General features: G+C 34.7%; 3 protein-coding genes and 1 pseudogene across 4 annotated transcripts; 2 read left to right on the plus strand and 2 right to left on the minus strand.

Moving 5' to 3' along the window:
• LOC107793882 (ADP-ribosylation factor GTPase-activating protein AGD1-like) overlaps positions 1-8,276 on the plus strand; it is a 15,915-nt pseudogene extending 7,639 nt beyond the window's left edge.
• Positions 8,277-36,058: 27,782 nt separating this feature from the next.
• On the minus strand, positions 36,059-36,886 carry LOC142169840 (uncharacterized). Its single transcript, XM_075231761.1, has 2 exons — positions 36,539-36,886; positions 36,059-36,433 (listed from the first exon to the last, which is right to left on the minus strand). Exons 1-2 carry the CDS (start codon positions 36,884-36,886, stop codon positions 36,059-36,061), a joined length of 723 nt encoding a protein of 240 aa, XP_075087862.1.
• Positions 36,887-41,446: 4,560 nt separating this feature from the next.
• Positions 41,447-47,331, plus strand: LOC107789425 (auxin response factor 2B). 2 transcript variants are annotated; one of them, XM_016611231.2, is made up of 14 exons: positions 41,447-41,661; positions 41,740-41,855; positions 42,473-42,568; positions 42,717-42,773; positions 42,905-43,060; positions 43,146-43,230; positions 43,974-44,064; positions 44,144-44,308; positions 44,406-44,525; positions 44,727-44,802; positions 44,889-45,060; positions 45,190-46,109; positions 46,190-46,380; positions 46,506-47,331. In XM_016611231.2, the coding sequence occupies exons 1-14, from the start codon at positions 41,601-41,603 to the stop codon at positions 46,681-46,683; spliced, it is 2,484 nt and encodes an 827-aa protein (XP_016466717.2). In that variant the 5' UTR covers positions 41,447-41,600; the 3' UTR covers positions 46,684-47,331. The 2 variants fall into 2 exon arrangements, with proteins under 2 accessions (XP_016466717.2, XP_016466716.2); XM_016611230.2 differs by having other exon boundaries at positions 41,456-41,661; positions 45,169-46,109.
• An 842-nt stretch (positions 47,332-48,173) lies between these two features.
• Positions 48,174-56,100, minus strand: LOC107789424 (ATP-dependent Clp protease ATP-binding subunit ClpA homolog CD4B, chloroplastic). The gene is made up of 10 exons (XM_016611229.2): positions 55,674-56,100; positions 52,372-52,943; positions 52,018-52,133; positions 51,779-51,901; positions 51,523-51,708; positions 50,812-51,027; positions 50,344-50,561; positions 49,944-50,019; positions 49,770-49,859; positions 48,174-49,634 (listed from the first exon to the last, which is right to left on the minus strand). The coding sequence occupies exons 2-10, from the start codon at positions 52,934-52,936 to the stop codon at positions 48,453-48,455; spliced, it is 2,772 nt and encodes a 923-aa protein (XP_016466715.1). The 5' UTR covers positions 52,937-52,943; positions 55,674-56,100; the 3' UTR covers positions 48,174-48,452.
• Positions 56,101-72,089: the final 15,989 nt, after the last annotated feature.

Here is a 72,089-nt window from a genome sequence, read left to right on the forward strand (position 1 = left end):
ATTCACGCACGCAGGGTCGGAGGAAGGGCCGCATCCCAATGGGGTGTAATGTAGGCAGCCTATCCCAATGCAAGCATCAGTGGTTGATTCCACGGCTCGAATCTGTGACCTTTATGTCACACGGAGACAATTTTACCGCTGCTCCAAGGCTCCCCTTCATCTAGAGCTAACACGATTGTTAAAATTTTCAGTTTCTGTTTCTGTCTCTGTGGTAAAGTTCTTTCTTGACTGACCTGACCTGAATGTTCTGCTGGTGAATCCTTCTTTTTCCTTCTTCTTTTTGTGCATTTGTTATTCACAGTGGATTTGGTAGCATACAACATTGAGGAAGTTTACCTCAATGACATACTGAATTCATGTTTATGGCACCTTTCAGTTACTTCTCTCCTTTCTTAATGGGTTTCAAGGTCTGTGGTTATCCTAGGTCTTGGCCTATGCACAAAGGTCTAGAGAAAGTTCCACACATGAGCAGGCAGTTCTTAATGGAAAAATGCAAGAGTATAGGAGAGAAGTCGATCAAGAAAGCAGGCGGTTGTTCAATGGTCCTCACAGTTCTTCAAATGCTGATGTCATACAACATTCTTCTAGAAGTTCTCAAAAATTGATAGAGGCAGTAATGCAGTCTGCTTCAGAAGGAAAGGTACATGCTTTGAGGCTGCTTTCCTATAGGCAAATAACATTCTCTGATGTTTTTGAGATTCTTATTATTTCTTCCAAAAGCTCTTCTGATTATCATTTCTATAGCTAAGATTTCAATAGTTTAGGTACAAACTATAAAACAAGGGTATCTCTCAAAGCGTTCCTCTAATTTAAGAGGTGACTGGAAGAGAAGATTCTTTGTTCTAGATAGCCGAGGAATTCTGTACTATTATCGAACGCAAAAGAGCAGGTCCTCTGTAAGTTATCAGATAAATTGGTTCTTTAGCACGCTCTTCTGGCCACTATTTATGCTTGCTCAAATGCGGATGGTGCAGTTTCAGGGATCTTCCAATCCACTCTCTTCACATAGAAGTTTCTCCACAGAACCAGGAGTAGCGCACCGGAGTAGTTGGCTTTCTTCTCATTATCATGGAGGTGTACATGATGAAAAACCTGTTGCACATCGCACGGTGAACCTACTGACATCAACAATAAAAGCAGATGCAGAGCAATCAGATCTGAGATTTTGCTTCAGAATAATTTCACCTACAAAGAGTTACACTTTGCAGGTGAACTAAGCAAGAGCTGTGCTGAGAGAACTCGTTTTCAACACAATATGTCGTTAACAGTTCTTAGTAAAGTTGTCTTTTGGACATTCAGGCAGAGAGCGCAGCAGAACAAATGGACTGGATAGAAAAAATAACAGGAGTTATTACCTCTCTGTTGAGTTCCCAGACACCTGAAAGGGTAAAATATTAAATATTAACATTGATATTGTTACTCCAGTTCCAGTTTTTGTCGTTTCCTAATGATACTGGTTCATGTTGTAGCATTTCTCTGTGAGTCCCACTATGAAAAGTCGGTCCATAGGAAGTCCAACCAGTCATGGTCAAAGGACAATTGAGGAGTGCACATTAGGGAGGGATTTCATTGCTAGGAGTTCCATACGCCAATCCAAAAGTGCATCACACCTCCCCAGCATGAAAACAGAGAAACCAGTTGAAGCACTGAAGAGGATACCTGGGAATGATAAATGTGCTGATTGTGGTGCTCCAGAACCAGAGTGGGCTTCTTTAAATCTTGGTATTCTTATATGCATTGAATGTTCTGGCATTCACCGTAACCTTGGTGTACATATATCAAAGGCAAGTCAAATTTGCTGCCTTTTCCACCCAAGCTTCTTTACTTTTGTAATAATCGGACTTTTAGTTTTTCTCCACTTAGTCTTTAGTTAGGGGCAAGACACCTTCCTAAATCTCTCCCCAGTAGAAGGACCAGTCATCATGTTATACCACACATGCTTTCTGATAGTCATTATCAGATTATGTGTCTGTGTAGTGTTTCTCTATATTATATGTGGGGAATATAGCCAAGCTGGAAAATCCAATGTTTATTCTAGATTTATCAAGACAACTCAATTCATGAGAAGAGAATGGATTCTTTTGTGGAATATGTAGTGTAATTCATAAACCTGGTGATTAACTAGAACCACTTGCATGTCCGTCTAAAACATGACACAACATCAATCTATCCACTAAGCCTCAATGCAAGACAAGTTGGGGGCTATATGAATCCTTTATATCTACTCCGCACCATTCTGAGCCCATCTCTTTCTAATAGTGGTAAATAATTTATTTAAGTGGTTATAGTAGGGTTCTCTGAAACTAGAGGTTATCTGATGTAGTGCTAAAAAATATATGAATACAGTTTCGAAAAAACGAGCTTCTTGAATAATTATGTGATTGGTAGTCATAGTTTCAATGATTCTCTCTCTACTGGTTCAGCTGCTAAGTTAATGGAGATTGGTTCAAAAATAAGGATAAGTGAAACAGAATTTCTGCAGATATGAGAGTTCAAGGTAAAAGGATATAGCTTATCTACTACTGCTCAACTTCTTGATGCCACATAGGAACTCCTATTGTTCCAGAAATTTTTGAAGTACCTAGATAGGTTAAAGGATAGGTGAGAGTGGGACATGATGGTTTAGATTCTTTAGTTTATATTCTATCTCATTATGTTTACACTTATGGAAGGGGTTGTCCGCTTGATCATTCCCAGGTAGGTCACTGTTCTACTATTTCCTAGTTTAAAATACTTGAGCTTTTCTATATATTGGTTCTCTCTATACTCCAAAATCTTATACTTCTCCAAGGAATCATGTTTAGACCAGTTGTTCTTAGCATAAACACAAGTCCAGATTTGCATGGCCTGTAATGTGATATAAATGATGATCATCGAAAAAATTGAGACAAGTGAAAGTAGAAGAAAAGAAAAGGCTTAGTTATATATTCTTTTAAGTATCCAAAGGAAAATACCCTAAAATGAGTTGGATGAAAAAAAATGTTTTCTCAGTTAAATTCAAGTCCTTTGACCATTTCCCTTTTATAGTTTGGATGGAAAATACTTGAACTCCTTTGTTATGCACTGGACTTGCTTAGAACATCGCATTTTATAGAGCTTTTCAGGTGATTATGCAAAATTTGAAGTATTCCTTACAGCTCAACTGCAACTTTGAAATTAGGTAAGATCCTTGACACTTGATGTTAAAGTGTGGGAGCCTTCAGTCATAACCCTATTCCAGGCACTTGGTAATGTGTTCGTGAATTCAGTTTGGGAGAGTTTGTTGCATCCAAGAAGAACTTTTCAGGCAGATGAAATACCAATGCGGTAACTTTGAAAATTCAGCATGATTTAAATTATTGTTATTGTTCTTCTTTATTGAAAAGTGTCAACTGGTTGCTCTAGGTTTTTGGAGTCCCAAAAACACAAACAATTCTTTTGCAAACCCAGTGACGATGATCATATTTCAGTGAAGGAGAAATTCATCCATGCAAAGGTACCACTACATTGTCAACATGTTCTCCTAGCCGTTTCTCTGTCCTCGAGCGATAGCTTCACATAGTATTTATTTTCCTCTAAAGTCTATATTTTTACCTTATCCCTAATTCAATCATTTGGTTAGCCCTTAATGTCACCAGATTGGTGGATATTGCACACTATGCCCGTCTAGTTGAATCACTAATTATGTAGGCATATTATCATAGATAATATCTCCCACTTATACGTCATACCATAACTCATGAGCCTTCTGCTGTACCGCTGCCCCACCTGATTAGTGGACTGGCACTGCACATTATGCCCATGTGGAGCGACCTAGTATTAGCTTAGGGGTCGTTTGTTATGCGGACTAAATCATCCCTGGATTAATTTATCCCACCTGGGAGGTGGGATAATATAATCCCAAGTTTGATGGGATAAGGTGGGATATCCTGTATTAAGATTGGGATTAAATTTATGCCATGTTTGGTTGGCGGTCCTGGGATAGATTTATACTGCCAAGCAAACATGGTATAAATTTATCCCACCTTATCCCGCGTACCAAACGACCCCTTAGGTCTTATCTGGGACTTAGTAGTCTCCTACCTAAAGTTCAGAGCATAGCGGATGTAGGCCTCCTACAGTATGGCTGCTGCAAATAGCAGCATCATTGGTCCAAGGTCTGGTTTGACTGCTCCAGGTGCGATAACTGAAGAATTTTCCCTTGCTCATGATGCTGTTGAGCAGGGAGTATTCTGTCTGGCCTACTAACTTAGACCCTCTAGTAAAGTGCTACAACCTTTTTAGGTGATTAATGGCCTCGCATAATCTTATGGTCTCACACAATGCAATTTGCATACTTTCTAGTGCCATGAGTGAACAAATATATGATAATGGTATGCTGGTTCTGTATGTATGTGTTTTTGAGAAAACCTCTTTTTAAACATAAGCTTCTGTATGGCATATTTGGCAAGGTCGTTGATCTTCGCTTGCTAAGTCTTCTTATGGTTGCAGTATGCAGAAAAACGTTTGTTCACAAAGTGGCAGACAGTAGGCAGTTGCTTTCTGTGGCACAACAGTTGTGGGAAGGTGTCCGTAAAAATGACAAGAAAACTATATACCGACTAATTGTTGTCTATCAAGCAGATGTTAATTCAGTCTACACGCAAGCATCAGTTGGTACGTCTTTCTCTAGTGATATATTGAGATTGCATTGGCATACAAACCCTGATTATAACTTCAATTTCTTAGGCAGTGATTGTTCAAGCTCTTTGAACCCACAAAGTGGAAGTGAAGACCATTGCTCTGATGAATTTCTTGATGGCTGTTCCCTGCTTCACCTAGCCTGCCAAACTGCTGATATTGGCATGGTAGAGCTGCTTCTGCAGCATGGTGCTAACATAAATGCTTGCGATTCACGCGGTCAGATCCCACTACATCATAGTTTCTTAAGAGGAAGAACTGAAATTGCCAAACTATTACTTTCAAGGTATTTCCTTGGTTCTACGACCAGTGCTAATCCTTTCTTTCTCTTAATTATATATTCAGTTTGATAACAAAATTCTTGCTGTGAGGCTGATGTCCAGACATCTGCATTTGCATAAAATTTTCTAAGGAGGTTCACAATATAGGTTAATGCATCCTATACATCCATATAGGTAAAGACATTTGGAAGTCCACAGCTGTTGCACTCAGAGAATGTGATTCCAAGCACTAGGATGGGGTGTTTTTACTGGGTAAAGCCAGCTATCTTATGGGTCGTAGTAATTATTATCCCAAGTTTGATTCAGGAACTTTGGTACCCTCTAAAAGTTTATTTAGTGGGAACTGGTTACAAAGTCACAATTTTAGCTTTCAGCTGATGCAATCATATGAAGTGTTCTCATGCTGAACGTGTGCCTCTTTTACCATTCGGGTAAATTGTGCTCAGTTTGGGGATAAATATGGATAAAGTAGTAGGCTAAACCGAGGTTGGTTTGACCTTCACATACCAAATACCAGAATCTTTGTGCACTTCCTCAGCTGGGGAAATATCAAAATCACCTCCTCCTGGCTTGAGTCTCTGCATGTGAGATCACCTTTTAGATACTAAAATAGGTCTTAATAACAACCCCTTCCCCTCAACAACCCCAAAAAATGATGAAAATAAAATAATATATAAAATGTCGATCTTTTATGACGCAGATTTAGGCAATCATATATTGAGTAACATGTGCATGATGTCTCCTATCACTAAGTGAAAGACATCCTCCCCTTTTCCAAGTACAGATATGTTCATGGATTAGACTCCCGACATACAGTTGTGAGAGAAACACATACACAGAAGCCACATTAGCAAATTGCTGCTAAATCATAGAGTAGCAGAAGATAATTAAAAAACTATAGAAATTGAAGCCAAGTTGTAATTGTAATTTAAGGAATACAAGCATGTTAAAAGGAGTAAGATTGGGTAGCTTCTGCACTTTCTATTGCTTGTAGGACGGGGAACTAGTTAGAATATATCAAATCGCTGTATTAATGCATGATCGTTAAACTCCAGCTGAATTTCATGGGAAAGCAATTGAGTTCATGCTTTTCAGAGTCAGAGGGAGGTTATGACTTTCTATCAAGCAGTTTGATGCTAACATTCATAAATCACAAAGGAATTAGTTATTGAATGTTTCCCTTCGGTCAATCACTGAACCACAATGATTCCAGCCCCACGTGGGTACAAATGCTGAAGTTTGTGACCATCTCATCTTAAGTTGTTGGAGAGACACTCCCCTCGTCCTCTTTTAACACCTTCAATCATTTTGGCATCATCCTGCATGCTGCTGCATTTGGAGGTCCACGTAGAATATGACCAGACAATTTCAGGCTACCTTTGTCTGATAGGGTTTGTCTTAGATTGCTAGTGGTTAATGTTGTGTTCACACTATTCTCCCGTTTTTCATAGCACCGGATCTTATTTACTGGTTATTATTATTGCGTTTCAACTATTTTCTGGTTCTTATAATGCTGTTATTATTTCTATGGTTTCTGTTGATGGTACTGATATATTGTCTTTTTCGTTTTCTTGAGCCGAGAGTCCATCGGAAACGGCCTCTCTACTCCATCGGGGTAGGGGTAAGGTCTGCGTACACACTACCCTCCCCAGACCCCTTACCTGTGGGATTTTATCGGGTTGTTGTTTTTTCATTTTTTCATCTATAGCTACTTGTACCTTCTGTTAGATTGACCATTTCTTATCTTGTATAAACTCGTATGACCACACATCCACATTAACATCTGCACAACATTGATGGTCACATAACTGTTTTGTAGAACTTGCCTTTTATAGCGTAAAACAGAAGAGTTATTTATTGATGTTGATGTTTTGTAATATCTCGTTTTACAAAGGACAACTTCTGAGGTTCGGGTTCAGTATACAAGTAGAGGAGCTTAAACCAATTCTCCAGGATTTATAGGGTGCGTATATAATGGTTTTACCATGCACTAATTTTCATTCAGAGCTAGAACATAACAAATTCTGCTCTCAAATTTCAAAACTTCTTCCATCTGATTAAGGCTTAGAAAATGGAAGACTGGTAGTTGATTACTGTTTTACTTCATCGGGTAGTAGAGCCAGCTTAATAGACTAGTTCTATTCCTCGACTTTGCTGGAGGATTATGTTCTTTGTATAGATAAATGACATAAACGTTCTACTGCTTCAAATCTTCTATCGGTGGTAGTGGCCTCAGATTTGAAGGAAACTGATGATTTTGAAATGATAATGGAGTTCTGATATTTAAAGCATTAAAATAATGTTGACAATTAGCTAATGCCGCTGAAATTGATAACTGACAGTTTTAGTCTTTTCTGTAATGCTGCTGAAATCGAGAACTTACAGTTGTATAAAGTTCTGCAATGTTGTTTGACCAATATAATATTCTTTCAACAGGGGGGCTGACCCACAAACTGTTGATAAGGAAGGTAAGACCCCTTTCCACCTTGTCGAAGAATCAGCCCTCGATGATGTGGAGATTCTCGCCCTCCTGAAAGTCGCAATAGGATAGCACCAGCACAAAGATCACACTGAGGTAGACCACTTAGAATTGCATTATTCAAAAATGACGTTGGAGTTATTTGGAAGTGCTAGAGCCTTCTCAATCCTTAGCTTCATTCTGCCAGAGAAATTTTGAAATAAGCAGGCTTTCTGACATTAATGATTCAGAGAACTGGTGCTTTTCCTCCGCGGATCTCAAAGTTGAGGTTAGAAATTACACATCAAGTACCACATTGCTAAAGCTATGAGAGACAGTTAGCTTGTGTTGTGCTTCAGGCATGCCATTCCTACAAAATGCAACATTTTCAGCTTTAGTAAAAGAGTTTGAGGCCATGCATTAAGCTGCTTCATCTGTATTCCCCATTATTGGTTTCCCCCCTTTGGTTTCTTTCATTATCCTAGTTCTGCAGCTCTCAAAGAAGTAGACAGTGGAGCAGTTATACATCATGCACTATGAATGGATTTTGATGGTTTAAACAGAATAAACTACCATATTAAAGTGGGTGAAATTTTGTATAGCTGCTTGCTGATTGAGCTGAAGTCGTCGATAAGACATCATGTATGAGGATATGTAGTGCTTTCATTTTAGAGGTGTATGAAAGAATGTTTATCAGCAATATGCAATACATAGCTTGCTTGTATTGCTAGGAGTATTCAAAATAGCTTTACTGGTTAATTTTCCAAGATCAAGAGGTTGGTAAACGAGATAGTTTCAAAATGCATTTGTACCTAAAGCAATTGATGGGAAATTGATAATTATGTTCATTGCAATAAGAGTTGTAGTTTTGATTTTTATTCTTTTTTCTTTTTAACTTTTTTTTAAAGTTATCAGAGTTCTAGCTGTTTGTAACGCAGATATAAATTAAAAGACTTTGAGATGAGCATCAAAGGTGCAAAAGTTCACTTAATTCAACATATCTAGTCCCTTAATATTAAGGAGCAAAAAAGAATAAGTTTGCTATTCGGTTATGTGTATTCTACATTTAGTCAAAGGTTACGACATATATGTTGGTTGAAACGTGCAAGCTACCAAGTTGTGCTTCTTATTATGCACTTGGACATAGGCACACTAATTCTTGCTTCCTAGTAATATACGAACCATTGAAGAATACCTCTTCTGGTTCGTATTATATTTTAAGGTTTTTGCAAACTCCTTAAGAAAGATATTTAACCGTCTTAATCATAAGAAGTGTTTGTTTAAACTATTATTTATCTGACGGAGAACTCGTTGCCTCGGCTGTGTTACCGGAGGAAGTCGGAATAGGAGAGCACCCATCTTTGGTGAGCTTACTACTTAGATATTTTCAGCAGTTATCCGCTTCTGTTCAACGTTTCACCATGTTAGTTTGCCGGGGTCCGGAGAAAGTAAATCCCATAGTTCCTTTTGGACCTTGTAATGTAGCAAGTCTCAAGTTAAGAACCTTAACTGGCTACACTCTTAAGCCCCACTTCTAGGAATATTTGATGCCCCAAATGAAATAGACGGAGTTAGGAGGAGTATAGCAGAAAAATGGGAAATTGTATTTGAAATTCCAACACGAAGAATTCTAGTTAGACATTATTAGTGACGTGTGCATAGAATTTGTCTTTTGGGAACATCTTTAGTGACATGTGCATCTTGTTAGTTACCTGTGCATAGAATTTGTCTTTTGGGGACATCCAATAAAAAGAAAATTTTAAATTTCAAAAGTTTTGCAGTTCTTGTACGAAGACTTAAAAGGTTGATTACTATTTACTAAAGAATGAACCTGGTATCGAGAATACATATAAGCTGCAAAGTTGACCGCGGGGAACAATATGGGCTTTACTACTAAGGAAAACCCGATAAATTAAGAAGAATTAACCCAAATAAGCATCTACCTAATTTTTAAACTAAAAGTACCCGACATATGTATAACATATATAATTCATATATATAAATGTATAATCTATATATACCGATCAGAAAAATAAATAGTGAATCTAACTGGCTATTTATGTAACAGTCCCATAAATTAACCAGGCTAGCAGACATTGACACTTGCTCTTAATTTCATCTTTCATAAGAATTTAAACCGATAGCATGAGTTTGTATACAGTTAGATCACTTAAAAGATATTTATAAACAACCGTTTATAGTAGGTGTCAATTAATAATCAGGAAACTAGTGTAGATTATCTAATTTAACATGTTAAATTATACTGACCATGTGTATATATGTTGGAACCATAAATAGAAGGAGTGCAAAAGATTTTTTTTTTTTTTTTTTTTTTTTTTTTTGCGTGTGGTCAGATAACTGAATCAGCCATAAACTATGGGAAAAAATATAAATAGGTCGGTCCGCTAAAACTAATTGTATTCGCTAGCCACAAAGTATATAAAATATGTATATTTTTTGTATATAATACACATATAGACAATTATATATTGTGCCGGCTATTAATTTTTAGAGCGGCTAAAAGCATACACGTCGCTCTTCTTATGACCTATCACTTATTTATATAATAAAATTGGCATTTTGGGAAGGAAGTCTTCCTATTATCTGTGGTCCATTTGTGGTCTGTTTTTGAGATAGGAAGGAATTAAATGCGAGTGGCATTTTGTTTCTGAAATTGTAGAGTGACCCAAAATGAGCACTGTTTGTTTTTATATGCATGTCAAATTTGGGGGGGGGGGGGGGGGATGGGATAGTGAACAAATACTCATGTCAAATTTCAGGACTGGCTTTCATAGCGGGGTGCATATGAAATTGTCTCACTAGATGCATTATGAGTACTCTTCACAATTTCATCAAGAAGTCACAATACTCATTTTTTCTTCTTCAAATAGCTCATTCATTTATCATTTGTAATTTGAGATAATTTCGGAGACTTCCCTCCAAGTTTAAAGGAGTTCTGGTCCATGAAAATAACCGTCATTTTTTTTTTATTAGGATAGGTTGCCTATATCGCATCTCATGGGGTGCGACCCTTCCCCTGATTTTACATGAATGCAGGATGCTTCGTGCACCGACCTGCATTATTAATGCATTTTTCTTTGAAATCCTGCACACAAAAAAAAATTATTTATTAGTTTTAACTCTTTTGGTAATTGATGACTTTTTGCACAGAGACAACACTTGGTATTGATTTCTTGAATTGAAATGAACATGATATGGTCCCTTCAAGCTTTGAGCAATAAAAAACAAATAATTTCTGTTTGGAGCATATATATAAAAGATTCTCCAACTGGCTTTTACTCCTTTTAGGCCAAACCTTGTACTATACCAAATACCAATAATCAAGATGTGGCCAACCATTGCTTGTTAATGGACAAGGCTGTAACATCAAAAAGTATCAGGAGATGGCCCAATTGTCTTAAGGCCAACTTACCATTTTATCCCTTGAGACTATTTGTTGTCAAAAAAGGACGTAGCTTAGCAAATAAGTTGGCGTTTGGACATAAAAATTGTGAAATTTCGGAGAAGAAAAAATTCAAGTGAAAATAATATTTGAAAATTAGAGTTATGTTTGGGCATAAATATAATTTGGAACTGCTCTTGAATTTTTGTAAATGATTTGAAGTGAAATTTTTGAAAAATAAATTTTTGAAATTTTTTCGAAATTCAACTTCAAGTGAAATTTGAAACTTTCATGGGCAACCACATATTCCGAAACAAATAATAAAAAATTGCCAAACAGGCCCTGAAAGATCAAAATTTGAACTACAGTATAGAGTAGATGTAGTTCAAGATTTTAGGTAAGAGAATACTATTATTAACAATTCTAACCATTATATGTAATTATCAACATAGACAACGAGAATTAAAGATTGGCTATGGATATTGTCACATCTCCTTTTTCCCGAGGGGATAGGGAATAGGGAATTTTTTCAATTTAAGTGACATTATTCGAAATGAGATTATTTATTTATTCAGAGTCGCCACTTGGAATAATTTATGGTGTCTCAAGTCACCGGTTTATTTTAGAATCCCAAATCGAGGAAATTTGACTCTTATTTTTGGTCCGCGAACACAGAAGACCGGGTAAGGAATTCTGTTAATCTGGGAGAAGGTGTGAGGCACTTCCAAGTTCCGTGGTTTTAGTACGGTCGCTTAACAATTAATACTTGGCATAATTATCTGATTTATTATATGTTTTAAACCTATTGTGCATTTTTTTCTTTTACCGCTTTTTAATATTTATGGAACTTATTTGAACAAGTCGCGATGTCGCAAACTCATTTGTTTTTGTACATATTGCGAATCGCGTCACGTGAAATGCACCCGCAATTTACAACATATTTATTTTTATTATTATTCGAAGTTGAAGTCAAGTCGCGTGAAATGCGCACTTGAGTTGAGGTTTACGTATCGTAACCATGCCACAAGAACCATACTCATAGTCACGATGATTTATTAATCGCGCCTAAAGCAACTAGCACGTGTTCATGATTTGTTTTTCCTTACGGGTTTGAGATCTGTGTAAGGTCAAGAGCCATGAAAATCAATTGTGAAAAATGGGTCAGCTTTTGCTCTTACTAAATTGGGTCTGACAGAAACTATTTTGGACCAGATAAATTAAATTGGATCGTTGTACAATTTGCCCTTTAAAGCCAATTAATGAGTATGTCCAGATACTAGTTCATCAAGCTACTCCCTTATCAATTAGTCAATTGCAGTAGTACATATTTCATTAAGCACAACCCAACCACCGGGCCCAATCATTATTTTTTTTTAAGTCCAAACCTCATTTTTCAATTTCAACTAGCACACATAGATTTTATCCCCAAAGTTCAAACATTCACTACGTGCCCAAAAATTATTTTTTATAAATCTTCATGTTAATCATCAAGAAAATAGCAAAATTTAACAAAACTAATGAGACATAACAATTAATACAAAAAAAATATTTCAATCTTCATGAATCTAAATAAGATCAAATTATATATTCAAGTATAATATCTTAATAAAATAATGATGAGATAAATGGACCTTTACAAGACTGTTTTGAAGCTCGGACAATGGACAAGTATGTAAATGGAGCCTCGACCAAAATCGACAAATGGAGCTCGAACTCGACGACGCAACTTTGGAGCTGTTATTTTCTATACAAAAGGGGACTGTTTCACTGGGTTTTCGGCTCGTTTTTGTGGTGATTTTTAACTTGATTTCCAGTTGGTTCGGGGCTGGAGTTTAGGTGATAAATTGCTGGATTTTTTGAAAGAAAGCCGAAGAAAGAATAACACGAGTAGAAATTTCCTTATCCTAGAAGAAGAAAATATTTTTTTTTCTATTCCTTCCTCCCTGTTTTTTCCTTTCTCTCTCCCCTCTTTTTTTCATCACATTTCTCTTCTATTTATAGAAAATAAATTTCGAAATTTTCAGATTTTTATTATTTATTTTTTTATTTTTAATTAAAAAGAATTTCCACTTCCCATTTTTCTTATTTTAAAAAATAATAATTCCCCACTTTCCTTTACTTTTATTTTTTTAATTTCTCACTTTTTTTTACTTTTAATATATTTAAATCCCACTTTTTTATTTTTTTTTCTATTTCCCACTTATTTTACTTTTCTTTTTTTTATTTCCCACTTAATTTTACTTTTTTTATAAAAAAAAAAATCAGATACCTTACTTTTATTTTTTTATTTCCAACTTTATTTTACTTTTCATTTTTTAAATTTCCACATTCTTTTACTTTTATTTTTAAAATTTTTCACTTTCTTTTACTTTTTTTATTAAATAATTTCTACCTACTTTTACTTTTACTTTTCAATTTTATATTTCTACTTTTTCTATTTTTTAATTTCCATCCGATTTTTTTTTAAATTAATTTTTATTTATTTTCAGTTTTTAATTCATTTTATTTAAAAATAAAGATAAAAAAATAATACTAATAGTAATAATTGACCTTTTAAATTATTAATAATTTTTCTATATATATATATATATATATATAATATATGTATGTAACAAAGCTAAAAAATATATATTAAATTCTGTAAATATTTACATAGTAGAAGGTGATAAAAATTCAAATATAGTCAAAAATTAGGTGCTCACAGATATGAAAAACAAATTATGAATGATTAGCCTCAAGTTTAACTGAATGAAATAAAATATAGATAATACAACAGTAAGTGTTTGATTTACTCAACAAGAACCTAAATAGGAAATAATTTACTTTTCTGATGTTTGCATAGATTCTATAGGTCTCTTTTGTTTTTCATATTGTCTTTTTCTGTAGTTCAACAATTAAACCTACATGCCACTATATAAAATTTTAAATTTAACGATTATCCAGAAGGGGCTGGTTGCAAATTGACTATGGTAAATTTTAGTGATTCATAAAGTGTTCATAGGTACAGAGGAAAGTGATCACGATCAACTCTAGTCCTAAAAAGGATAAGCGGTCGCTATAAATATAATCCGATCTGAGAGTCCGGAGTCGAATCCCACAAAGAACTAAGGTTTAGCTACAACTGCTGACTATCACTAAGAAGACAAGTTCGAACAATTCCTAAGTTATAAATATAAAGATTCTTATGTTTAACTAATTAACTAACAAATTAAAGAAGTGAACTAACAACTAAAGATACTAAGGGTTGGAGATAAAATTAAGGAGGTCTAAAGTTATGATTTCCCCAATTGTTGGAATCCTTCTCGCTACGTCTTCTATAATTTCGCCTAATTATTTTCTACCAATCGTGAGTCCTTCAAGTGTCGTAATTCTCTCTCTCGAGCAACTACTATAATTTATTAGACGTATTCTCTCGAACTACGCTAGCTGGCACTAATTCATCGCTCACTACGAACGCACCAAGGTTATGCTATCTTTAATCTCGCCTTTAAATCCTCTGTATTGATCTCTCACATACGTTAGGAGTTATGTCGTTCAACAACTACCTAAATATATACCCTCTCTCAAGCAATACACACTAAATAGGCACAGTTAATTGATGGTCATTCAATCAATAACAATAAACACGTAGTTGAACAAGTGGAGAAATACAAAGGCTAAATTATATTAAACGTAATTAAAAGTCATCCTCCAAGAGGTTCCATCCAACCCAGATGAGAAATTAGATATTCATAGTCATGCTAACAATCATGATAATAATTAAAAGTATTAAAATACAGATTAAGGAAGAATGGAATAGAAAACTCTTGTGATTCGTTGATTTCAAGCATTCCCGTAGTCTTTTGCCTCTCCAATAATGTCTCTCCCCTAAGAAATAGGTTTAGAACCTCTTTTATACATGTTGGGGGCGTGTAGGGTCGAAACTACCAAGCCCTAGCCGAATTGGGATGAAATTTGTCATTAGGCGTCTCGCTTGGCGCCTGGTGCCAACCTGGACACCGAACTTTTTCATTTTTGTGCTCTGCTGCCCTTGGCGTTTTGGTTGGTGCCTGGTACAAACCTGGGCATCAAAGTCACACTCCCTCCAAATTCTTCCGTTTTTACTTCAATTTGCATGCAAGCTTTCCAAATCACTTCCAATTGACTCCTATACATATAAATACCATTATTAAGCTCGAGTCATAAATATTCACACCAAAGTTAACAAGATCGAGGTATAATGCAAGGCAAATTACATAAAAACATGAATCATTAGCCTAACATCACAAAGCTAGGTCCCTAATCATGGTTTAAGAGGAGGAGTTGTCACATCGACACCAACCAAAACCTTAATTATGGTTGATTTAAAGATTAGATGGTGGGTCTAATATTTCTAAATTATAACAAAAGTCCAATGTTTTATTATACAAATCCGTGTTCACACAAAAAATAGTTAGACGAAATAATCAAAACATGAACATATAGAGGTTTTTTAGGGAGAATCACTTGGCGCATGATTTCCAATATAAGGTCAGATGATGGTCAACAACTTAGGGAAAAATACTAAAAAGTGGCTAATGATTCAATATTTTTTTAATTTTCCCCTCATACGCTCTAAATAAGGTTACGGCGGATTTTTGGGCCCTATAATATGAAGTTACTCGACTGAAAGGATAGGAAACAACCACAACATTACACACCAAAACTATATGAAGCCCTTCCGGACGACCTAGAATATAGTTTACTAGACTTTTCTTATAGGTCGTGAATTCAGAGGCATATCCAGGATTTCAAGAAGATGGATACATTATTACGAAGAGATGGATTCAGGAGTTACATTTCATGAGTTCAACCTTTATGTTCTTACCATGAACTCATAACACTTTTGAAAATATAGGTTCAAAATTAACTCTTTTTTTTGTAATTTTAGTAATTTTTAACATATATATCTATACTATGTATAAAAATATTGGGATCGGTTGAGCTTATTGACTATGCTACAATTGAAATATAGCATTACTATGAACTGTCTATAGAGCGGAGAATGGATTCACGTGAATCCATACCCCTCCCTATATATACGCCCTCCCTATATATACGCCCTCGGTCAAGGTCGATGAGAACTTATAATCAAGACCGACAAACTGAAAAAATAACTATTGCTATCGATACATATTAAACCAAAAGCAATTGAATTCAAGGTTACTGCTGTAATTACTGTATTTAAGAAGTTTGTGTCTCACTATATTGTTTTCGGATATATAACAGAATTCCATAGCGATTTATAAAGCCTAACAAAGTTTAAGTTATGCACAGATTTGAATTTTCTCAATTAATTTTAAATTTTGGATATGCCTCAAGTCAAAGAATTTTTTTAAAGGAACTAAGTGGACAATTGGAACATACGTTCTTCATTTTAATTTCAACCTTTTAGATTAAATAATCTTGGTAAACCCCTTTTAACCACAAAAAGAAAAGATTAAACATATCTTAATTTGGTCATGGTCGGTGAAACATGGCCTTAAAAGGGAGTCATGGTTGGCCATAATTAGCCGAATAATAACAAGATTTTCAAGTAAAAATAGTACGGGCTAGCCAGTTTTCGGATTGGTCATTCAAAAATAGCCAGCATTTGCAAAGTCGTTGAAAAATATGCATTATTTTATTGTAACACGGAAAGTTCCAGCATAATATACTGGAGATCGGTGCACCTGTGTATGAACTTCCAGCATATTATGCTGGACCGGTATATTATACTGGAACTCCAGTATCATATGCTGGAGTTCCAGTATACTTATGCTGGAATTCCAGTATATTATGTTGGAGTATTTTCCGGATTTTGAACAGTGTTTTCGTTCAAATTTATCTTTACATAAAAAGTAACTAAATTTCGATTACTTTTGAAACTGTGGCTATTTTTGAATGATCACTTATAAATCTGGCTATTTTTGAATTTCTCCCGATTTTCAACATGTAGATGTGGCCCTTTTTATAAGAAACTGTTTAAGTTTATCTTAGATATTGAAATTTATTTTATTATTCTTTGAACTTTTTTTTTTTAAAATCTTATCTTTTCCAGAAGTAGTGGACTTTGGACCATCTTTGACGAATTGCCCTGCTGCTTTGGCAATCGTTTGAAAAAAAGACAATTGTATATATATATACATATATATATATATATATATATACATATATACGCTGTCTTTTTTTCAAACGATTGCCAAAGCAGCAGGGCAATTCGTCAAAGATGGTCCAAAGTCCACTACTTCTGGAAAAGATAAGATTTAAAAAAAAAAGTCCAAATATATAAATTTTATATACTTGTGTAACTATCGAATGTAAGTGATATCAGCTGCGAACTAAAAGTGATCTTTGCTCTATCTTCTGATACTTAGAGTAGCAGCCTTCCATCTCGCTAATTGGTTGATTATTCAACCATCACCTCCCAGATCTGAATAATATTCACATTATTAATTTTGAATAATATTCACATTATTAATTTTTCTCATTTTTTTAAATCTTATTTCAAACTTGATACAAAATAAATGGAATACCAACAAATAACATCTTTCTAGTCCATACAACTTCACTCTCACATATGCATTTCATAACATATAATTAACGGTTGAAGAATGCCTAACCGAGCAATAACTTATTGTCTAATAACAACCATTTAGAATTGAACAACTAAGAATTAAAGATTAGGGAAAGGCCATTTGCCATTTTTTCGATAAAAAAAAAAGAATATTAATAAACTCTATCTGTCAAAAATCCCAACTAATGTGGATAAATAAGATGATAGGAATTAGGAAGTCAGAGCCCAAAGGAGGATGAAAAAGAGCAATTTCTTTCCCAAATAGGAAGAGAAAAAAGTCGAATCTTCAATTTGACTAGGCACACGTGTCCACATATCACGTGTTAAAATCCAACCTCTCTTTTTCTAATGTTTTTTAAGCAGGAAAATGATGCTTATCCTAATCCTATGCTTTCTTTAGGTATTATTGAATCTAAATGTTGTTTATTAATGTAAGATAACATTTAGTGGTGGACCGTCTTGTCCAAATCAAGAAAACGCCGTATGAGTGAGGTCATACAACAAGTTATGGAAGCAATTTGAGAAGTAATAAATAAATAAATTAGCTAGGTACGTAATAAGCCTATGTCGACGGTAGAGGGTGACCAACATCCTAAGTAATAAGTGCTTTCATATTGTTACAACAAGGAGATAGCTTGTAAAATTAGATGCATAAAATGAAAAAAAGAGACTATTGTTATAAAATAAAGACAAGTATAGAGAGAAAGTGATATATTATTTAATTTCAAACTGATATACATAATAAATTGAAATCTCCTCTATTTATAGAAAAAATGAAGATGTTGTGTAAGTTGCTACTGCAAGCTGTTGTGTAAGCTGCTTGTAAGTTACTACTGCAAGTTATTATGTAAGCTGCTACTCCAAACTACTGTGTAAGCTGCTATTGTACCAGATATAGATAATCTTCTACCGGAGGTAATATTATCCATAACGGAGTACCGAAAGAATAAGCTCATTGTACCAGATATAGATAATCTTCTACCGGGGGTAATATTTATCCATAACGGAGTATCGAAGGGATAAGTTCATTGTATCAGATATAGATAATCTTCTACCGGAGATAATATTTAATCCATAACGGAGTACCGAAAGGATAAATTTCTTCAGGAGGCTTATTTCCAATAGAGTACAAAATAAATAAACATATTTACGGCGGAGCCTTATATGGATAAGCTTCTTCGGGAAGCTTATTTACAACGGAATACTAAATGAAAATCCATAATATAATATATTTATAACACTCCCCCTTGGATGATCATTAAAAGACAATGTGCCTCATTAAAACTTTACTAGAAAAAACCCCGTGGAAAAAAAAATCCTAGTGAAGGAAAAAGAGTACACATATTTAATAATATGCATAACTAGTTGTCTCATTAAAAACCTTATAAGGAAAACTCTGTGGGAAAAACCTTAGTAAGGGAAAAAGAGTATAGCGCATATTTTACTCCCCCTAATAAAAACCTTATTTCAAATATTTGAGTCTCTGCATTCCAATCTTGTATACCATCTTCTCAAAAGTTAAAGTTGGCAAAGATTTAGTGAATAAATTTGCCGGATTGTCACTTGAACGGATATGTTGCACATCAATGTCACCATTTTTCTGAAGATCTTGTGTGTAGAATAATTTTGGTGAAATGTATTTCGTTCTATCTCCTTTTATAAATCCTCCCTTTGATTGGGCTATGCATACAACATTGTCTTCGTATAAAATTGTGGATCTTTTATCACATTCCAAACTACATTTTCTTTCTATAAAATGAATTACTGATCTCAACCATACGCATTCCCTACTTGCATCATGAATAGCTATTATCCAAGCATGATTTGAAGAAGTAGCAACAATAGATTGCTTTGTGGAGCGTCATGAACAATACTTCCACATGTAAACACGTATCCATTTTGAGATCGAGCTTTATGTGGATCAAATAAATAACCTGCATCTGCATAACCAACAAGATCTGCACTACTTTTGTTAGAATAAAATAAACTCATATCAAGTGTTCTCTTTAGATATCGCAATATATGCTTAATCCCGTTCCAATGTCTCTGTGTACTAGAAGAGCTATGTCTTGCTAGTAAATTAACAGAAAATGTTATGTCAGGCCTTGTAGTATTAGCAAGATACATAAGTGCACCAATTGCATTAAGATACGGTATTCCGGGACCAAGGAGTTCCTCATCCTCTTATGGAGGTCGGAACAAATCCTTATTCACTTCAAGTGATCGAACAACCATTAGTGTACTCAATGGGTGTGCTTTGTCCATGTAAAAGCGTTTTAAGACCCTTTATATATAGGCAGATTGATGGATAAAGATCATGTCCTTTAAATGTTCAATTTGCAGACCAAGACAAAATTTTGTCTTTCCAAGATCTTTCATCTCAAATTCTTTCTTAAGATATTCAATTGCCTTTTGGAGCTCTTCTGGAGTTCCAACAAGATTTATGTCATCAACATAAACAGTAAGTATTATAAATTCGGATGACATTTTCTTTATAAAAATATATGGACAAATAACATCTTTTATGTAACCTTCTTTCAGCAAATATTCACTGAGGTGATTATACCACATGCACCCAGATTGCTTTAAATCGTACAAAGTTTTTTTGTAATTTGATCGAGTACATTTATCGATACTTTGAATTATATGCTTCAAGCATTTTAAATCCTTCAGGGATCTTCATATAAATTTGATCAAATGAGTCATATAGGTTATGACTTGCATTTAGATGACATGACATCTTCAGGTGTCTAGACTACAGGTCTGATCCTCACAATCTTTTACAATATTATGAACTATATTGTATCACATATATCGTCGATGATCATTTTGTATCGGTTTCTAAGTGACATAACTTGTTGAGATCTTAACACTTTTTTTATTTTCAGGTACCTGAACTTCTTCTGGAGTTTCATAAAATGTTATGTCGTGGGCTCTTCTAGAGCTCATTTCCTCCTCATTATGATCATTTCGATCATTTTTTCCTATCATTTTTCAAGGATTGTTACCTTTAAAACCGATCGGTTTACTACGCTTCATGCGTGCAGTAAACTTTATCCTTCAGTGACTTTAATTTTAATAAGAGTATTTGCAGATGAAATATGATATTTAATTTTGAATCAGCAAATGCTTCTGGCATCTTCTAAGTGAGGATCATATTAATAATTTTATTCACATAGCATATTTTTCAGTTGTTTATTCCATCCCCCTCCCCTCCCCCCCAAATGTTAGAAAAACTAGCACATATCCCAATCTTCTTTGGGAAACTTATCTTTGTGCTTTGTGGAAGAGAAATTAATCATATACCACACATCAAAAGTTATGAGATAGTAAAAATATTTGGTTTCTGATCCTAAACCAATTGTGAGGGGATGACTATCATACATTGTTAGTTTGATGCATACAAATGATGATGTATGCAATTTAAAAAATCTTAGACCAACACATGAGGCTTTATTCTCATAAGCAATAGTTTAACCATTAATAGGAGGTATTCAATGCTAAACTAGCTTGGATATAAACTAGCATCGTCAAGATGAACTATCTTGATTTCATAATCTGAAAATTATGCTCTTAATTGAGAAAAGTAATTTCAAATGCCAAACTGCAGGTTGACAATAAACACACATGTAACCATCTCATATATGCATCTATAAGTGGTTTACATGATAGGTGAATGAGCTCATATTCACCTTTTATATATTCCAGAATTCAGGGGTCTTAGTCCCAACTTTAGCTGGTATAATCAATTTATTATGAGAACAAGCAACACAAGAGAATTCTTGAAGAATCTTCTAGTTCTTCGGTATATATGCTTATCTGAATTCTCAAATAGCTCATTTTAAAATGACAAATGAAAACTTCAAGTTTATCATGACATGCGCTATCTTTTAGTAAGCTTCTAATTTATTATGGTATAAACTTTTGTATTAGTAAACTTCTGATTTACTGTGGTTACTTTTGTCAGCGAATTTTTGATTTATTGTAGCTACTTTTACCTCAGTAAAACTTATGATTTACTATGACTGCTTTTGCATTAGTAAACTTCTGGTTTACTGTGAACATGATATAGTACAAATTGAAGAATAAGGCGGGTCACTTCTCACATACATATTATTTTACCCCCTATGATTGTGGAAACATGAAGATTTTCAATCTTTTAATCATTTATAGTTTCAATATGATAGCTATTTGTATTATTAAATTTCAGGTTTACTACAACATATGTTTTGACCATAATCATATAATATGAATGACATATTTGTATATAAGCTCTTCGAGAGCCTTCATTTATTATTGTGATGACCCAAAATATCATCTTTAAATTTAATGATTAATTATGTGATCTAAGCACTATTTACCATTACTCGACTTGAGTGTGCAGTCCGTAAAAAAAATTTCGGAAAAGCTTTCAGGTGAAAAATGGATTAAAATGTGAATTAGAGCTTTAAAACTCAACTGAGTTGACTTTGGTCAATATTTTGAGTAAAACAGACTTAGATCAGTATTTTAACAATTTTAGTAGGTCTGTATCGTGATTTGGGACTTAGGTGTATGCCCGAAATCAAATTCCGAGGTCCCTAGCCAGAGATATGGAATTTTGATGAAAAATTAAAAGTTTAAGTTCAAATAGTGACCGGATGTCAAATTATATGCAAACGACCCTGGAATAGAATTTTGATGATTCCAACAGCTCCGTATGGTGATTTTGGACTTAGGAGCGTGATCGGAATTTTATTTGGAAGTCCGTAGTAGAATAAGGCTTGAAATGCCGAAAGTTGAATTTTTGGGAAGTTTGACCGAGGGGTTGACTTTTTGATATCGAGGTCGAAATCCGATTCTGAAATTTTTTATAAATTCATTATGTCATTTATGACTTGTGTGCAAAATTTGAGGTCAATCGGAATTGATTTGATATGTTTCGGCGCAAAATATAGAAGTTGGAAGATTTGAAAATTCATAATTCGATTCGATGCGCAATTCATAATTTCGGCGTTGTTTGGTATGGTTTGAAGCCTCAACTAAGTTCATATTATATTTTGAGACATGTTGGTATATTTGGTTAAAGTACAGAGGGCCTCGGGTGGATTTCGGAAGGTTAACAGAATGAATTTCGGACAAAAAGGAGCTGCTGGAATTTTTCTGCTACAGAAGCTGTTTTTGGACAGCAACCGGTGCAATCGCAGAGCTGACTTTGGAAGCTTATATCTCGAAATCTATAAGGAATCTGAATATTTTCAAAACATAAAAGTTGTAGCCCTTTGATTCTAGTTTCCAGAATGATAAATCATTTATCATTCAGATATTTATACAAAATGTTATGATCGATTGACTGAAGCTGCTACTGCAGATTTTTGCTACAGCAGTGTTCATCGCCAGAAATTTCTGCTGCACAGGGCTGACTTTGGGAGCTTATATCTCGCAATCTATAAGGAGTAGGGCGATGAGCAAAACATGAAAGTTGTAGTACTTTGTATCTAGTTTGCAGAAATTTAAACCGTTTGGCAGTTGGAGTTGAGTATAAGAAGTTATGATTGATATACTACAGGCTGTCGAGGAAGAGTTTGATGTTTTCAACATAAGCATGTAATGATCCAAAAGTCTATTTTTAGTTCTAGAGATCAAAATTCGATTTCGAGACTTTCGACATTTTGATAATGAATTATAGGAGTGATCTGGAAAGTTTGGTCTAATTTCATCAAGTCGCGATTGAGTTTTAAGCGCGAAATATGAGTTAATTGTTTAACGAGTGAAATTGGTATCACATTGAGCAAATGAGCTCTAAATTGAGTTTCGATTGAACGAATGGGTTCGTAGTTTTATTTGTGACTCATAGGAATAAGAATCGTCGAATTCCGAGTTCGTATGATAGAGTTAGAGCCTTCTTAGTAAAATAAAACTGCTGGTATAAATAGTCCTGGTGTGCACCTTTAGCGACCAGATGTGACACTTTTAGCGACGGGATTGGACTTTTAGAAACCGGAATAGTGTTTTTGGGGCAGAAACTTAAGGACCAAAAATGGTCATTTCCTTCATTTCGTTTTGGAGTTTTGGAGCACGGTTCTTGGACGATTTTGAGGATTTTTTCAAGACTTCAACTTGGGTAAGTGTTCTATATCCAAATGTGATTATATTTCATAAATCCATGGTCATATTCATCATTTATTTCGGATTTAAATGGAAGAAATTAAGATTTTTGCAAAATCTTCCAAAAACGAAAATTTAAGATTTGAAGGTCGAGTTGTTATCGGATTTTGGTAAAATTGGTATGGGTGGACTCGTAATTGAATGGGTTGTCGGATTTTATAAGTTTCGCCGGATTCCGAGATGTGGGCCCCACGGGCAAATTTTGAGCTAATTTCGGATTTTAATGAAAATGTAATATTTTCTTATGAAAGTGATTACTATAATTTGTGTTGGCTGTATCGAATTAATTATGACTAGATACGAGTCGATCGGAGTCGAAAATTCGAGAAAAAAGCATAATACTTGGTTAAATTGGAGCAAGTCGAGGTAAGTGACTTGTCTAACCTTGTGTAGGGAAATTTCCCCTAGGATTGGTATTGATGTGATTATTAAAATGTGTTGAAAGTCATGTGCACGAGGTGACGAGTGTGTACACGGGTTAAATTGCGAAAGATTATATTTTTAAATTGTGTAAATCACTATTGCGCATTTATTAAATTATTTTATCTTGTTATATTCTTCATCATTGATGTGAGATATATACTTCAAATTTGTTTGATCTTTTCTTACTAATTGTTTTACCTGTTTAGTTGAAACTTGGTTTCTTTTATTCTGTGCATTATTTGAAGGTTGATTTTCTTTAAATTAAATATTATTAATATGAAGTATTTGACATTTTTAAACTTGATATTGAAGCAACGTAGTAAAGATTTTGAAATATTATTTTCCTAAATTATTTACTCCTGAATATTTTTATACTCATTGTGAGGGAGCCGTGAGCTCTTTATTGTGGAAGAATATTATTGATGAATTATTTTGACATGAGTTCTGAGCTCTTTATTGTGGAAAACTATTATTGATGATTTATTTTGGCATGAGCCGTGAGCTCTTTATTGTGGCAAACTATTATTGATTATTTATTTTGGCATGAGCCGTGAGCTCTTTATTGTGGCGAACTATTATTGATGATTTATTTTGGCATGAGCCGTGAGCTCTTTATTGTGAAAAAATATTGTTGTTGAATTATTTTGGCAAGTTAAATTATTTGAGCACTTGAGGTGCAAATTGTGATATATTGTGATATTGATACGCATGCGGTGGTATAAGGTCTGGGTGTTGAAACGCATGCGGTGAGATAAGGGTGGCTTGATATGCGTGGCTAGTAGGGGAACTACTAGAAGTCATGCGGTGTGATAAGGGTGGCTAAAACGCGGGATGCTATTTCGGGAAAAATATTTTCTTTAAATAAATTGTGAAGGCTCCCGCGGTGATATAAGAAAATTAGATATTGTGAATTTATTTATGATTTGGGACTACAAGGCGGTACCTCGGGAGTGCCCTTGTTGATGTTGATTTATGGCCGTAGTTGCCTTTGATTATTATTGTGATTTTCATAAAGTTGAAGGAAATTCTGTTTTGATTTCCACGAGATATTATTTGCAATTATTTAGTGTCATTAAATGTGACATACTATTTGATTCATTTTCAATGTCATTTTATTTTACCACATTGATAAACATTTTACCATACCATTATTATATTTCAGTAGGGCCTCACCTGACCTCGTCACTACTCTACTGAGGTTAGGCTTGGCACTTACTGGGTACCGCTGTGGTGTACTCATACTACGCTTCTGCACATCTTTTTGTGCAGATCCAGGTATATTTTACCAGCCTAGACGTCATTGAGTTACCTGCGCACGGAGACTTCGAGGTATATCTGCCAGTGTCCGCAGACTCCGGAGTCCCCTTCTATCATTTTATGTTACTTCCTTATATTTTATCTAGACCTTGACATATAGAGATATTGAGAATAAATTCTTAGAAGCTTGTGACTTATTTCTACCGAGTTTTGGGAGTTGAAATTGTTTGAATTGTAGTTTATTTATTTCAGATATTTATTATTATTCCGCATTGATAGGCTTACCTAGTCTTAGAGACTAGGTACCATCACGACATCCTACGGAGGAAATTTGGGGTCGTGACAAGTTGGTATCAGAGCACTAGGTTCATAGGTTTTATGAGTCACAAGCAGGTTTAGTAGAGTCTTGCGGATCGGTACGGAGACGTCTGTACTTATCTTCGGGAGGCTATGGAACTGTTAGGAAAATATTCATTTCCTTGATTCCTTATCGTGCGGCATTGATTTAGCGTGAAACATATATCTCATATTCCTTTGTATCCACTCGTGTATGACATTGCGCACTCAATATCAGTTGTCGACGGTTCGTGATGCCGCAGATGGACTACGAGGGAGCCAGAGATGCTCAAACATTTCCTTAACGTGTGGTTACGACTGAAGATGTGGGCGTATTGAGAGATCACCTAGTGAATCATGTGCGGGGTGCAACGGACATTGGCGTCTGGTTGATTTATACAAGCTGTGAAGATTATTATTGTGGATTATCGGACGTTGTGACCTATGACTTCGCGCTGAGTAGGGGGAGTCCACTACCAATGGATGGATTGCGGGGTCATGTATTATATCAGTTTTGGCATGAAATATATATATGTGGTACTGAAAGGTTCCCTAAAATTTACACATGTTTAAGACCTGAGATTTTGTAGAGGATAAGGTTGGGACTTGCGGTATGTCTGCCTCCTTAATAATCCTATACTTCAATAGCAAAGGAGTTATAGGAACAACTCTAAATTTGTAGAAGGTCTACTCAGCGTGGACGTCACTGTTACAAATTTTGGAGTGCTTCGGAGTAAGTATAGTTGTTGACGAGATTCTGGACTATATGGTTCGTGCCAAGATTTGTCTGTATGGAGCTCTACTTTTGTGATCGTTGTGTATAAATAGGGGTAAGGGTTACCCCAAAGAAGAATCAAAGAGTATGTTAAGAAATAGGTCAGCTCAACAGTGTTGAGTCAGCATAACAAAAGAAGAAATTTGCCTTGGGAGAGATAATTCTCCACCAGTGTTCGTGGTAAGCCTATGAAGAGGACAGACCAGCCAATGCAACACCGCCCACTTGGCTCAGGCAGTTGTCCAGCCCAGTCTGCATATCGGATTACTCGGGGTGCTCCAGTAAGTTCTTTTAATGCACTACCGACATGAGTTCCTACAATGGTTATTTCAGTTATCTGGCACAGACTCAATATGAGCAGCCTAACCCGCAAAGGAGTTGTTATGAATACGGTGATACTAGGCACATCATGAGAAAAATTATCAAAAACTTGGGAGAGACTTATTTCATCAAAGCACTCAGGCTACGTGCCCCATTGCAGTTACTACACCACCCACACGACCAGTTAGGGGTGAAGGTCATATGAGTAAAAGGCGTCCTAGAGGTGGAGACCCAGCCGTTGATATATTTATTTTACGGTATGGCGGAGGTCGCTACATCAGATGGTGTCGTTACAGGTACGACCTCGATTTAATATAAAGGAATAATTTCCTTAAGTTGATTCGGTTCTCAATATCGAAACGAGTCTTCCTATTGTGCTCCACTTATGAGTGAGCTTCATAATTCTATAATCTACTTATGTATTTACCCCTGTTGACGAGATTCTGGACTATGTGGTTCGTGCCAAGATTTGTCTGTATGGAGCTCTACTTTTGTGATCGTTGTGTATAAATAGGGGTAAGGGTTACCCCAAAGAAGAATTAAAGAGTATGTTAAGAAATGGGTCAGCTCAACAGTGTTGAGTCAGCATAACAAAAGAAGAAATTTGCCTTGGGAGAGATAATTATCTGAACGCGCATTAATCACATCAAATTGTGATGCTTCAACCTCTTTTAAAATATTTATTACTTCATGAGCAAATCGAGGCGTGCATGTAATATAGAGAATATTTCTCTAGCTTATCTTTAATTGTAACCATATAAATCCTAAATTATCACTTCTTGTGGTCATAGGCATATACCACTTCTGGTGGTAAACAAAATTTAGTTACAACGAGATATATGAAACATAACCACATCTGGTGGTTGTATATTTCTTGCAAAACTCTGCTAGAGTTTAAGTGGATCTAACAATGTTATCCACTCTGTAATCCTTTATTAAGATAATTAGGATAAAAACAAATACCAAAATAGGTATTGTATACGTAACATATAACCAAGCAAGCGATGATAAAGATATTAAAATATAAGTAAAAGGCTCAAATTAAATTACGCAAATTTGACCACTCCAGATGTAAGTGATATCTATATCACTACTGCCAAGAAGAAAAACTCACCACCTCAAGGATATAATCTGCCTTATGATGCTCGGAATGAACAAGATCTGACCACGGACATAAGAGTGTCGCCTTACATCGGAGATGAACACTGAAATAGAAATTAAATTCGAAGTAAGTGCTCAAAATGGCAGAGTCTCGTGCTGATAACGTATTATAAAATAAAGACTGTAAAGTAAATACAAGTATAGAGAGAAACTAATATATTATTCAATTTTAAACTGATGTACATAATAAACTGAAATCTCCTCTATTTATAGAAGAAAGGAAGTTGTTGTGTAAGCTGCTACTGCAAGCTATCGTGTAAGCTGCTACTCCAAGCTGATGTGTAAGCCGCTATTGTATCAAATATAGATAATCTTCTACCGGGAGTAATATTTATCCATAACGGAGTAACGAAAGGATAAGCTCATTGTACCAAATATAGATAATCTTATACCGGGGGTAATATTTATCCATAACGAAGTACCGAAAGGATAAACTTCTTCAGGAGGCTTATTTCCAATGGAATATTAAATAAATAAACATATTTACGGCGGAGCCTTATATGGATAAGTTTCTTTAGGAAACTTATTTACAACAAAATACTAAATGAACATCCATAATATAATATATCTATAACAACTACAATATTATATATGCCTCTATTCATACTGATGTTAGCATGATGTGTATTACTCCCTTCGTTTGACTTTTTATAATGGTGTGGCTGAGCATAAAATTTAACTTCTATAATTTATAGTTTTGAATATGCCATAATATTTTAGTAGTTATAAAATCATGCTATCAGGGAAAATTTGTATGTTTAAAGTTAAAGAATTTTGAAATAGAAAAAAATACATTATTATTCCTAAACAAGACTAGCAAGAAAAGTGTGACATAAAATTAAATAGAACGAGTAGTAAATTCAGAACCTTAAGGGGTCGTTTTGGTTATTGGGATAAGGATACTAATCCCGAAATCGTTTTTATCCCATGTTTGGCTATAGGTATTAGCTAGTTGTGGATAAATTTATATTAAAATAATGAGATTAACTATTCCATATAAAGTGTAGGATAGTTAATCCAATGAGCGCATTATATATATATATATATATATATATATGTATCTTTAGTGTCCCCCCATATATATATATATTCTTAGATGGTAAGAGGGGGGTTAGATAAAATAAAAAGGTCTATAGTTAAAATCTTCTTCTTAGATGGTATAGATGATATGATTGATGGTATGATAATATTAACAATATCAGATGCAGTTGTTTTCTATATATCTGAACAGATACTACTATTGTGTTGTAGGTATATAAAATGTACGTTAGTCTGTTAAAGAGGAAGCATATGGATATAGCTTATTGAATTAGCATCTCTCCCCAGTTTTCCAACCCTCTGATTTATAGAGTATTAAAATTAATCAAATCCCAGCTAGTAAAAAAATAAAAATAAAAATTGCAAATAAAGAAGAAAAATATCTCAAGTGATCGCCGCCAATGGCCGGCCGGTATAATAACCAGACTAGTACCAGACAAATAGTGAACCTTAGCCAAATACGTGCAAGCCTAAAATTGGAGAGACCCTTTATATAATCATCATTAATACAATGATTATGATTTAGCTGTGAGGTGCTAATCTAAAAAACTATCAGTGGTTATCATTTGTTTTCTCCTTTTACCCTTAGATTGTCTTCGGGAATGCAAGAGTAGGTTGACATGGTTGTATGTTCACACAACTTGGTCAGTGACGAGACGGATCTAATATTTCTAGTATATATATATATATATATGCATATATTACTAAAACAATAAGGAAAAAAATGTATTAACTGCACTCACCATTTTGAACTAAAATTACATATTCTCTCCGTTCGAAAAAATTGAATATATTTCTTTTTTATTCCGTCTTAAAATAAAAAAACTTTTAAATTTAAAATAAAATAAAATAACTTTAAATTTTTTATTTTACTCTATTTTTGTCCGATATCTTATAAGTTCATCATTCCTAATGCGCCCTAGTCTCCATCAAGGCTATTACCTAATAGAACCAATACTTAAATAAATTGAATTAAAAAACAGTAGCACTTAAGGTGTGTTTGGTATGAAGGAAAATATTTTACACGGAAATATTTTCATGAAAAATGAGTGATTTTATCACTTATTTTTCCTTGTTTGATTGATGAGTGAAATTTTTTTTTCAGAAAATATTTGATTGGTTAGAGAGTAGAAAATATTTCTATGGTACTCTCTTCACTCCCCCCCCCCCCCAATTTCCCCCCGAAAAAAATACCCAACATTTTCAGAACTCTATTTTCTTCAAAGAATTTAATTATTCTTCTAAAAATACACCTAAATCCAAAGAAACTAATTTGCTGCTTTACTTTTTATGCAAAAAATAACGTTGAAAATTGTGCTCCATAACTAAAAAAATTATTCTTTTTTTTGGTTGAAAAAGAAAGTGCTCTTTTTCTACAACATAAAAATGAAGTTCTCATTTTGTTGACATAAAAAAAATAAGTCTACATCATAAAAAGAAAATACTCATTTTGTTAAAATAAAAGAAAATACTTTTTACTACATCATAAAGTATAAAGAAAATTAATACTAGAAACAAATTACTTGTCAATTTTAGTATTTTCTCTCACTGCCATGATAGTAATTTAATGTTTTTATTTATCTTTTTTAGTTTTGTGTTTTCAAGTTTATCCACCGGAGGCCTAGGCAATATATTTTGAACATTAAAAAAAAAAAAAAGGTGGGGTGGGGATGCGCGGGGGGTGGGTGAGGGTGGAAGTGGGGTGGGTTGGTAGGATGGGGAATATGGTGAGGAAGGTTGAAAAAGAATTTTGAAAATATTTTTTCTTCTCTTGATATTTCTAAAATATTTAAGCCAACCAAGTATGGAAAAATTGAAAAATATTTTTCGGAAAATATTTTCCGTCCTACCAAACACACCCTTATTTTGCTTGGCTTTTTCTTCAACCCACGTTGTCACCCCAAATGCAAATTAATTGACTACTTACGGCATGTTTGGTCAAGCTTGTAAAATTAGCTTATTTTGAGAAATATATTTTTTTCAAAATGTTTTTCTCAAAAGTATTCTTAGTGAGATGTAATTTGTGTTTGGTTATTTAATTTAAAAAGCACTTTAGAGCAACAATTAATGTTTGGGTAAACTATTAAAAAGTACTTTTAAGTGTAATTTTTTTAAAAGTGTCTTTAAAAAAAGTGCTTATGAGGATAAGCTACTTTTTTCTGCTTCTCCAAAATTACTTTTGCTTCTATTTAAAATACTTTCTCTTCATCTAAAAACTTGACCAAATACTTCAACTTTAAAAATACTCTTTTGAAATAAAATGCTTAGGCCAAAGAAGCTATTAATCGCTCATTATGTTGAGAAAAAGAGTCACTCATTATCACTTGATTCCTAAGGGCGACGCCATCTTAGCTACGCATGATGACTTTTGGTCGATCAAAAGTCAGGAGAAAGTAGAAGTTTAACCGGTTCAACCGTTTAATAACTCAACAACAATAACATTATGATCCCATAAGTATACATAGAATTTACCTCTACCGGCTACCTCGAGTGAAATGCTAAATCATTTTTAAAATAAATTTAAAATTACAAGAATAAAAAACTAAGGAAATAAAGAAAAGCATCGACACCAAAATAGTAAAGATAACCAACTTAGAAGAATCAACGATCATAATAAAATTAAAGAATAAGATACTAATAGAATAATAATATTAATACCGATAAAGAGAAGCGATGAACAAATAAGGTGATATAAACTAGAACAATGTTCTCCCATAGAAAATAAAAAATCGCTCGACTAATTACTAAACTTCTATCATAATTTTTGGCCTCCGTGCTCAATGTGTTTAACTTAAAATTAGGAAAAAGAAAAGCCCATAGTTTATATTACATCTATGATCTAACGAGGATTAGAATTAGAATAATTAATAAAAAAACGTGAAATTTGGTCTGCAGGTTAGGGGTCAAACTAAGGGAGATTAAGGATTTGTCTAATTGGTTAGGGCAGGGGGCGCAGGGTTTTGCCGGTGGCCCCCGCAAAACTTCTACTACTGTTCCACAGGGGACACTGTGTGGGTCCCTCCTCACTAAATTTCATTGTAGGACTAATCATTGTAGAAAAATCCTATTACCTACAAATTAATACTACTTAAAATATCTTTCGAGTGAGAAAAAATTCATTGTAAATTAGACAATCTATTTTTTATTTCAAAATGATGTATTGTTATTATAAATCACCATTTTATAGGATAATTAAATTTGTTTTGAACATAGGAAATTGTAATCATAAAATCAATTATATGTCCTGAAAAAATAGAAATATTATGTTAAAACGAGATAGCGCCCGAGTAATAAACTTCTCACGACATCGCTGATATATAATAAATTTTATTTCACATTGTATGAAAAGTTTATCAGATCCTGAACCTGTCTAACGAGAAAATATATTCTTCGGTATTATGTATGATTTACTGTTTACGATCAACAAGTTATTGACCGGTTACTTCGGCCGACTAGAAATTTAAAAATAAAAAAAGAGAGAGAGAGAGACCACCTTTTCGTTTGGATAAAATAAATCGAACAATTAATAATTAAGTAGTACTATTAGTTATGACTTCTAGATAAACATCTAATCAGCTAAAACAAGTAAGCCAAAATTTGTCGAAGGTGATTAAGAATAAAAGATCGTTTCCCGTTTATTTTTGGTTGTTGTTTGAGGAACACGAATGTACAATACAATATACTGATTATTTAACTATGATCACCAAAGAGTGTACTGCTTGTGTGTATGATAAAGATTTCATATACTTTAACTTCTTACAAAAATTAGTTATTCTGAAATTGTAATGTTTATTTTTATCCTTATGAAAGTGTGAGGTAAAAATTCTAAAATAATTAATCTTAATATAACTTGTTTCCCAAACAAATGACCCTGTATATGTTTGGTCTAAAATGGCCTCCATACTCCTCCAAGTACATTTTTTTCTCCCAATCCCATCAAAACCTCTTCTTTATTTTTCGTTTTTGCTACTATCCCCTTGGATATATGGATTTATAAAATCAACTTGCAAATTTTTTGGCAACGGTTCCACCAAAATTAATTTTACCAAACAGTAAAAAAAAAATGAAATGTAAGATATATCTTAAGTTCATGAAAATAATGTTAGAATAATTAACCGTTATTTTGTGTTATAGGAAAAAAAGTTTATGATAAGACACATTATAAAGTAAATCACATAGAAGTCCGCAAGAGTCGGCTGAATTGTTGGGTGAGTGATTTCCCACATGGGAGACCTGTGATGGATTCTCCTCACCAGCAACTTCTTCAGTCAGAGCTCGTCGTACCAGGTTGGCTGACTTGGTTGGGTGAGTGGTTTCCCACCTGGGAGACCTGGGATCGATTCCCCTCACCAGCAGCCTCCTCAGTCAGAGCTCATCGAACCACGTTGGCTGAGTTGGTTGGGTGAGTGGGTTCCCATATGGGAGACCTGGAATTGATTCCCCCACTAGCAGCCTCCTCAGTTAGAGCTCGTCGCACCGGGTTGGCTAAGTTGGTTGGGTGAGTGTTTTCCCACATGGGAGACCTGAGATCGATTTCCCTCACCAACAGCCTTCTCAGTCAAAGCTTGTCGCACCAGGTTGACTGAGTTGGTTGGGTGAGTGGTTTCCCATATGGGAGACTTGTGATCGTTCCCCTCACCAGCAGCCTCCTCAGTCAGAGCTAGTCGCACCGGGTTGGCTGAGTTGGTTGGGTGAGTGGTTTCCTACATGGGAGACCTGAGATCGATTCGCCTCACCAATAGCCTCCTCAGTCATAGCTCGTTGCACCGAGTTTTCTTAGTGCGGTTTACAGCACTTGTGTGGTTTACGAGCTATTGCACAATGAGCATGTTATCTAGTACGCACCCGAAGAGTAGCGGTTGCGGGTTTCCGTAGGAATTTTCCCAAAAATAGTAAATCACATTGTCTAAGAATTGACGACTCACTCACTTAATAACTTTGACATTGAACTTTTCGAATATATATATATATTAGCCAATCAGGGTATTAATTTATTGAAAAAAGGACAATAAGGTCGCAAAGAAAATATCAGCCAAACAAGAGACGTTATTTTCACCCACAAATGCACAAAATCATCAACAAGAAAAGTGAAGGTTAAGTCCATTATTCATTTCCAAAATAGGATAAGCTCTAGCACCAAACCTATAGCCAGCCGTGCGTTGTTTGGGTCAATAAGGCAACATATCAAAGTTATATCTTTTCACTGTACAATGGAAAAGTATATCTGGTACTAGTACTAGTAGGACCTTAGATGGCAAAATGTGAAAGAACTCAAGGGAAAGAGAAGCAAAAGATTTTTTTTTTTTTTTTTTTTTGTTTAAGTTCTACGCAAAGGCGATCTTAGAATATTTATAAAATTAGATCATTTAAAATATTATTGCAGATAATAAGTATTGATTGACAATCTTGAATACATAATAAGTAAATCTGCAATAACATATTATATACATTCTTAATGTATAGAACTTAAATCATATAAATAAGCAACATAAATTTTTATGAAAAAATGAAGGGAAGTGTTCAAATATTTTCATCTAAGGCTGTTAAGATGAGGAACCTCCATTGGAGGTTATCGTACTTTTTAGAAGATAGCAGAGAGAGAAGATAGAAGAGAGAATGAGGAAGATAAAATGAAATTGAGTTCTGTATTTTCATTCAGAGAAGCAACAGTACATATATACATTTAACTAACTCACACGTGCACTTAACCAACTTATACAACTGTGCACGTGACTCTTAATACTCCCCCTCAGGCTGGAGGGTGGTATACATCTAACACTCCTAATTTGGATAATAGATAATGATGTTGTGCTGCTCCAAATCCTTTCGTGAATAAATTTGCCAATTGTTGTTTGCTCCCCAAGTACTCCGGATGTATCAGCCCATTCTTGATTTTTTCCCTAATGAAATGACAATCAATGTCGATATGTTTTGTTCTTTCGTGGTAGATTGGGTTTGATGCAATTTGCATGGCTGCCTTGCTATCACTGTACAATGTAATTGGCCTTGATACTTCTACATTCAACTCCCGTAGTAATCCTTCTAGCCAGACTATTTCAGTTACTGATGCTGCCATGCTTCTATACTCAGCTTTAGCTGAGCTTCTGCTTATAGTTTGCTGCTTCTTGGATTTCCAGAATATTAAAGAATCTCCTAGCCTGATTGCATATCCAGTGACTGACCTCCTTGTGTTTGGACAGGCAGCCCAATCTGAGTCACAAAAGGCTTCCAATTGTCCTATGTTTGATCCTCTTTCAAGAGTATTCCCTATCCAGGTGACCCCTTTATATACTTGATCAACCTTAAGGCTGCATTCCAATGTGATAGTTTGGGTAGCTGCATGAACTGGCTCAGTACTTGCACCGCAAAACTTATGTTTGGTCTGGTAATAGTCAAATAGAGCAATTTTTCCACTAGCTTCTGATAACTAACAATATCCTTCAATTGTTCATCATCAGACTTTCCCACATGAGTATCATACTCAATAGTGGTGAGTTTGAAATTCATATCTAAAGGTGTAGTAGCAGGTTTGGATCCACCAAGGCCAATGTCAGCTAGTAACTCTAAAACATATTTCCTTTGGTTGAGTAAAATTCCAGATTGTAATTTTAACACCTCAATCCCTAAGAAATATCTTAACTGTCCTAAATCCTTCACCTTGAACTTGCTATGAAGTGTGGCTTTAACCTCCTCAATTAATTCTGTATTGCTACCTGTGATGAGGATGTCATCTACGTATACTAGGACAATGACTATATCATTACCAACACTTTTTTGTGAATAAAGAGTGATCATAAGAACTCTTATTGTAGTCTGCACCTGTCAAGGCATCAGTAAGTTTGATGTTCCATTGCCATGAAGCCTGCTTCAAGCCATATAGTAATTTGAGAAGTTTACACACCTTGTACTCCCCCTGTATGTGAAAACTCTGTGGGAGATCCATGTATACCTCTTCAAATAAATCTCCTTGCAGAAAGGCATTATTGACATTCATTTGTGATAACTCCCAACCTTTTGAGGCTGCTAGTGCTATAATTGTCCTTACAGTTATCATTTTGGCAACTAGAGAGAACATTTCATGATAGTCCAAGCCCTCCTGTTGTGTGTATCCCTTTGCCACCAACCTGGCCTTGTATTTTTTTACCTCTCCATTGGCTTTGTACTTAATCTTATACACCCACTTAGAGCCTACTGTTTGTTTGCCCATCGGGAGGTCAACAATCTCCTAAGTATGGTTGTCTTCCAATGCACTGATTTCCTGCTTCATGGCTTCCACCCACTTCTCATTTTGACCCGCTTCTTTGAAGCTTCTTGGTTCAGTAAGGGTTGTAACAAGTCCAACATATGCCTGATAGGTAGGAGAAAAGTGATTATATGCCACATAGTTGGTGATGGGATATTTGCAAGATGCTGAAGACTTTTTCCCAATGACATAATCATTTAGCCATGTAGGAGGCTTTGTCACTCTACTAGGTCTGCTGCTATCCACTTCTGAATCATCAGGTTGTTCCCCTGATGTTTGGATATATGTGAAGGTTTCTAGTTGAGGCTGTTCATCTGAGATTGCAGGCTCTGAGTTGATACTACATGTGTTGAAATTCTGCTCAGTTGCCTTTGCAGGCTCTGGCTCTAAGTTGGTATCATCTGCCTCTGAATGTGCTACTTCTGAATTTGTATCAATGGTTATCTCTTAATCAACAGTTACCTGATGCTCAATGGATGGGCTATGCTTAAAATTCTCCTCTGAATTGGCTGATGGCACATCTTTATGTGCTATAGGATCTACCAGGAATAGATCATCTTCCCAAACATCTTCATGCCTTTTTTCTTTGAAAGGAAATATATCCTCTTTAAAAGACATATCTCTGCTCGCGAAAAAGAGTTGTGACTCCAAATCATACAACCTATATCCTTTTTGTGTTTCTGAGTAGCCCATGAATACTGTCCTCTTTGCTCTTGCAACAAACTTATTTTCCCTCGGTAAGACACTAGCATAACATAAACAACCAAACACTTTTAGATGCTCAATTTTAGGCACCTTTCCATGCAGCATCTCATAGGGTGATTTGCCATTTAGTACTTAGTAGGAAGCTTGTTAATCAAATAGATTGCAGTTCTAATTCATTCACCCCAGAATCTGATTGGCACAACACTTTGAAGTTTTAGAGCCCTTGCAACTTCCAGAATATACCTATGTTTTCTCTCTACAGCTCCATTTTGTTGTGGCGTATATGGACAACTACTTTGATGAATCACTCCAAGACTAGAAAGTAAATCATTACATTTAGAATTAAAGAACTTTGTGCCATTGTCTGATCTCAACACCTTAACTGTCATACCAAATTGATTCTTTATCATTGAGAAGAAATTTGTCAATACAACCAATACCTCACACTTAGACTGTATTAGGCAAATCCACGTGTACCTACTATAGTCATCAATAATTGTGATAAAATAATGCTTCTTATCATATGTAGGCCTCTTATAAGGATCCCAAACATCTACATATACAAGCTGGAAGATACAGTCTGATTTACTGCTACTAACATGAAAAATTGATCTATGTTGTTTTGCCATTGGACATACTTGACATTCCTGTTGCACATACTCATCTGCTAGATTTCTCAAGGTAGGTATGTGTTGCATTGCCTTCATGGAGGGATATCCTAGTCTTAAGTGCCATAATTTTGTGTCATGTTTCCCTTTTATTACTGCTGCTCCTACTACTGGTTTTGTATGTTCTTGGAGAATGTAGAGGCCATTAGATTCTCTACCAATCCCATCACATTGCCACTGTAAAGGAGGTCCTTGGCAGGAAAGAATTTTACAGTACAAACGAGGTCCTTGGTCAGTTTGGCTACTGAAAGCAGGTTAAACTTGAAATCTGGCACATGTAAGACATTTCTGATCCTCTGACCTGCTAAAATTGTTGCATCTCCTATATCAGTTATCTGTGACTTCTTACCATTTGGTACCTACACTTTTCTGCCTTCATGCTTCCCTAATTGCCTAATGTCAGTTAGTTCTATTTTACAGGAAGTAATATGATGAGATGCCCTTGAATTTATAATCCATTCAATACCATAAGTTTGGGATAACAGGGAAACAATACCTGTCATATTGGTTTTGCAGTCACCAGATGATATTGATTTTTTTAACAAACTCACCAGCTGCTTATACTCCTATTCTGTAAAGAAATGACCTTGTGACTGTCCTTCAACAGAGCTGGTTCCCTCAACTGTTGTGTTGTTCACATAAGTTCTGAAACCAGTACCCTGTATTGTCTTCTTTTTGCTTTTGAAATCAGGTGGATATCCCACAATTTTGTAACAATTTTCCTTTTGATATTCCTTATACCCACAATGTTCGCAAATCAAGCCAGGTTTCTTTCCTTTCATCACTTCTCCTCTTCCAGCTAACATAGTTAATGGTTCTTTGCTTAGGTCCATCACACCAAGAGCTCGTTGACTCTATTCCTGTAATTACTAGGGCATATGCTTGATTTACTGTCAGTACAGGGAGTTTTAATAGAATTTGACTACGAACATGTGCATAAGTCTCATTTAATCCAACTAGAAACTGCACTAGACGCTGCTGATAAAATATTTCAAAAAAAGGTTCTGATTCTTTGCAATTACAACCACGACCTGGTATCAAGGTATCCTGTTCATCCCAAAGGTCTTTCATTCTAGTGAAATAAGTAGTAAAAGAATCTGTACCTTGAGTTAGGGTTCCAATTTGATCCAAAGATGATAGAATCTGGTTAAATTCGATTTGCCAAACCTTTCCTTGAACCCAGCCCATACCTTTGAAGTATCTGATGCATAGACTATACTCGACAATAATTCTTGTGAAACACTCCTTCCAATTCATAAAAGTACCACATCATTACATTGCTCCTACAAATCTGCTAGTTCTCCTTTGTACAAGCTCTTCACACACGTTCCTTCAACAAAACCTAACTTGTTTTTCCCCAATAAAGCCAAACGCATCGACCTACTCCACAATCCGTAATTTTCTAGACCTGTGAGCTTGATATCTATCAAAATTGCTCTAGGTGTATCAGACGACTGAAGGTAGAGAGGAGGACGATGATCGATTTGAGGTGTCGAGGTATCTCCCATGGCAGATATTTCTAGAACTTGTAACTGTGAATCAACTTAGTGAAGAAGAAGCAGTATCGATTCCCTAATCGCTGCTCTGATACCATGTTAAGATGAGGAACCTCCATTGGAGGTCATCGTACTTTCTAGAAGATAGCAGGGAGAAGATAGAAGAGAGAATGAGGAAGAGAAAATGAAATTGAGTTCTGTATTTTCATTCAGAGAAGCAACAATACATATATATATTTAACTAGCTCATACATGCATTTAACCAACTAATACAACTGTGCACGTGACTCTTAATAAAGGTGGAGCTTAACTGGACCATTTTTGAAATGTAAAGTGTTTTATAAGAAAAATAATTAAAAAACAAATCAATAATAATACGTTTGAATTAATATTTGTTGTTTTCAGAAAATTTCTGTTCCCACACCTTAATACTGTTGTTAAATGCCTAAAAAATTTTCTTCTTTTTTACTTTTTAATAATGAAACAAGTAAAGGAGAAAAACAATTATAGACACGGACCTTGACGTCCACATTTCCAATTTCCTATACATTGCAAAATTTCTTGGTAGTTAACATTATGTTACTTCAATAATATAACATACATCTCATGTCTCTTAATTTCATGCAATATATACTTCCAACGTTGGTGTTCACTACCTTAAGTTGTTTTTGAAAAAAAAAATGGTTTGTGCGAAAGATAATGCATCCGAATAGATGTTTTGTCAGTGAGAATAGTTTCTAGATTGAAATATTATCACAATATGAATCTGCAGTGATTTTTTTTAAAAAAAAAACTTAAATTAAGGAGTACGTTTTTTTCGAAAAACCTCTTTAAATTCTTTTTCTTAAATAAGTGATTATTAGGTTCTTGTTTTAAATAATTTTGTGACTATTAATATATGAGCATATCCACCACTAATTATCGATAATGAGTATGAATTCAGAATCATCAGCTTTAGCTACATAGATAATTAACACTTTTACTACATGCATTAGCAGCGCTTGCGATGATTTTAGGCGCGATCAGTTATCTTTGGCTATATAATCGTGCGATTTATGGAAATTTAAAATGCGATTTCCTTCATAAATTCTCCTATCCAAATGACAGAGAAGTTTTCATATTTATGGAGTATATTTTTTCTTATTGGAGAGGCAACCGTATGTTAAACTATCAAAGAAACTCACATAAACGGGTGTTGAGCATGACATTTTAGGTGCTTGGGACGGGACATATGCTGACTTTCCTTGGTTTGGATGGCATATCCCGTTGCATAACGCACCTTTTTTTATGCATTTCGTTAGTCTTAATTAGAGAGTCAAATTTTGACTTTTCTAAACTAATAAATAATCTTTTTTTGGCTGTTGGGCTAGGGAACTAGTATGAATCTAATCTACCGCCAAGTATTTTCATGGCAAAAACAAAGGTAAATGTGTGACGAAGACAAATGTTGCAGCCACAAGTAGTAACTTCACCTTGAGATGTACCGTTTAGGTTTGAAAATATTTTTTATACTATAGAGCCCGTTTGGCCAGGAAATCTTTTTCACTTTTTTCGATTTTATTTTTTAAATTTTTTGTCGAAATTAACGTTTGGCCATAAAATTTTCAATTTTGATGAATTTTGAAATTTTTCAAAAATTTGAGAAACTCCAAAAAGTCGTTTATCAAAATTTTTACTCAGATCATTCACAAAAATTCAAAAACAACCCAAAATTATATTCATGTCCAAACACAACTCTAATTTTCAAATATTATTTTCACTTCTCCTTTAAAATTTTGCAATTCTTATGTCCAAACGTCCATTAAGTCCAAACTTATGTACAAACAAAAAAAGCAAATACATTGTTGTTATGCATCAACCAACTTAATATTGTTGAACTCAATTAACAGTAAAATATTAAAAAAATTCACATTATTTCCTTATTAATCCATTTCAAAAGAAGCGACATTCCTTTAAATTTAAAAATAATTGAACTTATACTCTCAACATAAGAGCTGATTAAAAATAAAAAATAGCAGTCCGATGTATGAAGCAACTCGCATTCACGTAGGGTCCGAAATATGTAGGTAGTGTAGCTTGATGCAAGTATCAGCGATTGATTTTACAGAATACTTAAGGGCTGATTATAAATATTATGACATGTTTAAGATAAAGTTTCTAATTTTTTTTAAATATATTTTTCTTATATTTAAATTTGACATAATAAGTCGTAACAATCTGCTTATCCTATTTTTGGAGTAAAAAAAGAGAAAAATCCCACCATCCTACTCTGTCCGTTAATAGTACGACGGGGCCACTTCTCATAAAACAGAACAAACTTTCTATTAACGTCAAAGTCAGACGTCTTTAACTGCTAAACCAATGGACATTCGACAGCACCTAACGGACGCTTTTATTAATTGTCCCCCCATCCACCGTCTTCTCAACCGGTTAAAAACAAAACTCCACGGGCTGTAGCCGGTTTCCAAACACTAGTTTAAATTTAACCATGGTTAAAATGATGAAAGGCTTTCTTCATCAGTTCATGAATAAGCTCTTTCGTCTCCTCACATTATCAATTCACCCCCAAAATCGTTGAAGATATATAAATAACAGTTGTTGATATAGAGAGAGGAAGTTTTGTGTTCGGAGAATGAGAGATCTGTGTTGAGAAGTATGTGTACGGAAATGGCTGCTTCTGATAGTGGCCGCAATGCTCCCGGCGGCGCCGGAAATGGTAATTTTAGTGGATTTTTTCTGTAATTAATGGTAATTTGTTCCATAATTTGATTTTTGCGTTTGTTTGTGTTTAAAGTTGATGCGGAGAGAGCGTTGTACACGGAGCTATGGCGTGCATGTGCAGGTCCGCTTGTGACAGTGCCACGCGAAGGCGAGCTCGTGTTCTATTTCCCACAAGGTCATATTGAACAGGTTTGCGTCTATACACGTCCTTTTTAAAACCGTTTATGAGCTTAATTAATTTGGTAAACCATAACTGTATCAATGAATTAACTAGGCTTCATATCCATTTTGCTCCATTCCTAGTCGGTTTTGATGAGGTGGTTAGACAATTCAACATAGTATCAGTTCAGAAGATCCACCATTTATTATCAAAACGAATTCCATATGCTTGACTCAAGAAAAAGTATTAGGCTTGCATGTCAAGGGGTGTATTGAAGATATTAATTTCTCTCTCTGTCCCATTTTACGTGGCATACTTTACGTTTTAGTTTATCCCAAAAAGAATATCGACTTTCTATGTTTAGAAACATTATACTTTAAACTTTACGTTTTACCTTGATGAAATGATTTATGGCTACACAAATGTCTACCCCACGTAAATTGGGATGGAGGGAGTAATAAATAAATGTGTCACCACTTTATCAACTTAAGTTTTTAGAAGGTGGTCACCCAATTCAATACCTTCTAATCATGAATTATTTGTATTGTAAAGCAAATTAGGGGTTCTCTAGGGAAAATTAGGTGCGCTAGTTGTTGTCATAACTAATTCTTTGAGGTTGGAGTGATTTGATGTGTTTATATGCTAGGTTGAAGCATCAACCAATCAAGTTTCAGACCAGCAGATGCCAGTATATAATCTTCCTTCTAAGATCCTCTGCCGTGTAATTAACGTCCTATTGAAGGTAACTTTTTCTGTTGAATACAAAGTCTTGTTGTGTCTCAAAGAGTTGTGTAGCTTAGCTTTCCCTTGTTAACTTTTCTTGATGAATGCTAATCTACTAAGGATTCTGCATTGTTGGTACTAGCGTTTTGACTCATTTGTGTTCTCAGGCTGAACCAGATACTGATGAGGTGTACGCACAATTGACTTTGATGCCAGAGCCAAATGTAAGTTTACAATGTGCAACGAAGAATTACTTGTTATTTCTTTTTTTCTTTTTGAAGTTCCTACATCGTTTTGAGGCTTTAAATTCTGATGTTCGAGTTGGACATCTGATTTAATGGAATATTCTTTGTAGCAAGATGAAAGTGCAGTTACGAAGGAACCGATGCCCCCTTCGCCACCACGATTCCATGTGCACTCTTTTTGTAAGACACTAACTGCCTCTGATACCAGCACTCACGGAGGCTTTTCTGTCCTGAGACGGCATGCTGATGAATGCCTCCCTCCTCTGGTCAGAAGAACTGTTTCTCAATACAGTTATTGTGCCCGTATTTGAACATTGTAAGCGGCTTATGGTGGTTAATATTTTGTTATAGGATATGTCTCGGCAACCTCCAACACAGGAGTTGGCGGCCAAAGATTTGCATGCAAATCAGTGGCGCTTCAGGCACATATTTCGGGGTATGATGTTTAATGCATTCTTAATCACCTTGTGCCTTTATATTTTGTGACATATACCACCTTCAGTTCCTTTTGAGTCAGTCTTTGCAGACATAAAGTTGCACCATCACAACATTGCTATTTCATAGATTATAGCCTATTTAATTTGTGTCTTCATACCTTCGTTAAAATTTGTTTGTTTATAAATCGTGCCTATTACAAAGTTGGAATATTGTGAATCAATGACAATAAATCTCGACTTTGGAAACCTTGAAAAATTTTAAGCCGATGATAGTTTGGCATAAATCTGGACAAAGATTAGGATGTGGAGGGGCATCCCTTGTGTTTTAGTAATAAGCCAATTACATGTCATTGTATTTGGGCTTTATATAAATAACTCAAGGAAACAACACAATGTTATGATTTCTCAACAATGAGATAGATTCAGGATGAGGAACAGACACTTGGATTTCTTGCTGGAGGAGGGATGGTGAAGATAAATTTGCTGGTGTGATTCAGAGATAAATTTGCTGGTGTGATTCAGAGAATTGTGAATATTTTTTTTTTCTTTTTGCTTGTGTGACTAATGGTGTTTATTGATCTTTTCACCCCCTTCCTTTGAACCTTCTATTTTGCATGGGGAATTTGCTTTTAAAAATGTTGAGCACTATTTCTTGATGTAACTGGTGCTATTTCAACGCATTAGTTGGTTGTTCCTGTTACATTTCCTGCATTTTGTTTTCATGCTATCATTCAAATCTCAGGCCAGCCTAGGAGGCACCTTCTTCAGAGTGGTTGGAGTGTGTTTGTAAGTTCGAAAAGGCTTGTTGCTGGGGATGCATTCATATTTCTTAGGTTAGCGTTGGCATACCTTCTCTTTTCTCCATTCTTTTGCGTTCATTAACTTCTGAAATGTTGGACACTCTACTGTTAGAGGTGAGAACGGGGAGCTTCGTGTTGGAGTCAGACGTGCCATGAGACAGCAGGGTAATGCTCCATCATCAGTGATATCCAGTCATAGCATGCATCTCGGTGTCCTTGCTACAGCTTGGCATGCTATTCAGACGAAAACAATGTTCACAGTGTATTACAAACCAAGGTAACTGATTCGAAGAACCAAGGGAAATTAGTTTAAGCTTGTTCCTTAAATTGAAATCTATATGATGAAAGGATTGGACCAACGTTATGTATTATAGGACGAGCCCTGCTGATTTTATAGTTCCATATGACCAGTATATGAAGTCTGTGAAAAACAATTACTCCATCGGCATGAGGTTTAAAATGAGGTTTGAAGGTGAAGAAGCTCCAGAACAGAGGTATGTTAGCATCACTAGAAGGAGCATTTTCCTTCTTTAGTATTAAATGCGATACTAGGTGGTTTTGACTTTGATATTAATCGAGCATACTTGTGTTGTGAGCTTTCAGATCAAAATCATATTATTTTGGTGATGGTTTGTTGTAAACAAATTACCTTTCTCAAAACCCCTGATTTTGTAGTTTACTCCAAAATCTTATAGGTTTACTGGCACTATAGTTGGCATTGAAGATGGTGACCCCAAAAGGTGGCCTGAGTCCAAATGGAGATGCCTGAAGGTAGAATCTACTTTCACTTTTTTCCTGGTTGGTTATCTTTTTCCCATATATAGCACTGAAGTATCATTCTTGAATGCGTTTTTAAGGTTCGATGGGATGAAAGTTCTGCTATTCCTAGGCCAGACCAAGTTTCACCCTGGAAAATAGAGCCAGCTCTTACCCCTCCTGCCCTTAATCCACTTCCAATACCAAGGCCAAAAAGGCCTCGATCAAATGTTCTGCCCTCGTCTCCTGATTCTTCTGTTCTTACTAGGGAAGGTATATAACTCACCCTTATATTTGAATTTCATATCCTGTACTGCCTTTGTATCTACATTTCAAGCTGAGTATTTGTTATGTACTTCTGGCACTTTCACTTTCTTAAAGGTTCATCCAAAATAACTGCAGACCCTTCACAAGCCAGTGGGTTTTCAAGGGTCTTAAAAGGTCAAGAAATGTCGACCTTGAAAGGCAATTTCGTAGAAAATAATGGGTCAGATTCTTCTGAGAATCCAATTGTATGGCCACCGCCACTGAATGATGGGAAGACTGATGTTCATTCTGCATCAAGGAGATGTCTGTCAGATAAATGGCTTCCTTTAGGGAGGCCTGAATCATCTTTTACAGATCTATTATCAGGTTTTGGGGTGCAAGTGAGTTCCTCCCATGGGCTCCATTTACCCACTGGGGGCCAAACAGCACTTCCTGCTAGCTTGGTGAAGCGACAAGCAATGGACAGGGAAAATGAATTCAGCTTACTGAGAAAACACTGGTCTCTAGCGTCTTCTGGTCTCTCACTTAATCTGATGGATTCAGGATTGAAGGGGGGTGATACTCTTTATCAAATGCGGGAAACATCTAAGTGTAGTGGTTTTAACGAGTATCCAACCCTCCCTGGTCATAGAATTGACAATCAGCAGGGAAATTGGTTAATGCCCCAATCTGTGTTGCCTTATATTCAGATGTCCACTCATTCTGGAGAAATGATGCCTAAACCCATGGCTTCGCTACAGCCTGAAGCCGTGAAACCCAAAGAGGGAAATTGCAAACTATTTGGCATTCCCCTTCGAAGTGACTCTGCTTCCATAGTTCCTGTCAAGTTGCGAAATAATTCACCGATTGACTCAGCAAGTAACATGCATTTTGGTGTACATCATCAATTCCCTGCAACTGAATCTGATCTAAGGTCTGAGCAATCAAAGGGATCAAAGGTACTAGATGATGGTATCACAGTTAATGATCAGGAGAAACAATTCCAAACCTCTCATCTTGGTACTCGAGATAGAGAGGGCAAAGGCCTTACTAATTCAACAAGGAGTTGCACCAAGGTTTACACCTAGTCATTTGGCTTAACTTTGGCTTGTGACATTTTGTGAAGCGTTAATCATTTGGGTTATTATAAATGCAGGTTCATAAACATGGCACAGCCCTTGGAAGGTCTGTGGATCTTGCAAAGTTCAACAACTATGAAGAATTGATAGCTGAACTGGATCACCTTTTTTATTTTAATGGTGAGCTCAAGGCTCAGAACAAGAACTGGCTGGTTGTATATACTGATGATGAGGGTGACATGATGCTTGTTGGAGATGATCCATGGCAGTAAGTCCTTTCGTCTTTTCTTGTGATGCATAAAGGATGAAAGATGATTATCTTTATGGTGCTTAAGTTTTGCAGTTATCTGGATTCTTATGCTGCTTTTTTACCTGTTGGTTTTGGTGAAACAGAGAATTTTGTGGTATGGTGTGCAAGATTTTCCTCTACACGAAAGAAGAGGTGCAGCGAATGAACGCAGGGTCTCTCAATTCAATAGGTGAAGACAATTCTTCTGTTGCAGAAGGCTCTGATGCTAAAGAAGTGAAGGATATGCAGCTTCCTTTTGAATCCAGTCCTGACGATTCTTAGCGTGTCCTCCTAGTTGAGGTAGTGAAAAGTAAAGTGCAAAAGAAAAAAAGGAAAAGAAATCTCCGTTTGCTTATTATTTGCTGCTGCTTTATTATTACTCTTACTCTTCGTCCTGAGAATGTGGGGTGACAGTCGCCCTTCTGCAGTTTCTAGTAACTTGACAAGTTTATAAATTCTGCCGAAAAGACTACATCCACCCAGCTGTTGCTTTTTTGGGGATTTCTGAAGGTAGTTACCTGGCATATCAAGTCCCTTTTAACTTAGGGATGTCTGGTCTCTCCATATAGATGCAGCTTCTCTGTATTTTGCAGTTTCGACCCCTTTTTGGAGCCAACTTATGATGACTTATCTATACACACAGTATACACACATTATCAGCCTGGTCATAGTCTTCCTTTTGCTTATTTCGATATGTATATACCTAGTTTTAACAATTATCCTGGCAACTCTAGATGTAAATAAGAAGTTGATATACAGCATACCTTGTCTACTGTTAATTTATGTCCTACTGGTATCCAGCCGCTTCTTGTACCCTACATATTTTGTATCTGCAGTTGTGGTCGTCCAGCTGAACATGTATTGGTAATCATTCAAATTTTGATCATAGGAGTTGAAGTAAAGATATTAGTATTTGGTTATTACAAAAAATTCTTATTGATCAAGTTACTCTTTCGTTTAACCCCTTGTTGACACCCGTATATTACCAGCTCCTTTTGCAAACATCAGGGAGCCATAATAGGCATTGTCAATGTATTCAAATAGGGGTAAACTCCCAAATGCTTGGACCGACAGTCTTCAGGGGGTCGTTTTGGTGCATTTGTTACCAGAGTACAGGAGGCCCAGAGCTTGCCCTGACAAAACAGAATTGGCTCTGTTGATTGACATGGGTGCAGAACACAGTTTATTAATGCGGGCATTTGGAGGCCTTGGTGTTCATGGATTGATACCATAGATGTTCATGGATCTTGTACCCAGCCACTGTTCTTTCAGAGTCAGATGGTGATTCATTTGGAACTCATCTCGCGCTGCACATAGGCATTGCTGAATGGCTATTGATAAGTTAATCTATTCTGCCACCAAACAAGCATCATAGTTCATGGATCTTGTGTCCAGTCTCCCGCTACAGTTCTTTCAGTATCTGATGTGATTCCCTGTAACTTCACATCTCGGACAACAGATAGATGTTGCTGAATTTGTTATAAAAGAATGTTACTAATTTAGCATTGCTAAAGTTATTTTAAATGCGTAAGAAGTCATTATTTTTGAAGAAAGACTGCCAATTACGTGGCACGTGGGGTTTTGAAGAGACCCGTTCAACCATTTATTACATACAAAACTAGCAGGACTGAGAAATACATTCATAAGCAACCTTGCCAGAATCTTTGTTATATCAGCCCTTGGGCCATTGTGACCTGAGCCAAAATATAACGAGAAGAGGTAAAGAAGCAAGGAAATCACAGAATCACAAGTGAGGACAGCAAGACCAAAGCTGAGGAGTTAACTGCCACCTATAATAAATCAGATATGTTTTTGGTAAGGAGTGTCTAGCTAATACAACACTTTCTTGTGAAGAACAACAATCTTGATCCAATTAGTCCAACATCGTATATTTTTGTAAAATCCTTAAAGCTCAACATGGAAAGGATGCTGCCTTCTCAACGTGGCAAGATCTTACCCAGAGTCCCCAAAGATAAATCCACAAGTTGCTTCATATGCCCAGGGAACCTTAGTGGCCAACAGAAATGAACTCTAAAACATGATCACTAGTTCTACACAGGGATAGGCTCCGGAGCCGGGTCTGAGGGAGTACCACTACTGCCATTGAGGACAGTCACATTGCCGTCTGAATCCACGTCCACAATAACCGAATCACCTTCTTTGATCTCACCTGCGAGCATTTTCTCCGCCATGCTGTCCTCTAACAGTCTCATAATAGCTCTTCTCAGAGGCCGTGCTCCGTAGCTCGGGTTGTATCCTTCGTCAACCACCCTATCTCTAAACCTCTCTGTCACTTGAAGTTCTATCTCCTTACCTTTCAACCTCTCAAATACCTCCTTAAGCATGATATCAGCTATCTCCTTCACCTCTAACTTGGTGAGCTGGCGGAATACAATCATCTCATCCAATCTGTTCAAAAACTCAGGCCTGAAGTACTGTTTCAATTCTTCAGTCACTAAGCTCTTGATACGATTGTAACTGCTATCCTTCTCATCATAATCGAGATCAAAACCTATACGACGGCCACCTTTCTCTATCACACTACTTCCAACATTTGATGTCATGATGAGAAGTGTGTTCTTGAAATCGACAGTTCTCCCCTTGCTGTCTGTCAACCTTCCATCTTCAAGAATTTGAAGCATCATGTTGAAGACATCGGGATGAGCCTTCTCAATTTCATCAAAGAGCACAACAGTATAAGGTCGTCGCCTTACGGCTTCAGTCAGTTGACCACCTTCTGTGTAACCAACATAACCAGGGGGTGATCCGATGAGCTTAGAGACTGTGTGTCTCTCCATAAACTCACTCATATCAAGCCGGATCATTGCTTCTTCAGAACCAAAGTAATATGCAGCCAGTGACTTTGCCAGTTCTGACTTCCCAACACCAGTTGGACCAGAAAAGATGAAACTAGCAATAGGCCGGTTGGGATTCTTGAGCCCAACCCGCGCACGTCGAATGGCACGACTAATGGCTTTGACAGCTTCATCCTGGCCAATGATTCGAGTGTGAAGTGTTTCTTCCATTTTTAGGAGGCGATCAGATTCGTCAGTCGAGACCTTCTCAACAGGGATGCCAGTCCAAGAAGAGACAATGTGCTGAATATCTGCTTCAGTCACAAGCGGACCTGTATCTCCAGCCTCACTTTCAGCCTTGCTCATCTCTTTGTTTTTGTCTATGAGGGCCGTGATCTGTGCCTTAAGATCCATTTCTCTATCACGTAATTCCCCAGCCTGTCCATTAATTCAAATCCATATAATTAGGAAATTCTACAATTAGAATACTTGATAAGAAAATAGTTCAACGCTATTGATAAGAAAGCACGCATTTTAAAGGGATTAATTAGATGTACGTAAAAGACTCTGTACCTTTTCGAAATCTTGACCGCGGACAGCTTCATTCTTCTCCTTTGTGATTTGACGAAGCTCTTTCTCAAGCTCTTTTGCTTCCTCAGGGAGCTGGAAGGCAACAACAAAGCATTGTCACTCTGCAAATAATAGAGCAATGACAGATTATAATAGAGATTAAGGAGAATTCGGTACCTGTGCATGGCGAAGTCGAACACGAGAACCAGCTTCATCAATCAAGTCAATTGCTTTATCAGGCAGAAAACGGTCACTGAAATCCGAAGATGCAAGTGAAAAGATGTATCGTGTTGCAGAATGAGGAAAAGATACAACAGATACAGTAAAATCAATATCACGGAATCAATGATAAGTTTTTTTCAGGACAGAAATAAGCATAGAACGTAATTAGATACTGATAAACCAAAAGAAAATGAAAAAGGAAAAATACCAACCTTTATTATCACATTTTACTATCATAAACTAAGTTGAACTTTATGTGTACAAACAAACGCGGTTAAGCGAAACACATTTCTTCAAGGTAGCAATGCATCGACAACCCAAAGCGAGAAAAATAAAAAGGATATATATTAGATACCTGATGTACTGGTATGAGAGCTGGGCAGCAGCCTCTAATGCCTCGTCAGTGTAACGAAGCTTGTGATGAATCTCATATCTCTCACGAAGCCCTTTCAGAATCTGAATGGTTTCATCAACAGTAGGTTCAGGGACCTTAACTGGCTGGAATCGCCTCTCCAATGCAGGATCTTTCTCAATATGCTTTCGGTATTCATCTAGTGTGGTAGCTCCAATACACTGACAAGAAGCCAAGTAAATACTATTGAGTTGGTACTTGGAGATAAAAAAAATTCCCCCGTTTAGTTCACATATTGAGTAGGTAAATATAATTTTGACCTTCTTATGGGGTTGTGCCAGGAAAAATGCATGTTAACACAATGATATATCATCTAGAGCATTAGATTGTCCTTAAGAAATATTCATAATTCTCGTTTTTAAATTCCAGAAAGGACAGAAAGAGAAGAACAAGGCAACCAGGATAACTAACCTGTAGTTCACCTCGAGCTAGGGCAGGTTTCAAGATGTTTGCAGCATCGATGGCCCCCTCCGCTGCTCCAGCTCCGATCAAGGTGTGCACTTCATCGATAAATAGTATTATTTCATCACTCTGTTTGATTTCCTCCATCAGCTTCTTTAGCCTTTCCTCAAACTCTCCACGGTATTTTGTCCCAGCAACAAGCAAACCCATATCAAGAGTTATCACCTAATCATTACCCAAAAGTGACTCTTAAGGACACGAAGAAAAGTAGCTGCATCATGCACGAAATATCCAGCCTAATTCCAGATATATGAGTTTTGCACAAATAGGTTTGAACCTTATTACTTGAGCTCACTTTAGCTTGAGCTAAGAATTAAGTTCAACAGGGATGCTAAAATCGTTTTTGTTCAATTAGTTAGAAACATAGATCCATAAATCCATCTACTAAATAGAAATAAGCCAAGAGAAAGTATCACATAAAAATATATATCTAAATTTCAAGAAAACATGAAGATACAAGGAAAATGATTTTGAAATCTTTCAATTTAGGGAGACAGCATGCACATTCATTTGAACCTAATCCTTGTGAATAAAAAAGCAGACTAGACTGGACCAGCACGACAGTAGCTCAGCTTCTGGAGCCACCATACTATGCGACAACTGGTAGAAGAAAGGACACAGATAAACATCACAATCTGCAAGTTATCACAAATGGCGTACCTTCTTCCCCTCAATTGTTTCAGGGACATCACCGTTTGCAATTCTTTGTGCCAGACCCTCAGCAATAGCTGTTTTGCCAACACCTGGTTCTCCAATAAGACAAGGGTTGTTCTTAGTCCGCCGACCCAAGATTTGAGTGACCCGTTCAATTTGCAGTTGTCTTCCAACAACAGGATCTAATTTCCCCTAAAAAACAGCATTAACTCAAATTATTGAAAAGTGTCCACTCATATTATAAATATACTTTTGAAGTTACCTCTTCAGCTAACTTTGTCAAATTTGTTCCGTACTCCTCCAGTGTAGGCATTTTTTGGCCAGAACTTCCACCTCCAACGCTAGCACCAACAGCCTCATTACTCTCTCCAACCATTCGGATCACCTATTTTCAGAAAAAAGAACCAATAAGCTCTGATTACAATGAAGTCAAGAAATTAAACTGCACTCAAAGTAGAATATAAAACTACTCAGAGGAAGCATGTGAGATTTACTACTTGCCTGAGTGCGGATGTTACTGGGGTCAGCGCCCAAATTTTCAAGGACACGGGCAGCCACACCTTCACCTTCACGTAGCAACCCAAGTAGCAAGTGTTCCGAACCAATATAGTTATGCCCTGAATTAACAACCAGTTAATAAATTGATTAAATATTTTAACTAACAACCGCGTTGGTGCATGTAGGACACTAGAAAGGCAAGCAAAAAATCATGATATTTTAACAACTCCAATTTGGTACAGAACGATAACCAAAGCTGTTAATGAAGCAACATGAGAATCAGACTCAACAGGAGAACCATCTTTATGGCAAGTCTCAAAGGTCATTCAACAGATATTGACAGTAAAATAAGGATACCTAGTTGGCGGGCCTCCTCCAGAGAGAGTTCCAAAACACGCTTGGCACGAGGCGTAAAAGGGATCTCAACAGCAACAAATCCACTACCCCGTCCAATTATCTTTTCCACTTCCACACGAGCATCTTTCAAATTAATTCCCATGGATTTAAGAACCTTAGCAGCAATACCAGTTCCCTCACCAATAAGACCCAACAGAATCTGCTCTGTGCCAACAAAATTGTGACCAAGTCGTCTGGCCTCTTCTTGTGCAAGCATAATGACTTTTATGGCCTTCTCTGTGAAGCGCTCAAACATTGCTTTTGGTACAAATCGGCAACCTCGTGGTCGTCTGACAGAAGTTGCAGCTGCTACCTTGGATTGGAGAGTTTGTCCAGATCTAACTAGTGTATCTATTGCATTGCATCCTCGCAATCCTGAAAAATCCCGCAGCCTTAGCGAAGGAGATTGTGCACTGCATAGCATTTTAACAGTTCTGTTTGTTTTCCCAGATCCATTGAATTTTGTCGTCCTTTCGCCAGCAACTGACGATGGGATGTTTGTCGACTGAACTAAAGCTCTAGCCATGATGGACCTGCCCAGGATAAAGTAATAATCAGAAAAGCTCTCTTCTGATATAAAAAAAATACCAGATCTTCCAGATGCCTTCAGATAATAGTATGCAATGTCACAATTGAAAGATAAATCAGCAGACATCCACCAATTATCAATTCAAAAACCTGATACCAGGTGAAGGTTCATATCTTTTGATCCAGAGGAAGCTAAAAAATATAGGCACGGTGCAAGGAGAAGAGTGATAACTGAAACACAGAATTTCCCAGAAAAAGTAGAGAAATAGTATACATACTCGACAGAAGTTAATGCATGATTATAAAATCATTGTAACAGAATACGAACCATAAGTCTGAGACATGATTCGATGTCATATAAACCAAATATAGTCTAGCTTCCTAGATATAAGAGCTGAAACACTACGCGACTGCCGAGTAGTAACAGCACAATCCAGGATTGAGTAGCCAATGTTCCATGGATAGATTGAACAAATATGAGAATATACACTCTCACACACACACGTGGGTTTTGCTAACTAACCACATGGCTGTAGTAGGTTAGCGTTGTACCATCGTCCCCATTTTTCATCTTCTTTATATGCCCCTAATAGGTTGTTGCAACATACTGATAGGGCAGGCTTTTTGGTCTCTATAAAAAAGTTAAACTCAACACCATTTTGTACCGACTATCCCCTGTTCCTCTGATATTTGGAGTGATAAAAAAACTTCACTAATTTCCATCAAATTATTCAAAATTCAAGCTCTTGGAAAACCCTAGATAGACCACTTAAAGGCCCATAAAACTAATAACCCAATTTAGTTCAACTCATCAGTTTCAGTATAAACAAAATCCTAACAAAGTGAACAAGAGTACACGACAAGAAAGAAGGAAGAAGAGTGAAGAACAAGGTCGATATGAAGTAACAAATATGAGGAGCCACAGTCCAAGGTAATAAGACAAATGCGCAACGTTGTTCTTGTGAAGACGGAGAAGTTGGGTCGGGTAGGGGGAAATGGGAATTAATATTGGGGAAGGTGAATTTACCACAGAAAAAATGACGGTGGTTACGGCTGAATTTGTTAGAGAAAGTATTAGGAGTAGACGAGAAGTGAAAGGACAAAACTTTGGACTACAAAAGCTTGGTTCAATCCTTTGGTTTTAGTTAAACTCCATCTGGATGTAGCTGAAGTCTATTCAAGTTATTCAACATTGCTGCATTATAATAAATTGACAACAAACAATGCTAGGAAACTAATATGCAAAACATGGGGAACTGGGTGAAATGCAAAGGAAGGAGAAGAAATCCGGGGATATCAGCAAACTGTAGAGGAGAGGGAAGAAATTGGGGATTTGGGTTGACAACACATACAAAACCCTACTAGACTCCTTTAAGTAGGAGGAGGGTGCTAGCCGACTAGACTCATTAAGCAGGCTAGCAAACAGACACACACACACACATATATGTATTAACTTCATTGATCTGAAAGGGAAGAATTCTTAGGTATATATATATATATATATATATATATATATATATATATATATACACACACACACACACACACGAATGTAGGAAATAAATATTATTCTCTCCAAAATGTACCCAATCCTCTAACTTTATATCTCATTGGTGCTGTATAGGAAACTCAATTCCTCTTAACTTCCAGAAGTATTTTCAACCCCTTCGGATGCTCTTTGGTTTCTTTGTAATCCGGAATTTTTCATAGAGAAATCAGGCAGCAGAATAAGTAAATCTGAATGTAAATGGGATGACATTCCCGTGTGCTGGAAATCAGAACCAACTAAGAAGGGATCTTTAGCTCTAGAAAATGGTTTTTAACAAAACTTCAAGTGAAACATCCATTCCCTCAAGATAGCCCCAGATACACAAGGTGATCCTAAATACCACCTGAGAATTAAATACTTTTGAGTATTTAGTTAAGGGGTGAGTCTGGAAGTTAAAATCCGCAGCAAGCCAACCACGACCTTGTGAAGTGCTTAATAGAGTTTTTAAAGGGTTGAGCTACCTCATATCCTTATAAAGACAGGCACTTCACAAACGAGCTAAAAATCTACCATGAATACTACAACTACTAAACCTCAACCCAAACTAGTTGGTGTCAGCTATATGGATCCTCACTATCCGCTTTGCTCCGGTTTAGCCCCATCTCATTCTAATACTCAATATATGTTCAAACGAAGCTCCTAAATGTTAACAAAGTGCAATTAATACAAACTGAAGACACATTTTTACATATTCATTTTCAAACTCAATCAATCAACTATGCTTCAGTCCCAACTTAATTTGATTTGGCCCATTTCATTCTAATACTCAATAATTTGTCATCATTAAAAAACTACTACTTATCTTTTAAGACACAGATTAAAAATTTTCCAAAACTAGTAGTTCTCAAAAACTTACCTTTACCCCTATGTTTGATTTACAAAGGGAAATTAGAAAAAGTTAGCTAAGGAACAAGTGGAAAAAAAAGAATACAACAAAATAAAATAATTAAAAAAAAACAGCTCAAAGCAACTCAAATAAACAAAAAACAGCTAAAAAGGTACAAACTTTACACTCAATTAGCAAGAATTTGACGAGTACAACTCTTGATAGACTAAACTGATTAAGTAGCTCAAAATTTCAAACAAATAAACAGAAACCCAAACACCAAACTATAAATTATCCCAAACTTCAATATATCATTAACACATATACGCATAGAAAAAAATAGGTAAAAAGAATCAGAACCTGAATATTACTACTGTAGTCCCAAGAAGAATCTGGGAGATAGAAGAAAATAGAAGGAAGGAGAAGATGGGTTTAGAGGAAAATTGGATTAGGGCCACTGGATTGGAGAAGAGGAGAAGGGTATTTGTTTTTATATAGATAATAGTGGATGATAAATAATCTTATCTACCCCTTTTATTAACACACAGTGTGAAGGAGTAGTATTAAATACTTTATTATAGAAAGAAGTATTGCCTCTCTTTTCACAAGTAATTATTTTTATTATTGGAAATAATTTTTACCAGAATAAAATATAATTTAGCACAAAAAAAAGGGGAAATTAACTTATGTTCGTTGTGTTTATATTTGTTCAATTATCATTCTCCCATCCAATGGAAAGGATTGTGGCATTATAAAAGGTTTCTTCTAATTAATTTTTGAGTAATATGGTATTGACAAAAGTCGTTAGACTATCAATAAAAGTGAAACTACGTAGTCTTACTTTCTTTAACCAGTACTAGTCGTTGTTAATTTATTAAGAAAAAATTTCATTAAAATTTTCCTAGTTTATGTAAGACTAACCATTATAGTTTTACTTTAGCAAAAAGATTCTTTCAATAGTATGCTCGGTTGACGAGGCTTTATTATTGTAGTGTCTAATTGTCATTCTCCGATTACTCAAGTTATTCAACGGATATGATCATGATATTGTTCAAAGTTTTTTCGTATACAACTAATAATATCTTTAACTATCATTTACTATGGAAGACAATATTTTTCAAAACTTTTATATAAATTTACCTATAAGACCGAAATAGTTACCTTTTATAAAATTTTAATACTGGCAAAAATATTATGCTTTATTCTTTCGAAGTTGGGGTATTCTCATATTCTTCATTAATCTTGTACTATTATCGGATATTATCTACTTTACTATGCAAATAAACACTTGAAAAAGATAAAGTTTTCCATGCCTATTATATGTTTACCTCTATTTTATATACACACAAATACTAGAAAATATTCAAAAATATAGATTTCTCAAGAAAAAACATTTCCCACTAATAATTAGAAGCATTTCTCTCCATTGTCAACGTTCAATAAAGCTTGGAAAGTCAAATATGCTTGCATTCTTTTGGAACTTTTGAGGTTTATGGGCCCATTTGATGTCAAAGACAAAATGGATATGGGCACTTTGTTTTTGTTTTTTAGCTAATTACAAATTCATCAAACTTTGGGGAGATTTATATATTTTTGTTTTTGTTCTTGTGTGTTTATTTTGCAAGAGTTATGGCCTATTGGGGAATGAGGCTTCAAATGGTTAGATAGTCAAAACATGTAACAAAAAGCCTATTCAAAACCTACAAATATCAGGCTTATATTGTGTCCAATAGTAACATCAGTTCTAGTAATAAGACAGACTAATCACTTTTCAACTTTATAATTGAAAAATAGTCATTGTTTTGATATTTACCTGTAAAATTTAAAAGTTCATAATAGTGGCCATTTTTCAATTACAGGTGTTGAGAAGACGTATTTATCTGGTCACAAGGTTAGCTTTTACAAGGGTTGAGAAGTGTTTGTGGCTTGAATTATTCTTATCTTAATTGAATTTTTCAAATGCCTATTTCATCCTCTAATAATCAACCTTTTTAAAACTTTCTTTAATAATTTTTGTAGCCAAATTTTATTTAATAAATTTCAATTGAAACAAGAATAGTTCAAGCCACATACAACAAGATGCCACTATCATGTTACAAGGTTAGTTAAAATGCATATTTGATCATTGACATAAAAAAAAAGTTAATATCCCAAAAAACTCGAAGCGACAGCAAATTCAAATTCGCTATAGCTTGAATTATAAGTTATAATCTCAATATTTATACTCATAAATTAACCAATTAGCACGGGGTAGGTTACAGTAGTAGCCGCCATATTGAACTTTATAATCGACACTCAAACATAGCAATTATCGAATTAAGATTGCAAGATGCGGGTTACCATGCTAAAATGGAATATAAAAATGAGATATAGAGGCAAAAGAACAAAGTCGAAATTAGAAAAGAAAAAAAAAAGTCGAAATTAGAACATAGTACATTCTTCAGTTTCTTTGTCTTTTAAAATTGTTCTATTTTTTTTCGAACGTACAATCGTAATTACAAAAAATAAAAACTTAACTTCCCTGAACCTCCAGCTAAGACTAATTTTCAGCTTCTCAATTGCAGGAATTAATAAATTAAGGAATTAATAATCGTTGATCAATTCCTTTTTGCAATCATAAGATAATAATCATCTTCTTTTTTTGTGGTAAAAGATACTAAAGCAATAAATATTTTTTAGTTTAACAAAATTTAAATAAAATAATTTTTTTATTCTTTTAGAGATTTGGGAATGAAGTGGTTGGTCATATAGTTTATAAAAAATAAGGTTAGGCAACAATCTAAAGTCTAAAAATGACTAATCATCACATCCACTATATTATAGTGAAGGCCTAGAGTGAAAGTTAAAAGACCTAAATGACCCTATAAAACTAAGAGACTATAATACCCTTAAGAAAATTAATAAATTTCTTAAATCAATACAAGAACCTAGCTTACATTAGACAGCTTCCTCGTTGCTATTAGTTATCGTAAAATTATGAAGAGTTACATTAGATAATAAATGTAGACTAATTCAATTAATAAACGTGTGAAAGGAAAGCTCAAGGAACGTCAACTAGGAATAACTAAATATGCCTTCAACCTCAAGGAAGAAAAACGTAAAAGCATTTCATAATAAATAATAAGTAATACTCCACAGTAACCATTATAATAGTATTGTAAATAATGTGAGTTTAGAATAAATAAATAGCATGTCGTCACAATTTTATCATTTGTGTTGGTTAAAAATATATGTTAATTTAATGTTATCGAGCTACAAACATCAATAATTTTAACTCTATGTCCTCGTCATGACAGAGCAACCTTAATGAATAAAAGGAACATACGCCAGAAATATCGGCTATAAGGAGCTATTAGGTGAAACACACTTTATTATATTTTGTACCTCGTAAAATTAAAAAATAAGTAATTTTTTTAATTTAATTATATTTTTCTTGTCCATTTTTGTAGATTCAAACGATATCCATTTACTTTGACCCTCAACAGACAAGTCACAATCCGAGAGTTCATATTAATCTTCACATGTACTTTATTTTTCAAGTATAATTATTTAGTCAATACAAAATTGTTGACTTCATGATTCGGCATACACGTGCAAGGAGAAACTAGTATTAATTATAAATGACTATAGAGGACCATTTATTGTAATTGATGAAAACTAAAGAAAAATAATTAATGATAACTCGGTTAGAATGTATTTTGTCTTTTGTCATTTCTTCAAGTTTGCATTTTAACCAAATTAACTCTTAATACTATAACAATTTTGTTCTATTTTCTTATTTCTTTTATCGCCAGTAGTCTAACAAAGTTATGTACTTTAAGATTTATATCAACTTCAAAATAACTTTACGTATATGATAAATTTGAAAAATAATGAAATTGTATTATCTTGCTTATTAGTTAATTTAAATACTTAATTATTTATTCTCAATATTAAAGAAAATAATTTATTTGTTGATTCAAATTCTTAATACTAGTTTATATTAAATTTTAAATATGTTTTTATAATTTACTTTTATTCAATAAAAATGGGTGAAAATGATTTTAGTCCTCCAACTATTTCTTAAAAATCAAATACATCCTCCAGTATTGAACAATTATCGTTTTCATCCTCCTACCTCAACCTCCGGTGATTGACCGACAACTTTGGAATAGTTGACCGATCATTAAAAGTGATAAGATATAATTTCAGTTATATTCTCAATTAATACATACCCTAATTAATCTTATACATCAATTTACCCCATACGTCTTCTCCGTTAAGTAACTCAAACGCCCAAATAATTGTCCTCCTTAATTCATCTTTTCAGAGAACAAACCTTTAACCCTTAGCTTTAATTTTTCTTTTCAGCGTTCTAAATTACAGTAAGAGAACTCATCGTTTTTACTTTTACTAGCACTATGATTTACTTTCTTTCACTTTGAAAGTTAGAGATAACAATTTTATTTTTTGATTCTGTTACATAGACATCTTGCTTGTCTAGATTGTTATAACTTTATTTTAAATTAAAAATATTTTTTACTTGATTTTATGTTAATGTGATTGGTTTATAATATTAGGGGATTGTTAGAGTCTTTGTGCAACTGATATATGTGTGCGAAGCTTTTCTTAGTCTGAGATTTTTTTTTCTATTTTGAAAAGATCAAATATATTTAACCTATTGACTATTTTATCATTCCCAGAGATGTTATTCAACTTATTGGTGCATTGTCTTGGAGTGTGCTATCATGTCTTCAATGTCGGTGATAATCATTATGGAATATTAGATCTGTTGGAAGATGCTCATAATGCTGTAGCATGATATCACAATGAAATTGACTGATGATATGAATTTAAAGATGTTATTTAATATGTATAGGGCTTTGGAAAATAAAGAGATCCATATGAATTTAATCATAATGGATGAAAAAGTCAATGGAATTGAAGGTGAAAATTTCCAATGGACGGATGATGAGGACGAACGGAGGAGACGTGTGGGGTAAATTGATGTATAAGATTAATTAAGGTATTTATTAATTGAGAATATAACTGAAATTACATCTTAACCCTTTTAATGATCAGTCAACTATTCCAAAGTTGCTGGTCAATCGCCGGAGGTTGAGGTAGGAGGATGAAAACGATAATTGTTCAATACTGGAGGATGTGTTTGATTTTTAAGGCATAGTTGGATGATTTTCACCCAATAAAAATTCTATTTTCAAATGATTAAAAAAAATAAATTTTGTACTCCCTGTGTTCACTTTTACTTTTAGGTTGCTGAAAAAAAAGAATTTAAGTTTTATCCATGGAAATATTAAAAATATTATTGCACGATCACGTAATTTGATCAATCAATTCCAACAAGCTATTTAGCATCCCAAAAAATAAGGTAAGAAAAGTGAGGAACATCGGCCTCACACAAAAAATATTGTCTTCCTTTTCTAGTTATCAACTCGTACTTAGTTTAAATATATAGATAGTTTGCTTACCTAATTATGTATGTATTTCTTTACACCGTCCAAATGGATAAGATTTAAAATAAATCACTCTAGCTATCCTTAGGAAGTAGTTCTCACACTACAACAAATTCGATTATCAATGACAAATTATTTTGTCACCTAAAATTCATATTTCGTCACAAAAAACTTTTTTTGACGAAAATGTTTTTGTTAATCATTCGTCCTTAAATGCACGTCACTAAAGGTATACAAAGACAACTTAGTGATTCGTCACTAAATAAAGTTATATTAACTACGAAATTGATTTTTGTCCCCAAATGTATAGTATTTGTGACAAACTTATTTGTCAAAAAAAGTATTAAAAAATTGTAGTTGATAGTATGTTTTCGTCACTAAAGAAGTCATCAATACCGACGAAACTACCTTGTCACTAACTATTTAGTTTAATTAGTGACAACATTAATTGTCTCTAAAGTTATATGTATTTCGTAGTAGAACAAATTTAACTCCGTCACTAAAAACTACCTATTATATACAAAAAGACATTTCGACCCTAAATATAAAAATTAGTGACAAATTTGCTTTAATAAAATTGGCTTACAATTTTGTAGCTAAAACTATCATCTCATCGCTAAAAACATTGCTATTACTGACAAAATAAAATTGTCACTATAAATTATCATGATAAATGACAAATAAAATTATCATAAAATACAAAGTTACTTTGTAGTCAATAAAGCAGTTCTGAGAAATAGAAATATATAAGAACCTTTCATTGCTAAAAAGTCAAACAATATAAAGTATTCTAATATACATTATAATACATTTTCTATGTATATATACATGACCCAAAAAATAACATAAAAGATCTCCAAACTGTTCCTTTGCCTTCAAACTCCTCCTAGTATGTGGTTGACTTCATTTCCTATTGTTGGAGAACTGTATCCTTCATATATTAAAAAAAATAGCAAAGGATCAAAAGAGAGAAAGAAATTAGAAAATTCTAATAATAATCCAATTATAATTTATCAAAACAATCAAATGCAGAAGTAAAAGATAGCACATACAATGGCAACCAGATGTTGGTAAGAAATTCAACAAGACCTTAAGACTTGACAAATATAATTTCCTGTAACCATCAAAGATTAGCATTAGTATGAGATAATTCTAACAAGGCTACTTAATGAGTTTACTTAATGCTTATATAGTGGTATTATTAATCTAAGCTTGCTGACAATAAGAACATCTAATTATTTTAAAGATAAGATGTAGCTCTTACATAGTTGAAATTGAGATATGCCAAAATTTCACAATGGTGATAATGCTTAAACATCAACAAAGAGAGGATTGGGGTATCAATAATCCAAAAATATCCTCTTTATCAATCACATAATACAGAGACACAAGTTCTCAATTGTGTAACAATCAAGCATTCATTATATTGAAACCCTATAAAATTTGCTCTATTTTAAACTTATCATATTTTTCAAAATAACTCATTACATTTCCAATAGTATCAGAATTTGTGACATGAAATACTAGATAGGAAATTTTCGGGAACTAATCAGACCATAAATTTAGTAACCATGACATATAACTTATATGATCTTTTACACAGACAAATTGAGAAATACCCTGGAGCAATGATTGAACTTCCTAGAGGAACCAAATTCAAGAAAAATATTCTCTATCTGAATACCTAAGCATTGTGAAGTGGGAACATACCTTGATTGAAGTTAGAGAAAAGAACTCCTCATTAGCGTAATGCTGCATCCAATTGAATTGTAGATGCTGCTTTGTTCAGCAATTTAAGGAACTACGCGAAAGCAGGATAACGATAACAACACTAAGGGAATATAAAATACAAAGGAAAAGAGTTAACAATCTAACAGTCACACTAGGGTGCAATAATAGATTTGCTGAAAAAGATGCATGTTAGAGTAAGGAAAAAAAAATTCAAGTGGTAGCACTAATACAGAATGTTGATACCCTTGCATGTCCCTCGATGGAGTAATGAAGAGTTCACCATTAACAAATTCAAATTCGAAAAAAATACACCGGCCATCCTTGTTCATAGTAGTTGGAAGTTCTCTCCAAACTACTAGGTCAAGGGTTCAAGGTTGGTTGACAATCTCAAAAAACTTATAAAAGAAACGATTATGCAGACAGAAGGCAATGATAGTAAAGAAAATTATCTCTTCATTAGAAAAATATATCAATAGCCAGTTAGGACATATCAAGTCTACTTATTCAAGTAAAAAATTTAAATGTAGAAAGGTCAGATTAGCACATTTGTCTAATAGTTAATTCTACCAGTTTAACTCCTCACTAAGAATAGACTAGAACTTATTCTGAGCCTCAGCATGTCCCATCACTTTAGCATGCATCCAACTTCCATTATATAAGGAAAAAAGGAGATAGGTGCACAGTCAAAAGGTGTTCTCCAACCATCTTTTTCTACCGAGTGAATACCAAAAAGAAATAGCCTCTAAAACTAACACAGTGAAGTCCAGGATCCCAAATGGGTGCATATAAAAATTTCAGTTGCAGCACATGCGTTCTAGTTTTTAGAATAGCCATGGTACTTATTTGACGTGTTTGTTGAAAAAATTGAACTTTAGCCTCTCTACCACAACATGTTAGTTCAGCTTAACTATTCTTCACCCCACTCTGTCCACCCCCTAAAAAAGAACGAAATTGTATATGACATAATTGATATTAAGTTGCCAATCCAAAAGAGAAGCAAAAGTGTTCATGTTATATACAATTATTACTGTCTCAACCATATCCCAAGTCGCACAGGATTACTGAAAAAGATATTTATATGCAATGAGCTTATGGACAAACGCACAAAAACTCTAAAGATATAAGGTCATTCAATTAAAGTGACATTAAGAGACTAACCTCAATATTAGGCCCTCATCCCTGCACAAAAAATTTAACAAATTGCTAATATGTTCAATGAAAAAGAAAAAGTTTAACGAATAAGTAAAAATAAGGCTTCGACAATGCAAAGTAAATCACATAAACAAGGAATGAAAGGCTTTTCATTCTAGTGCTATAACAACAAAGTTCTGTTAAGCTGAGATTTGGTAAAACATACAACACCTATAAGTTAGATGCATACCTATCCCTAGATAAATAATTACAATGAAAAGAAAACATAATATGGTCTAATAGACAAACTCTAAATCAAAAAGCATTTCAATAAACCTAAGAAGTTAGAAAATCAAACAATGAGACAATGCATATGGGAAGTGCAGATACATTTCCTCGAAATCCTCCACATAAATTGAGCCCCAGCCTACAATTATTTTAGTACCTTTTAAGCTGATACACAAATAGCAAATAATATATTCTGGTAATTGTATTTTCTATTTCAACTGAAAAATTCTCGGATTTAACAATAAGTCATGAAGTTATTCCGCCAGTGACAAAGCATTCGAGTTGCGAAAGCATAAGAATCCATTTGTACATTTAGCAAATCTAACAAATTTTTACATGAAAATCAAATTAAACCCTAACCTTGAAACAAGAGGAGAATAAGCTTACCATTTCAAGCCCTAATTTTGGGTTGAGGGAAGGCCGGAGGATCATTCAAATCTCAAACTTCGGAACTCTGGCTGAAGCATCTGGTAAACTTTGGGAAGGTTTACCTTATCAAAAAAAAATATTTGGGAAGGGTTTGGAACAAAAAAGGGGGAAGTGTTCGACCAAAACCCAAAAGAAAGAGAGGGAAGTCCTCCCGCTTTACTTTTGCACAAAATTGGGGAATTTTAATCAGCAAATCATTTTTAAACCACAAAGGCACTTTATGGTTGAAACAAAAATAATATTATTGCCAGTAATATAATTTAGTAATATAACTCAAGGACACTTTATAGATTACCTGAATAGTATTAATTAAAACATTTAATTCAAGAGTTTAAATTATTAGTGAGATTCAATTAAGTACAAACTTTTTATTTTACTGTTGATTTACTTTTTTTACCTCTGGAAGTTCAATATATTATTCTATATTTAATTTAAATGCATAAAAATTTATGTCTTAATTCATGTAAATTAATCACAATTAAATTAGTATATTGACTATTTTAAATTTGTGTGATTTTGAAAGTTTGATTACGTTAAAATAATATATCAAAAAATAAAATTTATCATAAATTTTTCTTTTTAATGATGTTAAATATTTCCTCCCGTTAAATTCTTCGATGATAAAGTTATAACTTTTGTACTTCGTAATTTTTATTATATGATTTCATTGTTCATTTATTTGTTTACTGTATAACTTATACTTAATATTATATATTTAATTTAACATCATCGACTTTACATAATTCTATATATTTTATGATCAATTCATATACTATGAATTTATTCATTTTTTTCAAATTTATTCTTAAGTTAAAATTAAATTATCATTTTCATAACACAATATCTAAGAATTCATATTCTAGTATGCTTTGCTTAATGAGTAGCATAAAAAAAGTTCAAATTTAACTTTCTTCAAACTTACGTACTCTCGGATATAGTATAATGTGATTAAATGATAAATCCCGAAAATGTGTTCCCTAATATGTGAAAACAAATAGAGAAGAGAAGATTGGGCTCAATTCAGCCTTGATTAAATTGAAATAGAGTTCGATAGGGCTCAACTCAACTTGGTATTATAAAAGCTGACTCGCTCGATACTAAAATAGGCTATGTTGGGATCGGCTCGATGTTAAGGCCTCAAATAACCAAATTAAGAAGGAAATGAGTAAATAACTCTAAGAACCTAGATCTATAACATGACACAAGTCTGATACACTTCGTATATTTTTAAATTAAACTACTATTAGAGTTTGCGCTGTCACGACCTGAAATTCCCACCTTCGGATCGTGATGGAGCCTAACATTTTACTTGCTAGGCAAGTCAACGTTAGAATGATATTAACCAATTTTTAAATAATCTTTAAATTTATTAATAACAAAGAAATAAACGCGGAAGTAAGGTCTGAAATATAGTGATTAATCCATAAAAAATAACGATGTCTAAATATGTCACGACCATAAAACCTAACCTGTCATGATGGCGCCTATCGTGGAACTAGGCAAGCCGACTCATTTCCAAACAAAACCGATATTTTCATTTCCAAGATAATTTTGATATTATTTAACATAAAACCTTCATTTAAGGAGTTCAAATCAAAGAAAAATAAAAGTGCAGAAAAGAAAAGCCCGACATTGGGGTGTCACTAGTCACGAGCATCTAATACAATCTGTCTAATAATATCAAGGCTAACTCAGCCTGAAAAATAGCTAAATACCACTAGAGGAAGATAAGAGGGAGAAGAGCAGGGGCTGCGATCGCCAAACAGCTACTTTGCTATCTCCAAGAAAATCTGCAACCAGAACACTCAATAACCACTACCGTGTCCAGCTACACCTGAATCTGCACACAAGGTGCAGGGAGTAACGTGAGTACGCCAACTCAGTAAGTAACAATAATAAATAAAGACTGAGCAGTAGTGACGAGTAATAAAGCATATAACGTTCATATCAGGAAATCTTAGTAAAATACCACATGCTCTTAAAAATCAGGATTTGATGACGTATAGACACTCGTTACCTCGCCTATACGTCGTTCACATGCAATTCACATAACAAATAATTTAAGGGTTCTATTCCCTCAAGTCAAGGTTAACCACGACACTTACCTCGCTTTGCAGATTCCAATCAATTATTAAACCACAACTTTTCCTTTTAAATTTCCCTCCGAAAGCTTCAAATCTATTCACAAACAATTCGATACATTCAATACGAATCATAGGAATTTATAAATTTTTCGGATAAAAATCTGAAATTCATTAAAATATTCGGCAGTGGGACCCATGTCTCAAATCCCGGAAAAACTTGCGAAATCCGAACACCTGTTCCGATACGAGTTCAACCATACCAAATTTGTCCAATTCAGATATTAAATGGACCTTCAAATCTTAAATTTTTGTTTTTGGAAGAATTTATAAAAATCTAATTTTTCTTCCATAAATTCACGGATTCATGATATAAATGAGTATGAAATCATGAAATATAATCAATATAGGATAAGGAACACTTACCCCAATATTTTCCCGTAAAAATCGCCCAAAAATCGCCTTACCCGAGCTCAAAAATGGGAAGGAATTGAAAATGGGTCGAAACCCCATTTTCAGAACTTAAGTTCTGTTTCTGGGATTTTTACCCTTCGCGTTCGCGAAGGTACTCTCGCGAACGCGAAGTACAATTTGTGTTGTCCAATTTTTACTCTTCGCGAACGCGATGCTTGCCTGGCTTGGCCTTCGCGAGCACGAAGGCTAATTTTTCCTGGCCAGTCTCTTTCCCTTCGCGAATGCGAGGCTTCTATCGCGAAGGCGAAGCTTTGAAACTCAAGCCTTCGCGAACGCGGTCGCTATGTCGCGAACGCGAAGCACAAAACGTGCCAGCCCCAATTTGCTCTTCGCGTTCGCGAGAGTACCTTCGCGAACGCAAAGAAGAACATACCAGAAGCCTGAAATATGCAGAAAACCAGATTTCCTAAGTACGAAAACATCTCGTAGCCTATCCGAAACTCACCCGAGCCCTCGGGGCTCCAAACTAAACATGCACACAAGTCCTAAAACATCATAAAAACTTGCTCGCGCGATCAAATCGCCAAAATAATGCCTAGATCTATGAATCGGACACCAAATCAAAGGAAGTTTTCAAGAAAACTTTAAAACTTATACTTTTTACAACCGGACGTCCGAATCACGTCAAATCAACTCCGATTCTCACCAAATTTGGCAGACACGTCATAAATATTATAGTGGACCTATATCGGGCTCCGGGACAAAAATACGGACCTGAGGTCAATAAATCCAACATAAGTAATTTCTTAGAAATCATTAAGCTTTCATGCTATTAATTTTTCATCAAAATTCCATATCTCGGGCTAGGGATCTCGGAATTCGATTTCGGGAATACGCCCAAGTCCCAAATCACGATACAGACCTACCGAAATTGTCAAAACACTGATCCGGATCCGTTTGCTCAAAATGTTGACCAAAGTCAACTTAGTTGAGTTTTAAAGCTCTATTTCACATTTTAATTATTTTTCACATGAAAAGTTTTCCGGAAAATTTTACGGATTGAGCACACAAGTCGAGGAATGATAAATGGTGCTTTTTGAGGTTTTAGAACACATAATTACTTATTAAATTTAAAGATGACATTTTGGGTCATCACAATATTTTTAATAAATTACCAGTTTAATACAATACAATTCATATAATTTTGTATTGTTCTTAAAATTTAACTTGACTTTATTTTGTATGACTTTCTTAAATTATATCGATATTTAAATTTATCAATAATATTTTTGAGTATTATGTATTTACTTAATTTTATCAAATAAATTTAAAGTGTAAATAGAATCACATTATATCTATTCTCCTCTTTTATACATTAGTTTTTGTTCTATAATATCTTAATTTGTTTTCATTTAGTGTTTATATATAATACGAATATTATTATATTATTTTTCTAAATAATGGTGTTGAATTAGTTCAAAGGTTCAACAGAGAAATTCTTTTTTTAAATGTCATAAATCTACTAATTATTATAATTATAATTATTTTTGTATTATTTTCAAAAAGAAATTAAATTGAATTCTTCTTCCCGTTTGTATTTAATATGAAAGTTCAACGTTTTTATTAAAATTACTACATAATAAGTTAATTATATCTTTATATATTTTATTTATTTCTTAAAATTATTGTTTATGTTTTTGTCTTTAGTTTTACCTATTATAATATTTTTAGTTACATGATCTTATCCATATAGCATGACCATATGAATTACTATTATTCAAAAACTTTCTCATCTCAAAACATAATTTATTCTTATCATTTTGTATATCTCTAAATTGAAGTTATTTATTTATATATTTTTTCTTTTTTTATAATAGTTTTCCTTCAAAATATTCAAATATTTAATTATTTTCAATTCAAATAAAAAAAGAGTAACTAATTATTAACTAACCTAACTAATTTTATCCTAAAATTTGATACTTGCTGAATTTTTATTGTTACACTTGGTATCATCACATTGATTTGCTTCTCATATTCTACATAGATAGATATTTACACTTGCTATGTGAAGAAAATTTTAAACAATAAAATCATGTTAATAATATGAATTACCTATATAATATACCTAACAATTGCTCATCTCTAGTAAAGTAATTTTGAAATAATTTGAAGCTATACAATAAAAAGGTAAAGTAAAAGAAAAATGAAAAAATTATGTATATTAATTAACGTAGGCTCGTTAGATATTTGGAAATATCAAATATAGAATTGAATTTTGATACCATAATATCTACTACAAAGTTTAAGTCGTCGCTATATAAATATTGTATAATTTATGACAAAACTTTGTTGTCACTAAGTTACGGTTTGATTAGAGACAATAAAATTATTGTAACTAATTATTTATACTTTTAGTGACAAAAAGTAAGGTCACAAAAAAGTATACAATTTTATGGCTAAAGTTTACACCATTTAGTTACAAATTTTGAACCGTCGCTATTTGGCAATACATTTTTAGTGACGAAACCTTTTCGTATCCAAAGTTCAGCTAATTATAAGACAAATAAATTTTCGTGACGAAACTAATTTGTCACGAATAATTTTACTTTTGTAGCTGATACTACACAAAAAATGGCGCCAACTTATTTTTTGGTGGGAAACTTTTGTGGACGCAATTTTCACCACGAAATTTTATATTTTGTCACTAAAAGTAAGTGGCACATGTATTTAAAGATGAAATGTAATTTATGTCGCAAAAAGTGAATAATCGGTGACGAATTTTGTATCGTAGCTAAATACCACTTTTGTTGTAGTGTCACTTTCCATCTATTATCCAAATATTCTTCATTTTTAGTTGAGTAAGATCAATGGCTTAAATCTATCCCCAATAATTCTTGTTGGCCCTCTCAAGTAAGAAATCAACTTCATTTGAGGCAGCAGTATTTGGAATCCATGGCGTATATAGAATTATTAGTAAACTAGAGGTTACACAAATTAGAGGAGAGACGATCTGTGGCACATCCTTGTCACACTTTCTTTTCCAACAGTGTGTATTTTCCCAAGTTCAATACCTTGATGTATCAAAGTTTAGATTGCTAACATTGTTAAACTCAAAAATAGGATGTACGATCAACAAATAGTTCAAATTTGAATGTCGTGATACGTAATAAGCAATAATGATATGTATGTACGAAAATGTTACCTAACTGATAGCCTTTTCAAGTTGAATATAATAGTTGTTGTATCAATATAAGTTCAAACAATATTTATAAGCACTCCAAAAGACTTACCTACATAAAATATAACAATATCCAAAACTTTTGAGGAACACAAGGATCATGATCTAAGCTTACTTCTTAACAACATAATTTTACCTCCCCAAAGGCGGTTAAAAAAGAGAAACGAATATCTTAACCCTATTTAAAATAATAAATTAAGAAGAAGAAAAAAATACAACAAAGTGATAATTGGTTGAGATCGGGAATTTTAAGTGGAAAAGAATCGAAAAATATGTCGACTTTCTTAGATCTCTTTTATAATCATAGAAGGGAGTACAAAATTCAAGAATTGCAATTAGAAGGAATAAAAACTTTTGAAGATAAGATATGAGAATTATGTAGGCTAGATTGCTAGTTTTCTATAGATGCAAGACAAGATCCAAATTTCATAGAAATAAATTGGAGGGGAATCAACTATTTGCATTCAAATGGAGCTGAAGAAAACAACATTGATAATCAAAATCAATTTTGGCATTTGGGAAGGAGGACCGTGCTGGGACGTCTACCATTTCCAAATGTTAAAATCAAAACGAGATGCCAAAATTTATAACAGAAAAACAAAAATATTAAATTTGAAGAGACTATGAAATTGTAACGACCCGAACGGTCGTTTTGGGATCTAGTGTGTCGTTCGGCGGTTTGAGCCCTTGAGTAGTTTCACTTCATATTTTATGACCTGTACGCGTAGTCGGAATCGAATTTCGGGAAGTTCAGAGTTGATTCGGATGGAAAATTCTAATTTCGGAAGCTTTAAGTTGGAAGAATTGACTAAGGTTTGACTTGAGTAAACGACCTCGGAATCGGGATTTGAAGGTTCCAATAGATTCGTATGATAATTTCAGACTTGGGCGTGTGTTCGGGTTGAGCAACGGTGATCCGGAAGTATTTTGGCGCTTATTATTGAAAGTTGACATTTTGAAGGCTTTAGAATTTTATAAGTTGGGTTTGAAGTGGATTTTGATGTTATCGATGTCCGTTTGAGGTTCCAAGCCTTGGAATAGGTTCGTATCGTGATTTGTGACTTGCACGCAAAGTTTGGCGATATTTCGGAATGTTTAAGTATGAATCGGACACGTTCGTCGAAGTCTAAATGTTTGAAAGTTTAAAGAAGGCTTTGATTGTCAATTCGTCATTTTGATGTTGTTTGGTGTGATTTGAGGCCTCAAGTAAGTTTGCATAAGGTATTGGGACTTGTTGGTGCGATTGGACGGGGTCCCGGGGGACCCGGGTGTGTTTCGGGATGGTTTCGGACCAAGTTTGGATGATTTGTTGCTGCTGGTATGCTTCGCGATCGCGAATAAAGAAATTGGAAGGGGCAGCTGATTGCCCTACACGAATGCGAAGATGGGGTCTGTGAATGCGAAGGTTGGCCTGGTACTGCTTCGCGAACACGGAGGCCCAACCGCGATCGCGATGAGGAAATGGAGGAAACGGGGCAGGAGGCATTTTGGCCTATGCGAACGCGACATGGCAATCGCAAACGCGGAGGTTCGGGGCAGTGATGCATCGCGAACGCGATATCCAGGCCGCGAACGTGAAGAAGGTTTTTGGGCAGTGGCATTTTTTTGGCCTTCGCGATCGCGAAGAAGGGAATTCTGGGCAGACTTGTTTTTAAACAGGGGTTTGGCTCATTTTCACTTCATTTCTTCACGGTAGCCAATTTTGGGAGCGATTTTGGAGCACCATTTTCATCATCAACCAGGAGGCAATTGATTTCTTCTCATTGTGAGTTAAATACATGAATTATACATGGATTGGAATATAAAAATTGGTGGAAATTATGAGATTTTGAAGAAAACCTAGAATTTGGTATTTTCGGAGTTTTACCACGAAATTGGATATGAGATTTAGGATAAATTATATATTTGAGTTCGTAGCATGGATAAAGTCTATCTTCAAGAATTTTTGAAATCCGGGCATGTAGGCTTGAGGGTTGACTTTGTTGACCTTTTGAGCAGAGTTGAGAATTAT

This window comes from Nicotiana tabacum, chromosome 15 (genome assembly GCF_000715075.1).
Source record: "Nicotiana tabacum cultivar K326 chromosome 15, ASM71507v2, whole genome shotgun sequence".
Classification (NCBI taxonomy): Eukaryota; Viridiplantae; Streptophyta; class Magnoliopsida; order Solanales; family Solanaceae; genus Nicotiana; species Nicotiana tabacum.

Coding starts and splice junctions, on each gene's coding strand:
- LOC142169840 (XM_075231761.1), bottom strand. CDS start 36,886: ATGCTGCATGGAAAGGTGCCTAAAATTGAGCATCTAAAAGTGTTTGGT. Junction 36,434..36,538: donor GCCCATCCATTGAGCATCAG/GTAACTGTTGAT, acceptor GCAACTGAGCAG/AATTTCAACACATGTAGTAT.
- LOC107789425 (XM_016611230.2), top strand. CDS start 41,601: ATGTGTACGGAAATGGCTGCTTCTGATAGTGGCCGCAATGCTCCCGGC. Junction 41,662..41,739: donor TCCCGGCGGCGCCGGAAATG/GTAATTTTAGTG, acceptor TTGTGTTTAAAG/TTGATGCGGAGAGAGCGTTG. Junction 42,774..42,904: donor CTTTGATGCCAGAGCCAAAT/GTAAGTTTACAA, acceptor TATTCTTTGTAG/CAAGATGAAAGTGCAGTTAC.
- LOC107789424 (XM_016611229.2), bottom strand. CDS start 52,936: ATGGCTAGAGCTTTAGTTCAGTCGACAAACATCCCATCGTCAGTTGCT. Junction 51,028..51,522: donor AAACAATTGAGGGGAAGAAG/GTACGCCATTTG, acceptor GGTAATGATTAG/GTGATAACTCTTGATATGGG. Junction 50,562..50,811: donor TAGCTCGAGGTGAACTACAG/GTTAGTTATCCT, acceptor GCTTCTTGTCAG/TGTATTGGAGCTACCACACT.